The sequence below is a fragment of the Dipodomys merriami genome, unplaced genomic scaffold (assembly GCF_024711535.1).
Source record: "Dipodomys merriami isolate MVZ:Mamm:240054 unplaced genomic scaffold, mDipMer1.0.p SCAF_2, whole genome shotgun sequence".
In the NCBI taxonomy this organism is placed as follows: Eukaryota; Metazoa; Chordata; class Mammalia; order Rodentia; family Heteromyidae; genus Dipodomys; species Dipodomys merriami.
The window spans coordinates 80187101-80259189 of NW_027203381.1; the positions used below are offsets into that span (position 1 = coordinate 80187101).

General features: G+C 38.1%; 1 protein-coding gene across 2 annotated transcripts; it reads left to right on the top strand.

Annotated features, from left to right (window-relative positions):
- The first annotated feature begins 18482 nt into the window (after window positions 1–18482).
- On the top strand, window positions 18483–50351 carry Cd200r1 (CD200 receptor 1). 2 transcript variants are annotated; one of them, XM_070030246.1, is made up of 7 exons: window positions 18483–18786; window positions 40152–40217; window positions 41862–42179; window positions 42289–42537; window positions 47022–47121; window positions 47827–47872; window positions 48912–50351. In XM_070030246.1, exons 1-7 carry the CDS (start codon window positions 18723–18725, stop codon window positions 49017–49019), a joined length of 951 nt encoding a protein of 316 aa, XP_069886347.1. In that variant the 5' UTR covers window positions 18483–18722; the 3' UTR covers window positions 49020–50351. The 2 variants fall into 2 exon arrangements, with proteins under 2 accessions (XP_069886347.1, XP_069886348.1); XM_070030247.1 differs by lacking the exon at window positions 42289–42537.
- The last annotated feature ends 21738 nt before the right edge of the window (window positions 50352–72089 follow it).

Here is a 72089-nt window from a genome sequence, read left to right on the forward strand (position 1 = left end):
TTGTATTGCACAGGATTCTCCAGAGAAATGGAACTTCACAGAATTTATATTGATATATAGAAAGGGATTTATTATGAGGGAATGGCTCATGTGATTATGGAAGCTGAAATGTCCTATAATCTTTCCAATGTGAGCTGGAAGTCTCCAGAAGATTGGGAACAAACAGATTCAATGTCCAAGGGCAGAAGAAGATGATGTCCCTACTCAAGCATAAAGACAGAGAAAATTCATCCTTCCTTGTTTTATTTGTTTGTGCTTCAATGAATTGGATGATATCCAAACCACAAAGTGAATATTTTCTTTCTCTTGGTCCATCAGTTCAAATGCTAACCTCTTCCAGAAGGAACTTCACAGACATACCCAGAAAGAATGTTGTTTTTTTTCCCTTTAGTCATCTGAGTATCTCTTAGCCATTCAAGTTGACGTATAAAACAAAGTATCACATAACCAGAATAAACAGAGAAAAGATCAGGCAAAATATATAAATAGCCCTGCGCCAGTTGCTCAGGCCTGTAATCCTAGCTACTCAGGAGGCTGAGATCTGAGTATTGCGGGTTCAAACCCAGCCTGGGAAGGAAAGTCTGTGAGATGCTTATCTCCATTAACCACCAGAAAACTGGAAGTGGCACTGTGGCTCAAATGGTAGAGTGCTAGCCTTGAACTGAAGAACTCAAGGACAGTACCCAGGCCCATGACAGAACATATAGTCACTATGCTGAGGGGCAAAACCAAAATTATATAGACCCAAAACAACTCTGGGATATTTATATAAATAAAGGCTTAAGAATTTTCTGTTTTATGATTCCTCCAAACATAGAGTACTCATCAAAAGGATACACACACATTTACAATAGTAATGGAATATGGCCACCTTTGATAGTTTCTCCCAACATTTGGTACAAAACCCACAAGTTTCTACTTAAAATATTGTTTGAAAACTATATAATAAAGTAGCATAATAGAACACATTTCATTTAATGATTTAATACCTCAATTTGTATCTTAAGATTACCTAGACACATGATTTATAGGCCTCTATGTATACTCTCACCTGAGCCGCATAAATACTGGGGTAGATATAGTAAAGGAGGAGGAATAATAAACAAGAACCACCCCAGACTTTCATAGTGGCAAATTGTACAAATTCAGGCAGGCATGGTTAAGTGTTGCTGCTTTAACAAGATACCAAAAAAAGTGCTTATAACAACACAAATATTTTTTTTAAGGAGGTCATAAATACCAAGGTTTTTACTAGGTTAAAATCAATGTGTTTCCTGTGAGAGATCTAAATGCAAATATACTTTTTGTCTTCCCAGCTTCTAGAGGTAGCCTATATTCCTTGGCTTGTGGCCTTTTCCTTTATCTTCAAAACCAGCAATATAGTATCTTACATTTCCCTCTGCCACAGACTCTTCTGCTTTCTTTTTTCCTTTAAAAGGATACCTGTAGTTAATTTTAACATGGCTTTTTAGAGTCATTGTGTTTAAATCATCTCATTTAACAGAGGTATGGACTGGCAGTGAACCTTGAGTTACCTGATATTTGTACTTAAATAGAGGCAGCAGCTTTCAGAAGAATTGAATGGGATAAAAGACTATAAGTAAAGCAAAAACAAAACAAACGAAAAAGAGGCTCAGAAAATATTTCAGTATGTTACTTCTTCAAAATCAGTTCTGTTGGGCCGGGAAGGTGGCTCAGTGGTAGAGTGCTTGCCTTGCATGCATGAGGCCCTGGGTTCAATTCCTCAGCACCATATAAGCAAAGAGAAAAAAAGCCGGAAGTGGCACTATGGCTCAAGTGGTAGAGCACTAGCCTTGAGCTGAAGAGCTGAGGGACAGCGCCCAGGTCCAGAATTCAGGCCCCATGACCGGACCCCCCCAAAAAAACCCAAAAAACAAAATCAGTTCTGATTTATATATTATCTCACTCATTAATACTGTTGTCCTAATGCCAAGAAGTTATTTGCTCCAAATGGGTCCAAGATATATATTAAGTTAAATTCTTTATGGCATGTTCTGGAAAGTTTATGTGTTTCAGCAGTAGCAATAGCTGTTTGTTTGTTTTTTTTCCTTTCTCTGATTTGACATGTGGGAAAACAAAATTTAAGCAGTTGTAAAACATCGTAATAAAAAGATATTTACTTAAAACATGTTTCTTTGGTTTGGAAATAGTTTGTCCACACAATTTTATGTGCTAAAAGCTTTGATCTCCAACTGTGACAATGTTGAAAAGTGTTACAGTGTGAGAGATGGAGTCTGGTGAGAAGCAATCAAGATGACCCTTGGAAGACATTGACACCCATCTTAAAAAGATAAATTAGGTTTTGCAGGACTGGATATGTTACCACAGCAGTGTGTTGGTCTCAGCTTTCTCATCTCATTCTCTTTTTTTCTTCTCTTGCCATGTGCCTGCTCTATCTTGGTCATGCTCCTACCATATGCTTCTATTGGACACAAGGCCTTAACTAGAAGCCAATGTTGGTGCCATGCTTTTAGAACTGTGAGCTAAATCCATTTCCTTATTTCCATAAGTGTCTACCCAGACATTTTTTTTCTTCCAGTCCTGAGGCTTGAACTCAGGGCCTGGGCACTGTCCCTGAGCCTCTATGTGCACAAGGCTAACTCTCTACCACTTGAACCCAACACCACTTCTGGATTTTTCTGGTTTTTTTTTTTTTTTTTTTTTTTTTTTGTGGTGCTGAGGAATTGAACCCAGGGCCTCATGCATGTGAGGCAAGCACTCTACTACTGAGCCACATTCCCAGTCCCTCTCAAGACATTGTTATGCTTGAGGATAGATGTGTCTGCAGATAGATAGTATTATGTAAGTGCTTTGTTTTTGAAGATGGAAAGCATTTATTGCTGAAGATGCAAGACTGGCTACTAGTGGTCCCTCTACCATTGCTTCTGGGTTCTCATTTTGAAGAATTTGCAGATCCACTCATGGTGCTAGCTCTTCCTGGGTTCATTCTTATCAGGATTGCTACATCACCAGCAGGAGCTCAGTCATATTATTTTGTTTACACTTAGGACAAGTTCGTTAGAAGCAGAACACACTTCTTACACCTTTAGTTGCTTTATTATGTTCAGCCAAGTAAAATATAAAAACACAAAGTAAAAAAAAGATCTTATCTACTTCCTTTTATTGGTGCAACACTTTCAACATCTAAACATTTTCAATAGTCTTATAACTATTACTTCTTCTTTTCCCAAGCTGAGATAACCATAACAGTATTTTAAGTGAAATTCCCCTAGATATACTTTCACATCATATTAAACCACTCCAAAATTATCAGCACCATCATGTATTAAGAAAACAACTCAAATGTTGACAACTCATTATGTTGAAACTGAACTTTACAGTTTCTGGGGTGTGTGTGTGTAGAGGAGTTGGGGAGGTGGGGAGGGAAGGGATGGTGGGGGAAAAACAAAGGAGGAGGTAACAATGCTCAATAGGAAATTTACTCATTACTCATGTAACTGTAACCCCTCTGTACAGTATTTTTACAATAAAAATATATCTGAGAAAAGAAAACAAATCAAAGCATATAATGAAGAAAAATCATAAATGGAAAGTAGTTACAAAAATATAACTGTGATGTGAATATAGCATAAACTATATTACAAAAAAGTCCTATCTTACTATAGGACTTCAAGTTCTTTCAATTCCTGGATGGAATATCTGAGCCTTTGTATTTCATTAACATAATCACTGCTTCAAGTGACTAGAATACACGAAGATTTTAATAAAACAGAATGAAGAAAGTTGTGATCAAATGGTATAGCCTCAAACACAAGAATTCTTCTGCTCCGCGTATCTTTATTGCTGTCATCCAAAAGTTAAATGATACAGTGATTTATTAAAAAAATGCAGACTGGGAATGTGGCTTAGTGGTAGAGTACTTGCCCTAGCATGCATGAAGCCCTGGGTTCAATTCCCCAGCACCACATAAACAGAAAAAGCCAGAAGTGGTGCTGTGGCTCAAGTGGTAGAGCACTAGCCTTGAGCAAAAGAAGCTCAGGGACAGTGCCCAGGCACTGAGTGCAAGCCCCAGGACTGGGAACCAACCAACTAAACCAAAAAAATCCATGCTTTTAAATTTGTAATTTTATCCTCTTTGAAGGAGATTGGGTGAAATGATGAAGTTCCGGAAGTGCTAACGAAGAAACAGAGAAGACTTGTTGATGCACTGTAAAAATGAGGAAAGGGGAAGAAACAAGGAAGGGACATAGGTGATGGCAGACCAAGATATTTAAATTATTTCTCCCACTGAAGACAAGTAGGAAAGCTAGACACAACAGTAAACTATGCCGGGAGTTATTTAAAAGCTAGGGATATATTGATGAATTTCCCAACTAAGATGCAGAAAAAGAAAGAAATGAAGAGTGGAAGAGCTTGGTATTGAAACTACTTGTACCCTGAGGAATTTGCAGATTAATGGATAAGACCTGGTTGAAAAATTACTAGTGCTTTCAACAACCCTTTGGAATGGGGAAGAGTGAGATATGGTAAGAGATGGAGGAAACAATAAAATCTTTTCTCATACAGACTGCCCTCTGGCTTTGAGTAACCCAATAGTTCCTCAAATCCTAGTCATTAAAGTTGGATTAAGGCAACCACAGATTGCTAGTGTTATGATACAGAATTATTTCTAAATTTTCTACAATTAAGAAAATCTTCCTTGTTAGCCCAATAAGCTCCCTTCCCATAGCTTAGCATGCTCCTTTCCTAGGCAACACTAGGCCCAGTTAGTAAAGGCTGTAAATAAATAGCTTCCATCATCTCCCCTCCCCCCGCCCCTGCCCCAATCATGCTCTTTTACCTTGGGATGGCACTCCTCTGGGGCATATAAGGGAATTTATAAGGCAGCAAGATCCCCTTAGAGTGACCTTCAGGTCTGGGCAGCTGCAAGATCCCTATCTACTACTTGGGCAGCAGATCCTAGTCTGCCATGATGAAGCCCCTGAACCACACATCCACACCAGGATCTTTGCCTCCTAAACCTTGTAGGTTACAAAAGATCACCAGACACAATAGCCAGCACTTCTTCTCTCTTGTGAGAAGGGTTCTTGCCAGTCCCTTTACAGGCAATTATCCTTTACTTTTTTCTTTGTACTTGGATGTCTGTGTGGTTTTTCTGGCAAAGTCTAATTTACCTTGTCTGGCATATAAAAGGAGCTGACATCACAGAAGGATTCAATAGACATTTGCCCACAGACACACTGAAATATTCTTTTTATGTTCCAAAATATCAAAGATGAAAGAGCTAGTATAAAATTGGAAATAATTAGAAAAAGGTAAATTTTTTTGGGAGGGGGGCTGTTCCTGGGACTTGAACTCAGGGCCTGAGCCCTGTCCCCAAGCCGCTCTGTGCTTAAGACTGGCACTCTACCACTTGAGTCACTGCACTACGTCCAGCTTTTGCTGAGTAGTTTATTGTAGGTCAGAGTCTCACAGACTTTCCTGCCTGGGCTGGCTTTCGTGATTGTCAGATCTCAGACTTTTGAGTAGATAGGACTACAGGCATGAGCCACTGGAGCCTGGCCCATTGTAAGATTATTTTAAAGAAGAGGATCAAATAGATATTCTAGAACAAGAAAAAAGAAACCTGAAGCTAAGTGGTAGAAGCAAAATTGGAAACAAGTTCAACTTTCAGAACAAAATCCTGAAAGCCTTCAAAACTGCTTTCAAAGTCTAGCAGCTTTCAAAACTGTGGAAAACTTGTGACTTTCTTAAGCTCCAAATTTAGCTTATTCAGCCATTTTAAACTACCTTTTAGTTATTCACTGAAAACATTACATCACCTTATGAAAGACAGCATGGCCAAATACATAACTTACGTACAGAATTTAAGCCATTTAAATAGCAGTATCATGATAGTTCAATGGAAATTTGTCAACCCCCTGAGAAATGTTGGCCTAATAAAATTTGAATGAAATTGCAGGAGAATATTAGCTTCAATGACACATGATTTTCATATTTCTAATTATTTTTACTACATGGTTGTGTAGAATTAATTTATTGATTTAATATTGTCTGACACAATTAAGGTAATCTCTTTTGACTACTCCTTATAAAGATCATCAGTCCTTCTTGACTTTAATAATTATGATGTTTTGCTTTTTCTTTGCTTTAATGTTAACATTTAGCCAAAATACGTGACTAGGGTTCTCATTTTTTTCAGTTTGCGTATTTTTCTGGACTTCCCAGTTGTCACTCATAAACAAAAATAATGTAAATTCCTCAAATAGGAAACATTTTAATGCAGAACTATTTGAAGGTCATATTTTAAGATTTTACATGAGTATGGTTTCATGGGAATATACACAATTGGCTAAGTGGAATACCACTGTACTTGAGACCAGACTTAGAGTAGATTATTTTCCCGAAGTTATTTACATGGCAGACACTTATGCAGTTCTTTGCAGCACAGGATTGCATTGCTCTGATTTTGATGATATTGTCCACGGGTCAGCCATTTCATGAATTGCTTCAACCAAGTCATTGTCTTTCTTTGTAGCTACCTGTAGTGAGAGATGGATGTGTGACGATAAAGGCCTGACCATCTGGGGCCAATGGAAGACAACTTTAAGGGACAGGTTAAGCTCTGGAGCTCTCCATGTGCTAAGATGAATCTTGTGTTGGGTTTACTTATTATTTGAGTTTTGCCCCTACCCTCAGCAGTTTCCATCATTCATTTCTACAAGTAATGACCTAAAGTTGCTATTCATAATCATCTTCCACACTAATAATAACAATCTTCATTTTTTTTCTTGACATAGGGAATGGAAACATTATGTCCATCTGTCCATCCATCCATCCATATCTTTATATTATTATTTTTTATTAAACCATCTGGCTGGAAGTGGCACTGTGGCTCAAGTAGAGTGCTAGCCTTGAGCTGAAGAGCTGAGGGACAGCGCCCAGGCCCAGAGTTCAAGCCCCATGACTGACCAAAAGCAAAAACTAAAACAAAATAAACATCCTGGCAATTCAGAATATTCGTTACTGTTCTTTTCAATAATTTTTTAAAATGTTGTAACATCTACACTACCCTTAGGTACTCACTTTTTATGGTTGAATAACTTCCTTTTTTGGTTTATATTGAGTTAATTTTTTCTATTTTTTTACTTAAAAATTATCTTTAATTGTTCATACAAAGGAGTTGCCATTTAGCAAAGCAATTTATGAATAGAATCTTGATCTATGTGACCCCCAACCCACTCTTTCTCTCACTCTTCTTAATTTGTAGGATATTCATTGTAATGTGCAATAATTAGGCATGTTAGACTACTATGTGATCAATATCCTAAAGAGTAGCTGTTAATTAACTTAATTATGAAAACATTAGCATTTGTTTTCATCAAATTATCTGCAGGGGGCAGCAAAGAGCAATCTTATTGTAAACATGATCAGGGACAGCACAGTGTTCAATTGTGAAATTGTAAGGGAGTGCAATGTAAGGAAAAGTAAGTGAACATGAAATGATTACTCATAGATTAGCTATTGAACACAAGAGAATGACGAAGCAGGCAGGAATGGAAAATATTAATAGGTAAGAGATAGATTTTGGAGTGAGATTTCTTGGGCTTGAATCTTGTTTTTATCACTTATTGTAAGGTTCTTTGGAAAATTTACTTTTACTTTGTGGGTGACAAAGGTAAAATATAAAATGAGGATAAAAATGATACATATTGCAGGGGGCTTGTAGCTCATGCCTGTAATCCTAGCTACTCAGGAGGCCGAGAATTGAGGACATTGATTGAAGCTGACCTGGGCAGGAAAGTCCCCGAGACTCTTATCTCCAACTGCACCAAAATGCCTAAAGTGGAGCTGTGGCATAAGTGATAGATTGCTAACTAGCCTTCAGCAAAAGTTTCAGGGACAGTTTGTAGGCCCTGAATTCCAAGCCCAGGATTGGTGTCTGTGCATGCATGCATGGGCGTGTACACACTTGATATGTGCATGGGCACACACACACACACACACACACACACAGATACACACACACTGATATTTACTGTGTAAGATTGTTGAGGATTAAATGAAGCAATATTTATACAGTGCTTAGAGCAGGATTCAGGACTTCATATATTACTTTGATTGTTACTATTGAGAGCTAGAAATGATACTTAGCAACCAATCAAATATTGATAATTCCTCTGATTGTGCTTGCTTATTTGATATTGTACACATTTTGTTTTCAAATACGTTGTAATCCTAAATATTTTTCTTGTACCACCTGTGACGTTTTAATGAAAAATAATCATTAACTCTCATGTAGTAAGCATTTTCTCTAGCTCTCTAGGATGATTTTTATGTAAATGACTAGATCAAATGTATGTTGGAAAAGAGAAATTTAAGGCAAGTATCAATGTAACAATAAGATGAAAAATTAAAAAAACATGCATTTTGTTTGGCTCTTTTAAGTATGTTTTCAGTACATGCAGTATTTTAAATGATTGGATATGGAAAAAGGTCCAGGATTTCAAGTGAATCTTGTGAACTTGGATCAATGATGATGGTACGGAGGCAAATTTGAAAAGATAAAATTAGAAATTGCCAGGAAAGGAGTCATTTTACTTATTTTTTTATAGTAGTTCTGCAGTTATTTGTTATTTGTTAGACTTGAATCTCTAAGCATTGTGCAGGGGGCAGGTAAAAAAAGAAAAACAAAGTAGAGTACTAGTTTTGCCTATATTCCCAGTATGTGGAAGGTGAAGATAGGATTGCAATTTTTATTTATTTATTATTTATTTATTTATTTATTTATTTATTTATTTATTTATTTATTTATTTATTATCTTTAAGGTGTTGTACAAAGAAGTTCCCATTCTACAAAACAGTATATGAGTACCAAGTGTCTGACAACATTGTCACCCATCTCTCTTAACCCATCCCTTCCCTTACTTTTTTTCTTTAATTGAGATTAGGTGATTACATAAATTTCACATATTTCACAGTATTGTGGAATAGTGATACTTAGTTAGAGTCACAAACACATTTTACCTTTCACAAGGCTAATTGACATTATCATGGTCTATACAGTGTGTGAATTCTATGAGCTTTGACATTACAAGTTATTTTTTCCACATCAGGTGATGTTTGCATTTCTTTCCTTTTGCTTAGTGTGGGCTGTTCCCACTTACTCTGTTCCTCCTCCTGGCTTCCCTCTGTTGTGTGCATATATCTACCATATATATGGTCTACAAGATGGAGTCGTTTAGCAATGATATGACAAAATGGGTGGCTGTCCTTTACTTCTTGAGTCCTGTTTACTTTGCAATATCTTCTTGTATTTTGGCTTTGACATCCACATATCAGGGAGACCATGTGCCATTTGTTTCTTTGTTCTTGGCTTACCTCACTCAAAATAATTGGCTCTAGTTTCATCCATTTCCCTGCAAATGCCATTATTTTGTCCTTTCTAATGGCTGCATAATATTTCATTGTAAATAGGTACCACAATTTTTGGATCCACTCATCTGTAGTGGGGCATCCGGGTTGTTTCCAAATCTTGGCTATTGTGAACAGTGCTGCAATAAACATGGAGGTGCATGTGTCTTTGAATACTGGTTCCTGTTGTTCAGGGTAGATGCCTAGGAGTGGTATGGTTGGGTCATAGGGGAAGTCTATATTTAGCTTTCTGAGGTACCTCCAGACTACTTTCCAAAGTGGTTGTATTAGTATACATTCCCACCAGCAATGCAGTAGGGTTCCTCTTTCTCCACATCCCTTCCAGCATTTGTCATTGGCTGACTTTAGGATGTGGGCCATTCTGACTGGGGTAAGGTGGTATCTCCGTATTGTTTTTATTTGCATTTCTTTTATAGCCAGGGATGATCAATACTTCCTCATATGTTTCTTTGCCATTTTTATCTCTTCTTCTGAGAAGTCTCTCTTTAGCTCCCTTGCCCATTTCAAGATTGGTTTGTTAGGTTTGTGAGGGGTTAGTTTCTTGAGTTCCCTGTATATAATGGATATTAGACCCTTGTCTGATATTTTGCTGGTAAATATTTTTTCCCAATTAGTTGGCTTGTTTTTCTAGTTTGGTTGTTATTTCTTTGTCTGTGCAGAAACTTTTTATTTTAAGGTAGTCCCATTTGTCTAGTCTCTCTCCATTTGTTGTGACCCTGGGACTCTGTTCAGGAAGTTCGTGCCTGTGTCTATAAGTTCAATTGTCTCTCCTACTCTGTCCTGCAGTAGTTTTAGAGTATCAGGTTTGATGTTAAAGTCTTTAATCCATTTTAAGTTGATATTAGTGCATGGTGACAGGCTAGGGTACACTTTTATTTTTTGGCATGTGGCCACCCAGTTTTCCCAACACCAGTAGTAGAAGAGTTTATGATTCTTCTACTGTATGTCTTTGTCTTCTTTGTCAAATATCAACTGACTGTACATATGCGGCTTTATTTCTGGGTCCTCTAGTCTGTTCCATTGGTCTTTGGGTCTCTTTTTGTACCAGTATCACGTTGTCTTTGTTATTATGGCTTTATAGTAGAGCTTGCAATTTGGTATTGTGGTCCCTCCTGCTTGTTTCTTTTGCCTAGAATTGTTTTGGCTATTCTAGGTCTTCTGTTGTTCCATATGAATTTTTGGACTGTTTTCTATATTTCAGTAAAGTATCTCATTGGGATTTTAATGGGATTTGCCTTGAATGTGTGTATCAATTTTAGCAGTATAGCCATTTTCACTATATTAATTCTGCCTATCCAGGAACATGGAAGGTCTTTCTATTTCCTGATATCCTCTATGATTCCTTTTTTAGGCTTTTATAGTTGTCATTAAATAGATCCTTTACATCTTTGGTTAGGTTAATTCCTAGATACTTTATTGTTTTTGAGGTTATTATGAATGGGGCTGTTTCCTTGATTTCCCTTTCTGCTTGTACATTGTTGGTATACAGAAAGGCGATTGATTTCTGTGGGTTAATTTTGTATCCTGCTACTTTGCCAAAGTGGTTTATAAGCTCTAAGAGTTTGGGGATGGAGCCTTTGGGATCTTTAAGGTATAAAATCATGTCATCTGCAAAAAGAGATAGTTTAACTTCTTCCCTGTGGGGATCCCTTTAATGTCTTTTTCCTGCCCTTTTGCTCTGCCTAAGGATTCCAGAACTATATTGAAGAGGAGTGAGGAGAGTGGGCATCCTTGCCTTGTTCCTGTTTTTAGTTTTTCCCCTGTAAGTATGGTATTGGCTGTTGGTCTGTCATATAAGGCTTTTATTGTTTCTTGGAATGTTCTTTCTATTCCTATTTTTTTCCAGAGCTTTTAACATGAATGAGTGTTGTATTTTATCAAAAGCCTTTTCTGCATCAATGGAGATAATCATATGGTTCTTGGTCTTGGATCTGTTGATGTGAGGGATTACATTTATTGACTTATGTATGTTAAACCATCCCTGCATCTCTGGGATGAAGCCTACTTGGTCATAAGGTATGATTTTTTTTGGACATGTTTCTGGATTCTGTTGGCTAGAATTTTATTGAGGAGCTTTGCATCTGTGTTCATCAAAAAGATTGGTCTGTAGTTCTCTTTTTTTGTTGGGCTTTATCTGGTTTGGGGATGAGTGTGATATTGGCTTCATAGAATGAGTTTGGTATTACTCCCTCTGTTTCTATTTCTCTGAAGAGCTTGAGGATATGGGTACTAGTTCCTCTTTAAAGGTCTTATAGAATTCTGTAGTGAATCCATCTGGTCCTGGACTTTTCCTTGTTAGAAGGTTTCTGATTGCTTCCTTTATCTCATTGTAGGTTATTGGCATATTTAATTGTTTTATTTATTCTTGGTTCAGTTTGGGCTATTTGTATTTCTCTAGGAATTCATCCATTTCTGCTAGATTTTCCTTCCTATGTGAGTATAGAGTCTGGAAATATTTCTTTATGATTGTTGGATGTCTTGGATGTTTGTTGTAATTTTTCCTGTGGCATCTTTGATCTTATTGATGGGTCTCTTCTCTTCTTTTTTTTAGTTAATCTTGCCAGTGGTCCAATGATTTTGATGATTTTTTTTTAAAAAAAAACAGCCTTTTGTTTTATTAATTTTATTTATAGTTTTCTTAGTCTCTATTTCATTAATTTCAGCTCTTATTTTGGTTATCTCACTCCACCTAGTGATTTTAGGTTTAACTTTTTCTTTAATTCAGAGACTTCTTTGCCAGTTCTTTGGTCGGTGGACCTGTCCTTTGGTGAGAGTGGAGTATTAACGTCTCCTAGTATTATTGTATTTGGATCCATCATTTCCTGTAACTCTAAGAGTATTTGCTTAATATATTTGGGTGCACCGATGTTTGGGGTGTATAGATTGACAATGGTGATGTCCTCTTCTTAGATTGTTCCCTGTATTAATATATAGTGACCTTTGTCTTTTCATAGTGGATTTTAGTGTAAAGTTTATTTTATCAGATATCATAATGGCAACTCCTGCCTTCTTGCTGCATAGTAGATCTTCCTTCATCCTTTCAGTTGGAGTTTGCTTTTATCTTTGACTGTGAGGTGAGTCTCTCGAAGACAGAAAATTGGTGGATCTTGTTTGCTGATCCAATCTGCAGTTCTTTTTCTTTTGATTGGTCAATTGAGTCCATTAATATTTATGATTACTATAGAGAGGTATATTGTGTTTTCTGTCATTTTCTACTTTCCTAAGTTTTTCTTCTTTCCTTTTCTCCTGGGTTTACTAAGTTAATCTCCTAATGATAGCTAACTGGTCTGGATCCCATTCTTGAATGCTTTCTTTGGATTGTATTCCCACTCAATATTCTTTGTAATGCTGGTTCATTGTTTATGAATTCATTTATTTTTTCTTTTCTATTTAAAATTTTAGTTTCTCCCTTGAATGTGAATGCTAGCCTTGCTGGATATACCAGTCTGGACTGGCAGTTGTTGGTTCTCAGGGCTCAGCTCGGATTGTACTTTCCCAGGCTTTCCTTGCATTCAGTGTCTGTGTGGAGAGATCTGCAGTGATCCTAATTTTTTCCCATTGTAGTATATGCTTTTGCTGCATGCAAGATTGCTTCTTTATTGCTGAAGTCTAGCATTTTTACCATAATGTGCCTTGCAGTGTTCCTCCTGGGATCTTACTTGTTAGGTGTTCTGTAGGCCTCTGTTATGTAGGTAAGATTTTCTCTTTTAAGACTGGGAAAGTTTTCAGTGATGATCTTACTGAATATGTGCTGCATTGCATTCCTTTATTCTGGTATTCCTCACCTTCATCCACCCCAATTAGACAAAGGTTAAATTCCTCACCTTCATCCACCCCAATTAGACAAAGGTTAAATTTCTTGGCACTGTCTGCTTGTTCTTGGGCTTCCCTTTGGCATGTTTTGAGTGTAACTTTTTTTTCCCAGTGCCTGCATTTTGTTTTCAGTATCTGATATTCGATTTTCCATTTCATTTATTCTATTAACTGTGGCTTCCCTTGTGGTTTGCATGGAGGAAACAATTTTGCATGGAGGAGATTGAGCCACTTATATTTTCTATGTCATTCCATAGAGTACTAATCTCATCTTTTAGCGAGGTGTGTATATATTTTTGTGTATATTTCTTGTTTGAAGGCCTGGATCTCTTTTGATAGCTCATTCGTTTGTTCTTTAAATTTCGAATCTATTTCTCATTTTAAAGTCACTGCCTCTATCATCTCTTGGATGTAGCATTTGTCTTCCATTTCTTTTTCGCTTCCACTGGCATTCTCCCCTGTGTAGTTGCTGGCCTTGGAGTCTGGTTTACTCTCTTGGCTGTTGAGGAATTTTGTAATTTTTCTCTGTGATTTTCGCATGTGGATTCAAGGATTGTTGGAGACCAATTCCAGGCCCTGATTGTTTTGGTCACTAGGTAGCTACCTTTGACTGGTTCTAGATTTGTTCCTGGATTAATTGATGTAGCTTGCTCTCAGTTTCTGGGCTGGTTGAGAGTATTTTACCTGGTCCAAGGTGCTGTTGTGGGAGGGGCCGCTTTCCAGCTGCTGGTCTGACTCACATAGGGCTTACTCCTGTTAAGTTTGTGGTGGGCAGACACTCTCCACCCTCTGCTGGGGTGTGTACTCAGATCCTGACCAGTCAGGGACAGGCATTTGAGATGGTTTATCCTGGTACTGGTGCTGTGGCAGATGGCTGGTTTTGTGCACTGTAGGTTGCTGTTCAACACCATATTCCACGATCATTGAGATGATTGTGGGCTATGCTGGGTGGTGGTGCAGGCTGGGTCTGTGTTTCACAGTCTTTAACACTGTTTATGCTGTCCTGTTTGGTGTTGTTGGTCTGGGGTTCCTTACAGCTGCCACGCTGCTCTGGGCTGAACTGCTTCCATGGGCCACCCCAGGCTGGGCTGGGCCACTTATGCAGGCCAGTGCTGGGAGGCACTGTGCCCCGCAGCGAGTCTGGGGTCGCCCTGGGCTGGGCCCCGGCGCTTACGAGGGCCGGTGCAGAAAGGCTATGCGCTGCACTGCAAGTCTGGGGTCATTTGCTACTACCACTGCAGCCACTGCAGCCCCGAATTGGGTTGGGTTGCTTCTGAGGGCCGGGGAGAGAGATGCAGGGCTGGGAGTCTAGGGTTGCTTGCTGCTGCTGCTGCTGCCACTTCCCCACCACGGCTGCCCCTGCCACCCCAGGCTGGGCTGGGGTGCTTATGCAGGCCTGTGCAGGAAGGCGCTGTGCCCTGCAGGGAGACTGGGGTCACCCTGGGCTGGACCCGACGCTTACTAGGGCTGGTGCAGAAAGTTGCTGCACCGCGCTGCAAGTCTGGTACCACCGCAATTACCACGGCCCCAGACAGGTGCTGAGAGCCTGGGCTGGGCTGTTCCCCCAGGCCGATGTGGAGAGGCCCATGGGCTCCGCATCTGGGGTGGTTCATCACCACCACCACCACCATCGTTGCCACTGCCGCTGCCACCCAGAGCTGGGCTGGGCTGTCCCGGCCGAGGTGCTGGGCCGTGGAGGGTCTTCCTGCGGGTTCTGCATTCCAAGTTTTCTGTTTGTATTCTCCGGGTGGGCACTGGCTCTTGGGAGGCTCGGGAGGCTTGCGGCTCTGTGGTCCCTGGTGGGTCCTGCGCCGGGCGGCTGGAGGCCCAGCGCGGAGCCCCACGCTGGAGCGGCCCGCCCGCAGCAAGGGTGGGGGAAGCTTGGTGTAGATTCTGGAGTTTTTCCTTTTTCTTTCTTTTCACTTCCTGTTTCTCTCTGAGTAATCGCCCTTTTATCGTTGTCGGTCTTTTGAAGAAACAGAGTGTTCAAACCAGAACTCTATTTGGTTGGAGAGCTGCGGTGTTTCCCTACTGTTCCGTGGCCATGTTAGGATTGCAATTTTGAGGCTAGCATGAACTGTGTAGAGACCCTGTGCCAGCCCACCAAGCGTGGGGGATGTAGCTCAGATGCGCAAAGCTTGCTCAGCATGTGCAAGGCCCTGAGTTCTGTTATCAGCGGTATACAACACACATAGAAACAAACACACACAGACCATACTGTTACACATTGTTCTCTCACTTTTTTTTTTTTTTTTTTTTTGGTTGGTTGGTTGTGGGGCTTGAACTCTGGGCCTGGGCGCTGTCCCTCAGCTCTTCAGCTCAAGGCTAGCGCTCTACCATTTGAGCCACAGCACCACTTCCAGCTTTTTCTGCTTATGTGGTGCTGAGGAATGGTACCCAGGGCCTCATGCATGCAAGGCAAGCGCTCTACCACTGAGCCGCCTTCCCAGCCCCTGTCTCTCACTTTTAGGAAACTAGTATATTGTTCTTGAGTGATAGGATAAAGTGAAGGGATCGGGACTATTGAGCTGCTACTTTATTTCCATGATTGTTTGTTTGTGTGTTTGTGTGTGTGAGGAGGATATGTGTGCTTGGTGCATACACACCTGCACATGCATGCATGTGTATGTACTTGTATAAATGAAAGGTTAAGTCAGGCTAGATATCTAATCTAGAGAACTAAACAAAAGTAAAGATACCAAGGCAAGCAGGTATTTAGCCTCCCCCCCCCCCTTTTTAAGGATACATAGTTAGAGAATTCATCTGTGGCAGGAGGAACAGGTAGGTACTGGATCCCTAGGCAGTGAAGGCGGAAATCTAGCACTGGTGCTAGGAACAAGGGACCCAGGGAACATGGGGTGAGCAATACAAGGTCATAGTGTCATTGTTTTAAGAATCCATGTTAGCATGAAATGAGGAAGGATCTCAAGGGGAGAGTGCAATGTCTTCATCTTAAATGGTTTCAGTTTGTGGATAAGTGTAAATCTGACATAGGAAATCTAGACAAAAAAGTCTATTTTAATAACATTTGTAGGAAGATAGTCCATTTTGAGCAAACCAATAGTGCCAATTTGGGGGCATTATGCCATAAAGGGTCTCTAATTAATAAGCTTACTTTTTGTTTTGGTCAATCACAACATTAACCTGCATCATTTTTTTCCCCTGGTTTGGTTTGCTGTAGTTGTTGTTTATTAAAAAATAAAAAAAGACTTGGAAGAATGGTGGAATAAAAGATTTGAGTTTCTGCTTCAGCAATATTTTTTTCTTGATTCTTTCCCACTCTTCTGTGTTATTGCTTAGGTTACTGTGCTTAAAGAAAACCCACAAGCAGAATTTGGGATCTTCAGATGTACAGAGGTGCCATCTACCCAGCCATGTTAATTTGTCTCCTACTATACTGCTATGACTATTCTAACAAATTCTTGATCCCTTTATTATTTTAAATATCTGTTCTCTGTCCAAAGTAAAAGGAGTTGGGAGACTGGGGGAGTAAGATTTGAGGGTGGTAGAGCTAAGAGATAAAGAGAAAAATCTTGGGGGAATCTGTTGTTAACTCTATGTTTTTTTTTTTGACACCACTCACTTGATTCTTACACTGCTAGCTACAGAGTGTGGTCTGATCTCATGTAAGTGTTGAAGTGTGTGGCTACGAATGTTGTTGCCTGAAATTTCCAACAGAGGAGTTGAGTTGTAAGAGCACAAGGTTACCAAACATAGAACAATTGTTCTTGCTTTGAGATTCTGGCATTGCCTTTCTCAGCTTTAGATTTTGATATGTCATTGAGGTTTTAAAATAAGTGATCATCAAGAGATAAACCTCATGTCAATATAAGAAGTGGAGAAAAGTTATCTTGACACTGATCAAGATGAAATGTACTCATAAACTGATACATTGAACTAAAACACCTCTGCACAACTACTTAAAGATAATGAAAAAACAAACAAACAAGAGGAAAGTAGTTATTAACTGAGGAAAAGTAATCAGTATCACTGGACTACTTGAGTAGTATACTAGATCTGCCTGTTATCAAATCCATAATATTAATGATTTTGTGTGGTAGAAAACCTGAGTGCTATGATTTAAGTGACATTTCTTCACTGATTTTTCTGAGGCTGGCTTACTTTGGACAGAAGAGATTACTCTAGCACCCTCATTTATGTAGCTCATATCCTCAAGCCTTCCATGCCTTTTAGGGTCTGTAAGGGTCTAATTTTACTGTCTGAATCAAACTGATTATACTGAAGGAAAGACTGAGAAGAGGAAGAGGAAATATGTATAGTTTAATTTTTGGCAAGAGGGAAGATGGAACTGCTAACTTAGGGGAAAAAAGTGCATGTTGTTTAATCTTTTTTTTTTTTCCTGTTTGAAATGTTTTCTTCCCTTTCTTGGAGAGTTTTGTCTTGGGGTAGAAAATTCTTAACACATTTTTTTTCTCTTTTTCCTCTCAAATGTCTTCTAAGTGCACTTTAAGTATTAATAACTGGCAGTTACTGACATGCACACAAACACACACACACACACACACACACACACACACACACACACACACACACACACAAATGGATTTTGCAGATGTAATTAAAGGTCTTTAGTAGAGACCTTATCCTGGATTATCCAAGACCAAAATGATCACAAAGGTTTCTTGGATTTAGGCATTTAGGAATGTCCCAATCACAGCAGTGATTCAGCAATGGAGTAAAGGCTGGCATGATGGAGCAGTAAGCCAAGAAATGCAGACATCATGTAGTAGTTCAAAAAGAAGAGGAAAGATTCTTTCCATGAATTTCCAGCCCTGTCTACACCTTTATTGTAATTCTGTGATACCAATTTCAAACTTTCAACTTCTACAACAGAAAGACCCTATGTTGTGATAAGCCACTGTTTGCTTTTTTTAGAAGTGGCAATGGAAATTTCATACATGAATGATGCTTATTGAGTTGCGTGCAGACTCCATTCTAGACAGCAGTCTCATCAAAGGATTATCAAGGGGAGATACTCTCTCGCAGACTTCTGAGACTGTAGACCTCTTCAACCTGGAGGAAACCTCTAAGAGTTACTGGGAAATTTACAGGCAGGGACTAGCAAGTACTTTTTCGTGAAGGTTTAGACAAATCCGTTTATCTTGGGCCTGCTTCAGTGCCTTACTGGAGCTTATCTGTGAGCTGCAGAAGTGAGAGGAGAGCCAATGAGCTGAAAGCTCTCTCAGACAATCTGCTTCCTCCGTCTTTGCTTCAGTGCTTCATACAGGAAATCTAGTGCTGTGTCAAGTTCCAGAGAAGAGTCTCTTCTCTCCCAAGTTACTCATCAGGTGCAAATAGCTCATGAGGATAAGAAAGTGCTGAGGGAAAGGAGTGCTCTGCTGTGGCTGGGCTAAGAGGATCCAGAGCCACAAAGGCAACCAACCAGAGGGAGCTTCGCCATGCTACATGCTGCTTTTCTATCTATGAGGAGGAAAAGTACAGAGTGAAGGGCAGAAACCAAGAAAACAGCAATGCTCAGTCGTCAGCGAATTTTGGACCTAGTGCTACTCCTGATGTTAACCCTTTCAGTGGCTGGTGAGTCTGAATTCCCTTTGAGAGAAAGCTAGGTCAGAGACCTGATGGGAGATCTCGAGCTTGGGACAATGCAAGCCAGTTGCAATCCTAGAGACAGAGGAACTACCTCCAGATTTGTATTACTGAATCACCCTTGCTTTCTGTCTTTTCTTATTTATTTTATGATGATTATATGCATTTCTACAGTTCTTATCCTCTCTCTTCCCATCCCCCCTTTTTTTGGAGGAGGGAAGAAAAATAAGGCATATACTAGTAGCAATCAAAGCCACTTAGGTTTTCATTGTGTCTTCCTTCTTGCTTAAAAAAATTGAGAAAATTATCCTATATTACCTGGATCTACATTGTTAATAGTATACATAGTGAATGTTTATTTCAATGACTTTCTATGACAAGGATTAAAAAATACGATATGCATACAGTTGTACTAGAATGTTTGTATTTATCTTGAAGATATATGGGCTATAGGAGACACTTTCTGAATTACAGGATTAATTAATTACTGGGCTCCTTAGGAGTGGGAGAGAATTTGGGGCAACTGTGGGGGTGTCCTTGTTTCACTACCAAGGGTTGGTAGGAGCTGGTGTGGGAGGGAGTTTTCAGGTTTCACTCTTAGTAGATGGAGCAGCTGTAAGGGGACAGTATAGGTGGTTTTAAATTTTACAAATGATGATTGAAAGGGGAAAAGGGTGCTTTCTCTTCATCTGAATAACTTTAAAATCTTTTTTGTCTGTTTTCCAGCAAAAAAAGTCACATGCTATTCTTACTAGTGAGCACGCATTAAATTACCATTCTCTACTAATGTACCTTTCTGTCAAGAATTATCAAAAACATTTCTTCTTTGATCTTTGCAGCAACCAAGTACAGTAGGCATGGAAGATATTTCTCCATATTACAAATACAGAAACTAAGGCTTAGAGAGGTGAAATGATTTGACCAAGATTAGATACAAGTTAGTGGATAGGAGAATATGCTTACTGATAGCATATATCAGCAATCATGATAAAACATTTGAGGGGCAGTTTTACTCAATATTTAAAAAAATTAAATTATCTTAAAGTGGTTGTAGAAAGAATTTTAAACTCAGCATGTCAATTTCTGAGTACAATGCATGTTGGCCAATTGGTATTCCTCAATTTTTAACCTTTATGTTTTTCACTAAGGAGCATGCTTCCCATAACACTATTGAAAAAAGCTGAGCTAATATTTAGTTATGAAAAGTTAGATGTAAAATTTAGTTAAACTTAATGGACTATTACTTAAACAGAACACGTGATCTGAATCTTTCCATAATTGTGATTTTGTTGTAGTAAAGTCTTCTAGAAATCTGTGAAGAACCCAGTTAGGCAAAGGAATCTAGGTAGGCAAGGAGCTGTCAATGACAACTTGAACTATTACTTTTACAAAAGGGAAAAAAAATAAGATGAAAGAAGTAGATCATTTCAATCTTAAAGAAAAGATAGGTCTAGCCACTGGTGGTTCACGCCTATAATCCTAGTTACTCAGGATGCTGAGATCTGAGGATTGAGTTTCAAAGCCAGCCCTGGCAGGAAAGTCTGAAAGACTCTTATTTCCAATTAACCACCAGAAAACAGAAAGTGGTGCTGTGGCCCAAGTGGTAGAGCGCTCAGTCTTGGACTGAAGAGCTCAGGAACAGCACACCCATGCCCTGGTTTAAGCCTCATGACTGACCAAAACACACACACACACACACACACACACACACACACACACACACACACACACACACACAAAACATCTATTTCTTGATGTAAGGAGGAGGAGAGCCTATGTTCATCACATTGTTGATGCCTATGCTTGTGTCATTTTAAAGTTATCAAAGTGTTTTGAATCAAGATATGAAAAAGCCATTTGCTTTATGTAAAGTGATTTGGTGATGAAGTTACCAAATGGTTTTGAATAAGTCATGAGAAACTACATGGAGCAATGACCTCTCCACTTTATTATTACTGCATTGTTAACTGTACTGCCAAAGGAAATAACTTACTATATGAAAGATATATTTACAAAGGAACAGGAGAGCTGACCTGGAGGAAGAGATAAAAAGAAAGGAGTCAATCTCATTAATTTCAGGCTTGTCTTTGTTTCTTGGTTTATGATATCTGTGAATTGACCTATTATCAATGAAAAACATAAGCTGTCTTTTGGTTTGCTTTCTTTACTTTCTATTTGTTCATAACTTCAAGCAGTGTAGTAGCTGCTAAACAAGATATACTAAGAAAATACCTGGGGGGGGGGCAAAATAATGTAAATAATCTAAATAATCTACTTCTGAGCCAGGTTTGCAACCTTGTACCTGGGTTCTTTTTTCTTCCATTCTTTATGCTCTATGCTTACCATTTCTTTCTTCTTTCAGCCCTAACATCTTCTAGATTTGTTTTATTGTGCTAAATTTTATTTTTCTGTTCCAATTAAAATAATGCCAAGTTATTGATCTTGATAATAGGAGTGGTTAAAAGAAAACCTTGAATCTATCTATCTATCTATCTATCTATCTATCTATCTATCTATCTATCTATCTATCTATCTATCTATCTATCTATCTATCTATCTATATGTGTGTGTGCATGTATGTATGTATATATATATATATATATATATATATATATATTCTCTTTTGGGGGCTAATTTTTATTCATTTCTCACTATCTTCCACTAGAGGGCAGGCAGTAACTAGAGGAGATAAAATCTAGTCTTGGTAGGTTCAGCAGATTGAAGATGGACGAGATGAAAAGCAATTGTGGAACAGAAAAGATTAATTCTCACTCGTTTCAGTCCTTTCTTTGTTTCCTGGTGTGTGATAGTTGTGAAGTTGTTACTATAATTTATAGCTATGTTTTACTCTATTTATTCTTAAGCAATTAATACAAATCATAAGTCCTTATTAAAAGCATTATATATAGAGGTGTTTGTGTAGAGAATAGTGCCTAAAAGTTATAACAAGCTAAATTAGGAAGCCAGGGCTAAGATAAAGCCCTTGGGAAACATTTAAAATTGGTAAATCTAATAATGGCCTAGCAACCGAGTTTAGATTTGAAGAATGTCAAAAGTATGGTGTGTTTTTCTCTCTGGGAGAGATGTGTTTTGAGTTGGGCCTGAACAATAGATTTGGATAGATATGGGAATTCAGAAAAAGAAATTGGGGAAGTGGCGCTGTAGCTCAAGTGGTAGAGTGCTCGCCTTGAGCTGAAGAGCTGAGGGACAGCGCCCAGGCCCAGAGTTCAAGCCCCACGACCGACAAAAAAAAAAAAAAAAAAAAAAATAATTACAGAAAAAGAAATTGGGAGAAAATGAGCAACAAGTGCAAAGGCACGATGGTTCTTGGAGAGAATGACTTTTATGTTGATAGAGCAGAGATTGTGTATCATATAGTAGGAAGTAAGGCTAGATTTCAAATTCTTGATCACTAAACAGGAATCTGTGTATTATGAAGTAGATGATAATAGGCCATCTGTTGGTTCTGAAAAGGAAAATAAGGCAATATTTTTGGAGACTAAAGTGTCAGCAATATCCTATGTAATAGTAGCAGCATTTAGTACACAGTTTATTGTGAAGGAGGAATCAAGAATTTCTATGCTGCAAGTCTTACTTTTGAAGGTTTAATAATGTCACATTGATTGCTGGGAAGGAAGTTTGTGGAGACAGAACTTAAACCCATTTTAGAGGACGGTTACAGAGAAGGGGAAATGTGGCAAATTCCAGGGTTTGTGAACCATTTATGGAGTGAATGAGCCCACAATGAGAGTAGTGATAGAAATAATAATAGAATAAGCATTAAAATTGGGTTCTAAGAACCATAATTACCTCTTTCATCTCTATAAGAGAGGAAAATCCAAGATTGGAGAGGAGACAATATAATCCATCAATTGAGTACTTAACCTTAAACAGGAGGAAGGAAGTAAAATTGATGCAATTCGATAGTAAGTAAACTCAGAACCACTACGATTTCTGAAACTGAGGCATGAGTTGGGAAATTAAGTACAGGGAGGCTAGTAGGTTGATAGTAGGGAGATGAGAAAGAACAAAAGTGGTTACTTTAGATACATTTTCTGAAGTTTGATCTGAACAGGTAAAGAAGACACGATCTCATTTCTTTCACTCTTTGGGAGGCAGAATGTTTGAAAGACTAAGTCTACATCTGTGGATGCAGTTGCCTCTGCTCTCAGCCTTTTCTAGTCTGGTTTCCACTCTATCACTTTACCAAAATATTTTTCTTACAGATCTTAAAGGTCATGGTGACATTCTTGCTATTGATCATAAAGCTTCTTCATTATTACTTTCAGATTGTTTTCTCCAGGTGATTTGATCTTGATTTTTTTCTATTTTGAAACTTTATCTTTCCCTAGTTTTATGGCAATGCATTTTCTTTCTAATTTTTGTCATTGTTTTTGCTAATGAAAACTGCCTCCAACAGATTTCTATTTATGTGTTTTCTTTTCTTTTTTTGGGGGGGGGCCCTGAACTCTGGGCCTGGGCGCTATCCCTCAGCTCTTCAGCTCAAGGCTAGCGCTCTATCACTTGAGCCACAGCACCACTTCCAGCTTTTTCTGCTTATGTGGTGCTGAGGAATCGAACCCAGGGCCTCAAGCATGCAAGGCAAGTGCTCTACCACTGAGCCACCTTCCCAGCCCTACTTATGTGTTTTCAAGACTCGTGTTTTGACCTCTTCTCTAATTTCTACCCTAGCGACAGCAATTTGGCTGGCTTCTGGACTAGATCTGGCTTAGATTTTACTTGAAATTTCTGAGTTACTCTCTGGAATTGCTGTGAAGACTAGACCAGATAATACATACAAAGTAAATGAGCATTAAAAAAAAAAAAAGCAACAGAAGCTCATGCCTATAATTCTAGCTACTGGAGAGGCTGAGATCTGAGAACTGCGGTTCAGAGTCATCCCAAGCTGGCTATCGTATTACATGTCACTTACTTGTGCAATGTTTTCGGTCAATGTTTACTGCCCCTATTCTATTAAAAGCCCCTGGATAAATAGTCTTTGAGTACCTAGATATTATAACTCATTAGATGAATATTCTCAAAGTTTCTATGCTTTATCGTGCTAAAAGCTTTAGCGTACTGATGGGTGGTAACTCAGGTGCCATCTAATGGCAAAATTTGTTCAAGAAACTCACCATTATCATAGATTATTTTAGTAATTTATCTTCACAGTCTCATTTCCTTAGTAATCTTCTTATAAATTTTTCACAAAATCAGTAGTTACTCTGCACAGAGCTTTAGTTGAGGAAAAGATTCCATAGGTTTGTAATTCCAAGCATTCCTGTTTTGTGCTTAGAAATAATAGCATTTAGGGGACAATTGTTTTTGCTTTAAATTAATTATCTTCAGGATGATACTGCTTTTTAATGATGGGTCAGAAATAAAATTCTAATTTTAGGACTTCCTCTCCCAACAGTTACAAATTTCCTGTACTTTCTGGTCACCTATCATGGATTTCAGCCAATGCCTATATAGTTCAATAAAAATGACTGCATTAGGGGCAGAAATATACATGTGGGTGACAATCTTATTTTTAGAACCTCACAAAAAAGAGGCAATTTAAGTTTTACTTAAATCCATTCATAACTCTAAAATGTTCTAAAATAGCACTTTTGTCTCTAATCTACAATATGTAGTTTACATATGTAGAAAACATTCAATGAGTAAAATGTTGAAGTTGTTGTTTTAAGTTTTATTTTCCCCTTGATCCAGAGGATTCATCTTTAAAAGTTTCGGTACTGCTGTGTGCTGGTGGCTCACACCTGTAATCCTAGCTACTCAGGAAACTGAGATCTGAAGATCCTGGTTCAAAGCCAGTACAAGCAGAAAAGATCCTGAAAGACTCTTATCTCCAATAAACTACTCAAAAAAGCTGGAACTGGTGCTATGGCTCAAGTGGTAGAGCACTAGCCTTGAACACAAAGAGCTCAGCGACAGAGCCCAGCCCCTGAGTTCAAACCCCAGGACAGCAAAAAAAGAAAAGAAAGAAAAAAAAAGAAAAAAAAAGTTGCTGAACTGCGTTGATTTTACTGGTGACTAGAAACTGTCATGGACTTAGTAAAGTTAAATAGATGGGTTAGAAGAAGTAAATAGAAGTTCCTGTCATTACTGTTTAAATTTCTGAGAAATGGTGTGATTAAGATTTCTCAGTCACAGCAGGCACACTAGCTACTCAGAAGGCTGAGGATCACTGTTCAATGCCAGTCCTGGCAACAAAGTCTCCTTGATACGCTTATTTCCGATTAACCACCAGAAAACTGAAAGTGGAGTTGTGGCTCAAAGGGACAGATTGCTACTCTTGAGCAAAAAAACTCAGGGATGATGCTCAGGCCTCAAGTTCAAGCCCCATGTCAAAAATGAAAAAAGATGTCAGTCACAAAGCTGCATTTATTTTAAATGAAACTTGAATTTTTAGGATAAATGTACTGGTTGATTATAATGTAATTAACACCTCAGCTTGTAGTGTTCTTTCATGTTTTGTTCATTCCTTACTTGTTAAGTAAGAAAAAAACCAACCCAATAATCCATGTTATACAAAGGGAAAAATGACATTTAAATTAATTTAATTAGGATAGAGACATAGTTTAAGTGGTAAAGTACTAACCTAAAAAACCATGAGGCCCTGATGCAAACCCCAGTAGCACCAAAAAACCAAACAAATCAAAATGAATTCATTTAATTTTTGACAAAAATTCAGGGGCAAAATAGGAAGCTAAAGAGGAAGTAAAACTCACAACCCCCATCATTTTCTAGCTATTAGAAATGACTTAATGCTTAAACTATAAGGTTCACTTCAAAATTTGTTAAAGTAATTTTGAAAAGTTATTGATGTTTGAGGCAGTGTTGAAGTTCAAAAGCTAGAACAACCAAATGAAGAGAGAAATTATTTCACTTGGCTTTGCCAATACAAAATGAGCGACTACTTTCACAGATTTCAATATATATTTACTTTGTGGTCAATTTTAAGGGGTAGTTAAATGTTAAATAACAATAAAGATGGCTCGTTATAAAGATCATAATAAGCCATAAGGATGAGTGATACAGTGCTGACCTGTGAAGAAATGTTCATAAAAATAATTTTTTAAAAAAACCATTATGCTCTATTCTGTTTTTCAGCCATAGGGGCATCTTACAAAATCATAGATTTATTATTTTTTTTAAGTCTAGAGTTTTCTACTAATTCAAGGGTCTTAGGTGAAGTTCATTCATCAGACCATAAATCACATTGTTTGGGAAGGATTCTTATCCCTACCTTAGAAATAAATGAATACTAAAAGCAAAATTATCTACATAAGTGTAGCAGGAAACATGCTGTATTCTGGTTAATAACAGTTAACCAAGCATCATTCCCGATGCTATGATTTCAGAAATGAATGGTTTTGGGGCTTTTTTTTTGAAATCAGAACTCACACTGCAATAATTTACAATAGATTAAAAACTGCTCAACACCACGAGAAGAAAGTCATGTGCTGTTTGGGAGGGTGAAAGCTCTCTGGAGCTCGGGTTTTGCATTGTCATGGCCGCACCCATTGTGCTCTGTGGGGGTGGCTGTGCTTGCTCAGGCAGATGACAGTGACGATCTGGAAAAGGAAACTCACAACTGGTGCTGGAAGTTAAGAGGTTTCACTAGTAGTGAAATCATGAAACAATAAAACACATTGCTACTGATGACCCTGATCGGTGTTTGTTGTCAAACATCTAAGGGCCAAGGATGTTTGTTGGGAATTTGTGTTTATTTTTGTGGATGTATGTTCTATTGTTATATGTGTTAAAAGTTGGAATTTCTGGTATGACTTCTATTTTATTTAATTTTTATTTAATTTAACTTTATTATTATTATTTTTGTCCAAGACCAGGACTTGAATTTGGTATCTGATGTTTTTAATTCATTGGCTGGCCTCTACTACCTGAGCCATACCTCTGCTCTGTGTTATTACTTCTAATTGCCACCTTTTCAATTCCGTTGAGTTATATTTACACATCATTTAAGTAAAATGTATGATTTGACCAGTTTTGAGAGTTGTGTACTTTGTGAGTTAGCACCCTAAATAAGATATAAAATGTTTCCCTCATTTTCAGTGTCTCATAGGGATCTCTATAGACTGTCTCTGTCATTTGGAGCAACCAGTGGTCACCTTAGCAGACTTACTATTTTTGTATTTACAGTATGTAGGATGTAGGATGTATTTATCTCTTTTTCATTTAGCAGAATGATCTTGAGGTTCAAGGTTATATGTTTTTCTGTTTGTTGTTGAATAGAACTATAATATGGATCATTTATTTATTTGCTCATTAATGATACCAGCTGTCACTAGTTTTTGGCTAGTGAGAATATATATTTGTGATAAGGCCACTGAAAATTCATGCGCATAATATGTTTTCATTTTTGTTAGGTAAATACTTCACTTCTGGGGTGATCAAATTATACAGTGGGTACATGTTTAATTTTGAAAAAAGTTACTGGAAGTTTCCTAATGTATGTATTCCAATATTTCCATTTTCCTGCCAGTCATTTTTAGAAACACTCAAGTATCTTACTGACATAAAATTATTGAATGCTTAATTATTCTTTATATACTGTATGTAGCAGTCATATATAACAAGTATTTTCTTATTCTGTCATTTTTCTTGTCATTTCTTTCAAAGTATGAAATATTGTAATTTTGATAATGCCCAGTTTATCAAATTTTCTTTCATTTTTAATTTTTTTCTTAGCCTAAGAAAGTGCCAAAGCCTTATAGACTCTCCCAATGTTTTCTTCCAGGAGTTTCACAGTTTTTAGCTTTTACATTAAAAAGTAACAATTCATTAGAGAGTAATTTTTATGTGTGTAGATGGGAAGGGTTGAAATTCATTTTTTTTTCTGCATGTGGCAAACAAGCGTTCTATCATCAGTTGCTGTAAAGAGTTTTACCTACTTTAAATTGTCATCCTTGATTTTCAGTTATTTTTAAATACATAAATAATGGAAGTATAAACCTATGTATAGACTGTATGTTCAGTTCCATTGATCAAAATCTATCCTTTATGCAATACAAAAGTCTCTTGGTTTATAGCTTCAAAGTGAAGCTTGAACTTGGGTTGTTTCTTTATGGTTTTTTATTTGCCGGGGGAGGAGGATGGAGGTTAAATTGCATTGGTAAGTCTAGGCTTGCATTCCCATAGAAATTCAGGGACATCTTCTCAATTTTTATAGTAACAATTACCTCATTTTGATTGATATTATGTTGAATTTAAACAACAATTTGAGGAAAACAAACAAACAATACTGAGTCTATCTCACAACAGCTTACTTTATGTATGTAGGGTTTTTTTTCTAAAATGTAACCCTGCAAAATACTTTGTTTAGAGCTTCTAGTATACAAGTCTTGCCTGTTTTTTGGTTACAGTTCTTACTATTTTGTCTATACTATTGCAAATGGAATTGTTTTTTAAATTATATTACATAATTGTGCAAGTGTGGAAATATAATTATTTTAAAGTATCAGGAATATTTTTATATTATGATTTTGCTGAACTCAGTTGGTTCTAGTTGCTCTGTGGACCCCTATCATGTTCTCTAGGGAGAGACAGTTTTGTGTCTTTGTTTCTGATCTATATCTTTTCTTTTCTCACTGCTTTATTGCAATGACTAAACACTTCTCCAACAAATTCAAAAGAAGTGCCAAGAACAGATACTTTTACTCTGGGCCTGGTTTTGCATACTACACACACTTCTATCTGTTTCGTTTTATATCTTGAAAAGAAAAAAAATAATACAATGGCACATGATAATGTATACAGGTCTCTAGATGTTTACACAGTAAGACCAAAGCAGGATATTCTTAAGATCAAAAAGGCTCAATAGCTATGTGCATGTATATGATCATAAAAATATCAGTTACTGAAATGAATTCCAAGAAATGGAAGCAAGAGGGTTTTCTATCTTTTTTTTCTTTGTTGCTGTTTTTGTTTTCTTTTCCTTTTGTCTTGTTTGTTAGGGACAAAGGGTGAAATGTAGCAGTGATACCAGACACAATGTGGGAAATGAACAATACAACTTATGGGTGAGGACAAGATGGAAAAACTGTGAGAGATCAAGGGAAGGGGTGGCATTGTATAAAAAGGCATGTATTCATGGAACTATATCCATGAGTACATTTGAACTGCACCTCAAAGTGGCAGAGTGCTAGCCTTGAGCAAAAGAACTCAGGGACAGTGCCCAGGCCCTGAGTTTAAAACAATATCAACAACAAAACAGAAACAAAAACAACAACAACAAAAAGAACTCATTACCGGACATATGTAATTGTAATCCCTCTGTATATCACCTGTATTTTCACAATAATAATAACAACATATGTATATACAAAAAATCACCTCCAATATATCTTGGACATTCCATAGTAGTTTATGTAAACATTTCTTATTCTTTTTAGTTTTGTTGTACTTTAATTCTGTACTTCAACTTTGTTTATATTTTTCATTTTCTGTTTTCAATTTTATTGATTATTTTCTATAATTACTATCTTCTGTTGTTCTTTTCTTTTCTTTTCTTTTCTTTTTTTTGTGGGCCTATGTGCTATTGCTGAGCACTTTAGCTTAAGGTGAGCTTTCTACCACTACCGCCACAGTGCCACTTCCAGTGGTTTATTGCAGATAAGAATCTCAGGAACCTTCCTGCCTGGCTGGCTTTGAATTTCGACCCTCAGATCTCAGCCTACTGAGTAGCTAGGATTACAGGCGTGAGCCACTGGTGCCCAGCTCTTCTGCTGTTTCTTTGAATTTGATTTGCTGTCCTATTAACATCAGTATCGTGAAGTTGATGTTAGATGACTTCAGTTAGATTTTTCTTAATTTCTAATATTTACATTCAATGCTATTAAATTCTAAGCACTACTGTAATTACTTTCTAAAAATTTTGGTAGCTAATGATTTTATTTTTATTTATCTCAGAATATTTAAATATTTTCCATTGAGATTTCCTCTTTTATCCATGTATTATTTTCCAGTGTTTGGTATTATCTCAAAGAATTTGTGGTCTGAGAGTAGATATCGAATTTTATTTTTTTTTAATTTGTTAAAATGTGTTCCATAGCTCAGATGTGGTTTTTTTGTACAAACATAGAGCTTGTTAAAAATGCATATTTTGTTGTTTTAGGAAGAAGATTTTACCTTACCTCAGTTAGAATGACCATCATCAAGAAAACAAATTCATTTGTAACTACTTGTATATTATCCATTGTGTTTACTTATAGATTTATAGGCACATTCTAGTTAACATAAATGATGTCAAATTATACTCCTTGTGTTGATGTTGTTTTTGTTTAACTCTGTCCCTATTGATTACATACCTGCTGGATCTGTCCATTTTGAATATGGAGGTGTGAATTAACTGTAATATTGGATCATCTATTTCTTCTTGAATCCATTTTTGCCTCATGTATTTTGATGCTCTATTGTTAGACACAAATGTGTTAAGGATTGTTAAATATTCTTTGAGAATTGATCTATTTATCCTTATGTGATTGCTCTCTTTTGCTATTATAACATTCCTGCCTCTGAACTCTTCTCTGTCACAAAATTCACTTACTATTTAATTTCTTTTGATGTGTGTTAACACAGTATAACTTTCTCCATCCCTTTATATTTATAATGTGTGTGTATGTGCATTTAAAGTAATTTTTTTGAAGAAAACATTTAATAGGATCTTACTCTTTGATTCTCTGTGACGAATCTCTCTGGTTGCTGTATTTAGATCATTGATATTGAAATTAATTACTGTATAATTGGACTAATATATATCATAATGGTTACTATTTTCTACTTACTGTCCTTGTTATCTATTCCTATATCTGTCATACACTATTTTCTGTCTTTCACAGCATTAGTTGAAGACATTTTTATGTTTCCAATTTTCTTTTTTTTTTAGTCTTTAAATAGTTGTACAAAGGCGGGGCCATATAGCAAAGCAGTCTATGAATACAATGCATCTTGATCTATGTCACTCCTTTAATATTCTCACCCGCCTTTGGCCCACCCCTTCCTTATTTTCTTTGTGATATATACAATGAATTCTTGACTGCATTCTCCCTCCCTTTCCCCCTTCATTCATCTTCTCCTCTCTCTTGGCTGCCCCCTTGGTTGTACCCATTTCCTGGTGATTTTGTTAGACTTCAACCTAGTCTTTCTAAAAGATTATACTATTTCAGCTCTCCACTTGCAAACCACCCAGTATGTTTACTTGTAGATATATAGGTATATTCTAGCTATCACAATTAAGGAAACCATGTAACCTTTGTTTCCCTGGATCTAGCTTACTACATTTAATATATCTTTTTCAAGTCTTTCCACATCCTTAGGAATGGTACAATAACATTCTTTCTAATAAATGAGTAAAATTCCACTGTGTGTATATTCAATACCACGTTTTCTTGATCCATTTGTCCATTGAGGGGCATCTGGGTTGATTCCATATCTTCCCTATGATAAATAGTGCTGCAATGAACATGCTGTGCGGATGGCTTTATTTTTATCTTGTCTGAGTTCTATTGTATCCAATGCCCACGAGTGGGATTGCTGTATCATAGGGTAGTTCTATGTTTAATTTTTTTGAGGACTCTCCATAGTGCTTTACAGTGTTTGAACAAGGTTACATTCCCACCAACAGTGTAACAGGTTTTCTTTTTGGCCATATTATCTCCATTTGTTATTGCTTGTTTTCTTAATAATGACCACTCTAACTGGTGAGGTGGAATATCAGTATTATTTTGATTTATATTTCCTTTATGGCCAGAGATGTTGAGCATTTCTTCATGTGTTTATTGGCCATTTTTACTTCTTCTGAAAAGTCTCTATTTAAGTCATTAGACTATTTATTAATTTGATTATTGTTTCTTTGAGGGTTTAGTTTTTGAGAATTTAATTTTTTGAGCTCTAAGTATATTCTGGATTTTAGGCTTTTATCATCAGATATAGCTGGTAAAAATATTCTCTCTTTCTGTAGGCTTTCTTGATGTTCTTTGCAATGCAGAAACCTAGAAAATCAGATATACATTATTTTTTAGTGTTGACCAACAGTTTCAACATATATTTGCAATTAGGCCAAGTCAGCTTTCAAATAATATAATGGCTTCATGGGTTCTGTTGGTATTGTGTAGTAACAAAAATAACCTTTTTTTTTCAACTTAGATATTTTCTGTTCTATTCCATTTGTTTTTTTAACTTATTATTATTATTATTATCTTTAAGTAGTTGTACAAAGAAGTTCCCATTCAACAAATGAATATATGAATACAAGGTATCTGACAACATTTTCACCCATCCCTCCTAACCCTTCCCTTCTCCCACTTTTTTTTTAAGTTGAGATATTTCACAGTGTTGTGGAATAGTGATACTGAAAGACACAAACACATTTTAACCTTCACAAGGCAAATTATCATTATCATGGTCTGTAAGTTTCATGAATTCTTTGAGCTTTGACAATACAAATTATTTTTCCCACCTCAGGTGATGTTTACATTTCTTTCCTTTTGCTTAGTATAGGCAATTCCCTCTTTCCCTCTCATTCCTCCCTTCCCATCGCTGTCTTTGAGTTGCTTAGTTCTTCTTCTTCTCTTTCCAGTGCAGCTGATGGGTCCCTTTGTTGTATGTTGTTCTGTTCCTCTTCCTGGCTTCCCTCCATTGCGTGCATATATCTACCATCTATATGGTCAAGAACATGGAGTCATTTAGCAATGATATGAAAAATGAGTGGCTGTCGTTTGTTCCTTGAGTCCTGTTTACTTTGTCATATCTGCTTGCATTTTGGCATTAACATCCACATATCAGGGAGACCATGTGCCATTTGTTTCTTTGTTCTTGGCTTACCTCACTCAAAATAATTGGCTCTAGTTCCATCCATTTCCCTTCAAATGCCATTATTTTGTCCTTTCTAATGGCTGCATAATATTTCATTGTAAATAGGTACCACAATTTTTGGATCCACTCATCTGTAGTGGGGCATCTGGGTTGTTTCCAAATTTTGGCTATTGTGAACAGTGCTGCAATAAACATGGAGGTGCATGTGTCTTTGTTGTTCAGGGTAGATGCCTAGGAGTGGTATGGCTGGGTCATAGGGGAAGTCTATATTTAGCTTTCTGAGGTTCTTCCAGACTGCTTTCCAAAGTGGTTGTATTAGTATACATTCCCACCAGCAATGCAGTAGGGTTCCTCTTTCTCCACATCCCTTCCAGCATTTGTCATTGGCTGACTTTAGGATGTTGGCCATTCTGACTGGGGTAAGGTGGTATCTCCGTGTTGTTTTTATTTGCATTTCCTTTACAGCCAGGGATGATGAACATTTCCTCATGTGTTTCTTTGCCATTTTTATCTCTTCTTCTGAGAAGTCTCTCTTTAGCTCCCTTGCCCATTTCAAGATTGGTTTGTTAGATTTGTGAGGAGTTAGTTTCTTGAGTTCCCTGTATATAATGGATATTAGACCCTTGTCTGATATTTTGCTGGTAAATATTTTTTCCCAATTAGTTGGCTTTTTTTCTAGTTTGGTGGTTATTTCTTTGTCTGTGCAGAAACTTTTTATTTTAAGGTAGTCCCATTTGTCTAGTCTCTCTGCAATTTGTTGTGACCCTGGAGTCTGTTCAGGAAGTTCGTGCCTGTGCCTATAAGTTCAATTTGTCTCTCCTACTCTGTCCTGCAGTAGTTTCAGAGTATTAGGTTTGATGTTAAGGTCTTTAATCTATTTTGAGTTGATGTTAGTGCATGGTGACAGGCTAGGGTCCACTTTTAGTTTTCTGCATGTGGCCACCCAGTTTTCCCAACACCAGTAGTAGAAGAGGTTATGATTCTTCTACTGTATGTCTTTGTCTCCTTTGTCAAATATCAACTGACTGTACATATGTGGCTTTATTTCTGGGTCCTCTAGTCTGTTCCATTGGTCTTTAGGTCTCTTGTTGTGCTAGTACCATGCTGTCTTTGTTATTATGGCTCTATAGTAGAGCTTGAAGTTTGGTATCGTGATCCCTCCTACATTTTTCTTTTGCCTAGAATTGTTTTGGCTATTCTAGGTCTTCTGTTGTCCCATATGAATTTTTGGACTGTTTTCTCTATTTCAGTAAAGTAAGTCATTGGAATTTTAATGAGAATTGCATTGAATGTGTATATAACTCTTAGCAATATGGTCATTTTCACTATATTAATTCTGCCTATCCAGGAACATGGAAGGTCTTTCCATTTCCTGATATCCTCTATGATTCCTTTTTTTTTAGGCTTTCATAGTTTTCATGAAATAAACCCTCTACATCTTTGGTTAAATTAATTCCTAGATACTTTTTTTTTGAGGTTATTGTGCTTGGGGTGGTTTCCTTGATTTCCCTTTCTGCTTGTACATTGTTGGTATACAGAAAGGTGATTGATTTTTGTGGGTTAATTTTGTATTCTGCTACTTTGTTGAACTGGTTTATAAGCTCTAAGAGTTTGGGGATGGAGCCTTTGGGATCTTTAAGGTATAAAATCATGTCATCTGCAAAAAGAGATAGTTTAACTTCTTCCTTCCCTATGAGGACCCCTTTAATGTCTTTTTCCTGCCTTATTGCTCTGGCTAAGGATTCCAGAACTACATTGCAGAGGAGTGGGGGAGAGTTGCCTTGTTCCTGTTTTTAAAAATTGGTTGTAGTTTTTCCCCTGTAAGTATGATATTGCTGTTGGTCTGTCATATAAGGCTTTTAGTGTTTTTTGGAATGTTCCTTCTATTCCTATTTTTTCCAGAGCTTTTAACATGAATGAGTGTTGTATTTTATCAAAAGCCTTTTTTTTGTGTCAATTGTGTCAATGGAGATAATCATGTGGTTCTTGATCTTGGATCTGTTGATGTGAGGATTACATTTATTGATTTATGTATGTTAAACCATCCCTGTATCTCTGGGATGAAGCCTACTTGGTCATAATGTATGATTTTTTGGACATGTTTCTGGATTCTGTTGCCTAGAATTTTATTGAGGATCTTCGCATCTGTGTTCATCAAAGAGATTAGTCTGTAGTTCTCTTTTGTTGTTGGGCTTTGCCCAGTTTGGGGATGAGTGTGTTAGGCTTCATAGAATGAGTTTGGTATTACGCCCTGTGTTTCTACTTCTCTGAAGAGCTTGAAGAGTATGGATATCAGTTCCTCTTTAAAGGTCTTATAGAATTCCGTAGTGAATCCATCTGGTCCTGGGCTTTTCCTTGTTGGAAGGTTTCTGATTGCTTCCTCTATCTCTAGGTTATTGGCATATTTAATTGATTTATTTATTCTTCGTTCAGTTTGAGCAATTTGTATTTCTCTAGAAATTCATCCATTTCTGCTAGGTTTTCCTTCCTATGTGAGTATAGAGTCTGGAAATATTTCTTTATGATTGTTTGGATGTCTTGGATGTTTGTTGTAATTTTTCCTGTGGCATCTTTGATCTTATTGATGGTTCTCCTCTCTTCTTTTTTTAGTTAATCTTGGTAATGGTCCATCGATTTTATTGATTTTTTCAAAAAATTAGCTTTTTGTTTTATTAATTTTATTTACAGTTTTCTTAGTCTCTATTTTGTTAATTTCAGCTTATATTGGTTATCTTGCTCTGTCTAATGACTTTAGGTTCAACTTTTTCTTGTGTCTCTAGCAGTTTTAGTTGCATCATGAGATTGTTTATTTGGTCTGTCTCTGTTTTTTTTTTCCATTGCTTTATTTTTTTTCATTTTATTTTTTTGTGAACATACTGTACAGAGGGGTTACAATTACATGGACAGGATAATGCATACATTTCTTATCAAGCATTGCAGCCTCCTCCTTTGTTTACGCTTCACATCCCTTCCCAGCCTCCCCCACCACCCAACCCTCTCCCCTCCCCCCCATGTGTCTGTTTTTTTGATGTGAGCACTGAGAGCAATAAATTTGCCCCTCAGGACTGCTTTCGCTGTGTCCCACAGGTTTCTTTGTGATGTATCTTCATTTTCATTGAATTGTAGGAACTTTTAAATTTCTTCTTAATTTCTTCTGTGACCCATGTGTTGTTCAGCAGAGTGCTGTTTAATTTCCATGTGTTTTGAGTTTTTTCTACTGTATGCCTTGTTATTGAGAACTAGTTTGATTTCATGGTCAGATAGAATACAGGGTATTATGTTGATCCTCTTGCATTTGCTTAAATGCAATTATGCTTAAATGCTTAAATGATTTATTTTAGAAAAAGTTCCATGGACTGCTGAGAAGAATGTGTACTGGGTTTGTGTTGGGTGGAAAACTCGGTATACGTTGATTAAATCTGCTTGAGATATGACATCATTTAATTTGGAGACGTGTTTGCCAGTTCTTTGGTTGGTAGGCCTTTCTTTTGGTGAGAGTAGAGTATTAAAGTCTCCTAGTATTATTGTATTGGATCCATCATTTCCTGTAACTCTAAGAGTATTTATTTGCTTAACATATTTGAGTTCACCGATGTTTGGGGCATATAGATTGACAATTGTGATGTCCTCTTCTTGGATTGTTCCCTGTATTAATATGTAGTGACCTTCTTTGTCTTTTTGTAATGATTTTAGTGTAAAGTTTATTTTATCAGATATCAGAATTACAACTCCTGCCTCTTTCTGGGGGCATTTGCATGGTAGATCTTCATCCATCCTTTCACTTGGAGTTTGCTTTTATCTTTGGCCGTGAGGTGGTCTCCTGAAGACAGCAAATTAAAAGATCGTGTTTGCTGATCCAATCTGCAGTTCTTTTTCTTTTGATTGGTGAATTGAGTCCATTCATATTTATGGTTATTATAGAGAGTTATATTATGTTTCCTGCCATTTTCCTACTTTCCTATGGTTTTCTTCTTTCCTTTTCATCCTGTGTTTACTAAGTTGGATTCCTTACAATGTCTATCTGGTATGTATCCCTGTTCTCGATTGCTTTCTTCAGATTGTAAAATCTCTCTATTAACATTCTTTGTAATGCTGGCTTATTGCTTATCAATTCATTTAGCTTTTCTTTACTATTTAAAATTTTAGTTTCTCCACCAAATGTAAATTCTAGCTTCACTGGATATACCAGTCTGTGCAGTTATTGGCTTCTTTTATTCAGTGTCTGTGTGGAGAGATCTGCAGTGATTCTAATTTTTTTCCCATTGTAGTATAGCTCCTTCTTTGCTTTTGCTGCATGCAAGATTGCTTCTTTATTGCTAAAGTCTAGCATTTTTACTATAATGTGCCTTGCAATGTTCCTCCTGGGATCTTGCTTGTTAGGTGTTCTGTAGGCCGCTATTATGTAGGTAAGATTTTCTCTTTTAAGACTGGGGAAGTTTTCAGAGATGATCTTAATGAATAAGTGTTATATTCCTTTATTCTGGTATTCCTCCCCTTCGTCCATCCCAATTATACGAAGGTTAAAATTTTTGGCACAGTGTGCTTGTGCTTGGACTTCCCTTTGGCATTTTTGGGGTGTTTTTCCCAGATCTGTAACTTTTTTTCCCCAGTGCCTGAATAGTGTCTTCAGTATATGATATTCTATTTTCCCTTTCATTCACTCTATTAACTGTGGCTTCCGTTGTGGGTTGCATGGAGGCAATTGAACCATTTATAGTTTCTATGTTGTTTCTTAAGAGTAATAATCTCATCTTTTAGTGAGGTGTGTACTGCATCTATTTTTGAGTGCATTTCTTATTTGAAGGCCTGGATTTCTTTTGATAGCTCATTGGTTTGTTCTTTAAATTTCTGGTCTATTTCTTATTTTAATCCTTGAGTCTTTGCCTCTATCATCTCTTGGATATAGTATTTGTCTTCCATTTCTTTCTTGCTTTCACTGGCATTCTCCCCTGTGTGGTTGCTGGCCTTTGAGTCTGGTTTACTATCTTGGTCATTGATGAATCTTGTAATTTTTCTCTGTGATTTTCGCATGTGGATTCAGGGATTGTTGGAGACCAATTCCAGGCTCTGATTGTTTTGGTCACTACGTGGCTACCTTTGCTTGGTTCTGGATTTTTTTCCTGAGCAATTGATGTAGCTTGCTCTCAGTGCTGGGATGGTTGAGAGTACTTTACCTGGTGTGAGGTTCTGTATTGGATGGGGCTGCATTCCAGCTGCTGGCCTGGCCCACGAAGGGCTTACTCTTGTCAGATTGTGGTGGGCAGACACACTCCACCCTCTGCTGGGGTGTGCACTCAGGTCCTGACCAGTCAGGAGCAGGCAGTTAAGATAGCTAGGGTTCTTGCCTGGGACACAGGTAGGGTTCCTTTAACTGGTGGCATTTCCCATCTTTAGTCAAGGACCAGCAGCCTAGACTTCTTCCATTCCCTCCTAAGAGTGCTCTTGGCCAAGCCTGGCAGGCTGGCTGTGCCAGGTGTGCCTGCTGGTTGTTGGTGCACTTGCACAGCTCCAAGGTTCCTTAGGACCTGTAGCCCAGGTGGTAATGGTGGGCCAAGTTCGGGCGGAGGAGGGGGGTTACCACTAGTGCTGTTCTCCTGTGGCAGTGGGGGTAATGTAGGGGAACATCTCCTTTGGTGTGCTTAGTTATCCTGGTAGTGGTTGGGAGCTGTCCAGCGGTGCTGTGGCAGGTGGCTGGTTTTGTGCACTGTAGGTTGCTGGTCAACACCGTGTTCCATGTTTGCTGAGATGATGTGGGCTATGCTGGGTGGTGATGCAGGCTGGGTCTGTGTTGCACGGCCTTTGCCACTGTGTATGCTGTCGGGGTCCCCGCCACGGGTCTGGGGTTCCTCACAGCTCCCGCCCGCTCCAGGCTGGACTGATTCCATGGGCTGGTGCAGGGTCGTGCCGTGAGTCTGGGGTGCTTCGCTACTGCTACTGCTGCTGTTGCTGCAGCCACCACTGCCGTCCCAGGCTGGGCTGGGTTGCTTACACAGGCTGCTGTGAAGATGGCCACACCATCCAATGAGTCTGGGGTTGTTTACTGCCACCACCGTGGCTGCCACGGCCCAGGGCTGGGCTGGTCTGCATCTGCGGGTCCCGAGTCTAGGGTCGTTCCCCACTGCTGCTCCTGGCTGGGTTGGGCTGCTTATTATGCTGGTCAGGCAGAGGCATCCTGCTAGGGAGGGTGTGTGTGTGGGGGGGGGGTCTTCATGTGGGTTCTGTGTTCTGAGTTTTCTGTTTGTATTCTCTGGGTCGGCACTGGCTCTTGGGAATCTTCTGGGAGCCTTAGGATGCTTGTGGTTCTGTGGTCCTAGATAGGTCCAGAGCCGCGACGCTTGAGCGGCTCTGCTCCGGGCCCCGCTGCTTCAACTGCTTGGCATGGAGCCCTGCCACCAGCAAGGGGTGGGGGAAGGCTCTTTCCGCTTTACCCTCTTGGTGTAGGTTCTGAAGTTTTCCCCTTTTCTTTTGTTCACTTCTTGCATCTCTCTGAGCAATCGCCTTTTTGTTGCTGTTGGTCTCTTGGAGCAACGGAGTGTTGAAATGGGAACACTCTATTTGGTCGGAGAGAGCTGTGGTGTTTCCCTACTGTTCCCACAAAAATAATCTTGATTCCTTTCTTTTTCTCTCCTCTATTGATCTAAAAAATCCTTTATTTTAGAATTTCTTCAAAGCCAAGTTTGAAGTTAAGCTCATATATAGGGTTCAGGAACTTTTGACCTAGAAAGTTAAAGTAGATGAAGATTTTTTTCCCTCTCTCTGTTTCTGCTTTATGTCCCATCGTTTCTCCCTGTTTACAAGGTAAGCAATGAGGAAGGAAGGGGCATGGATGAACCCTTCTTTGTTCTGATTTTAGAATTCACACGAAAATGCTTCGTCTTGACATAGGAGTGAGGGGTTCATCAGAAGACCAAGAAAAGAGTTTGCATAGGCCAGCTCATGTGCAATGCTCATACTGAAACTGTTAGCATATCTAGCCCTCAGCTGCATCAGTAGAATGTTGCCTAACTGTAACTGTTACAATCGGAAAACCCTACCCTTGCTACAAGCTATCTTTAGTGTTCAGCTGCCCACATGCAGAGGCCTTCCCATACTTCCCACCCCTAGCCCCCTGACTATATATTTGACCCTAAACAAAGGACAGACACCTTTCCACTCTCTCCTGTGAGAGAGGTGGCCTTGTCAGCTGCTGCTGACAATAAACTCCTTTGGTGTACATCACTGTCTCCATGGGGTCTTCTGGGATGGTGGCTTTCAAAACCAATCTCTCTGGCTGGGAAGGGGGTTAGTGAAAGTAATTTGGAGGAACTTTGTGCAAAATAGTTGAAAAAAGAAAGTGCTTCATGAATCTTCAACCATTAATGCAGTATGAATGTAAGCTTCAAATTATTAGCATACTTCATTTAAAGGCTACTGGTTTCCTGATATATTGAATGAAACTGTTGGGGTACAGTGACTTCTATTCTATTTGAATAGACAACAGTCATTTTATTTTCTCTTTCCTAAATATTTTCTAGATTCAACTAGCCTATGTCCACATGAAAGGAAGATGACACAGAACAATTCATTGCCTCTTGCAGCAGGTAATATGTTTTCTTATCTAGCATGCAACCCTGTGTGATGTGATGGAGTTGGCCTTGGTAAAAATCAGTAGCTCATGATTTGATTCAGGCCACCCTTGTAACTTAGTTGAAGAGTCAGGTGGCCTGAATATTGTAGTATGGGGACTTCGAATGACTTACTCTCTGGCTGATTCTCAAACAAGGCTGTTCTTGCTTTTCTCTAAACCTTTGATAACTTGGAATGGTGGAAAGAAAAGAGCATAGATATTCTCAAGTCTGTGATTAAATCTTACCTTTTTTCATCTAGGTAAGTGATCTTTATTTCACCATGAGATATGATAAATAACTATAAGAGACAATTGACACTAAAACTGAGAAGGAAAGATATTAAATGTAGAAGTTAGCAAGAACAAAACTCAATTATAAAACATTTTCTTTAACATAGTTAGTTCTGCTCATGTAAAAGTCATGGACATTCATCACAGGTAAATTGAAACAGATGCTGCAGTTGAGTAATCACCTTTCAGAAACCCTTATCAGTAATGGATACCTTCAGTCAGTGTAGCAGAAATGTGAAATTTTGTGGTGGATGCTGCTTGTATGTCAACAATTTTTACCTTAGAACATGGACACAAGGGTAACTTTCATACTTAATTCTAATAATTTGATTGAACATACAGAAATAAAATATAGGATCACATTACAGATCAGTTGCATGTGAGTGGATATATGTAAAGGCTATATTTGATAACACTCTTTTGAAATAAAATCCTTTATATATAAAACTTCCAAAGGGAAGAAGTTTCCTCCTTCATATATAAATATACATGTGAAACAGAAATAAGTATTTATATCTATTTTTCACCAGAAACAAATATTTCTAAGACATCTCAAATTCATCTTCCTGAAATCATTAGCTGGTGAAATTATAGGTTATAGTTTTAGCTATGTGGATTTCACTGACTTTTGTTATTCTATTAAAAAGTACAATTAAGGACTCTTGTCTCCTTAAGCCTGAATATTACTTTTAATAAATGTTTCATATGCCATATACTTGTTACATTTATAATTTTTTGAAATATTACCCTTAGTGACTGACATTTAATTATTCTGTGCCTGATTTTTTTTTTTTTTTGTCGGTCATGGGGCTTGAACTCTGCTGGGCTTGGGTGCTGTCCTTGCACTCTTCAGCTCAAGGTGAGCGCTCTACCACTTGAGCCACAGTGCCACTTCCCTGATTTTTTTTTTTGCACTCATCAAAACTTAGGAGGTGAATTCTACATGAATGATTTCTCTATTTTCTGAGGATCACAAGTATATGATAAATTTAATAAATCTAGTATTATCCATAATCAAAAGCCTATGTATAGATTATATAGTTTCATCTGCTTCTAGCTATCAAGTCTTTTCTTAATTTCCATATACTTGAGACTATGTGTTGATTCATTAGTAATATATCATACAGATTAAATTTGATTTATACTTGTATTTAATTTGATCCATTATATGTATTGATGAGTGTTAATTTCTTATGTGAATCTCATATTTCGGGAATGCAAAGCAAATTTCTAGTACAGTTTCATGTAATCTGCTTTGTGTAAACTGGGCACACAAGGTTCCTTGTTAAGCTTTTCTCTTCCTGGTTTTGCTTTTGTGTATGTCCAGCTAACACAACAAAGACGGTGCTGGTGGGTGAGCAGGCTGTCCTCTGTTGCCCTCTTCAACACTGGGAAGAAGTGCTTATAACAACATGGGAAATAATCCAAACAAACAAGGTTCCCTGCAGAATTGCCTACATGAGATCCACAAATGAGATTGTGAACAATAACTGTACGGATGAGCAAATAACCTGGATCTTCAAGCCTGACCAGAGACCGGATCTTCAGATTGATGTGGTGGCTCTCATTCATGAGGGGTATTACAAGTGTGAAATAGCAGAACCTAATGGGAATTACTATCATGGTTATAACCTCCAAGTGCTAGGTAAAGAATGTCATATGCCATGATATTCCAGATCATCAGATTTGTGATGAAAGCAAATTCCTCCTCAGAGTGAGAAGACTAAAGCATTCTCCTTCTTCCATCTCTGCAGTGCCCCCTGAAGTGAGCCTGTCTCTAGACAAGAATAGAACTGCGGTGTGTAAGGCAGTCGCAGGCAAGCCAGCTGCCCAGATCTCCTGGTTCCCAGAGTGGGGTTGTGTCACTAAGACAGAATCGCCCAGCAATGACACAGGAACAGTCAGGAGTACATGTCACTGTTCAAATAGTAATGTAACTGTTGTGACCTGCTTGGTCTCCCATTCGACTGGCAACAGGAGTCTGTCCATAGAGCTGCCTTCTGGTTGGTAATTCTAGTTTTTGGTTTGATTTTTTTTCATTGTATTGGAGAAACTATGTTTAAAAGGATAAAAAGAGTATAGTGGCAGACAATTTTCACTCAGGGACTCTTCAGTTCCTATTTTACCTTTTTCCTTCTCAAAATACAAAGACATGTCTAGGAAAATATTACAGAAATTTGTTAGTAATAGCAATTTCCTTCCTATATTAGCAGTATTCTATTTTTGAAAGAACTCCCTTTCTTCCTTCTTCCTTCCTTCCCTCTTTCCCTTCTTCCCTCCTTCCCTCCTTCCTTCCTTTCCCTCTTTCTTCCCTCTCCATCTCTTTCTTCTCTCATTCCCTCTCTTCCCTACCCTCTCTGCTAGTACTGGGACTTGAACTGAGGGTTTCATGCTCTTAGTTGGCTTTTTCGATTAGGGTTGACTCTATTAATTGAACCACACCTCTGGTTTCAGCTTTTTGCTGGTTAATTAAAAATAAGACTCTGCTTGATTTGTCTGCATAGGCTAGCTTCAATCCTTGATCCTTCGATCTTCACTTCTTAAATAGGATTATAGGAGTGAGTTCCCTGTGTTTAGCTATTACTGATTGTAGTTGTAGAATGAAATTTAGTTAAAATAGGTACATATGATTTTGTTAGAAAAACAAAGCCACCTATAATTTACCTTCATGGAGTTTTAGTCTAGTAAAGTTTTCTCCTCTAGATTTTTCCTGGTGAAGTTTCTTAAATGTCTCATAATAATAATATCTGTGATTTAAATTCTGCATTCTCTGCTTTAATCTGACCCCAAGAGCTGAGGGACAGCACCCAGGCACAGAGTTCAGGCCCCACGACCGGACCCAAAAAAATAAAATAAAATTCCAAGTATTAATTTCAATCAACCTAACCAACATAAAGCCAAATTCCATCTCTATCCTTGCCTTTCTAAAACATACCTGTTGTCTTCATTTTACCCTTGAGATACATACTTTCAAATCTTTTAGTAGTTTTTGTAGTTTTTATAGTTTTCTCCCTTCCTTCCTTCCTTCCTTCCTTCTTTCCTTCCTTCCTTCCTTCCGCCTTTCTTTCTTTCTTTCTTTCTTTCTTTCTTTCTTTCTTTCTTTCTTTCTTTCTTTCTTTCTTTCTTTCTTTCTTTCTTTCTTTCATCTCAAGTAAAGAACATTTATTTGAAAATGAAAGAAAAGCCATAAAAGAAAGTAGTAAAAATTCTCTATCTGGAGAGAAGACTAAAGAGGAGTCCTGAATTGCACTTTTCTGAAACACATGTTTGTTGTATTCTATCTTACTGTATCAAAAAATATATTACATATCTATTTTCTCTTGTGCTCAATGAATATTTAACATTACTTTATTCCTGTCACACTTCCTTCCTATCAGTTATAGCATATTTCATTAAAGAATCACCATTTACATTAATTTGAATATGAAAACATTAAATACTGAAAAAACCAACCATGCTTTTATTTATTTATTTATTTATTTATTTAGTCATGGGGCCTGAACTCTGGGCCTGGGCGCTGTCCCTCAGCTCTTCAGCTCAAGGCTAGTGCTCTACCACTTGAGCCACAGTGCCACTTCCCTCTTTTACTGCTTATGTGGTGCTGAGGAATTGAACCCAGGGCCTCATGCTCACAAGGCAAGCACTCTACCACTGAGCCACCTTCCCCTCTCCCATGTGTTTATTTTTAATTTTTGGATTTTTTTGAACTTCATAATTGCTTTGCTTTTTTTGGTTACTTAATGTTGAATGTAGTTGTAATGAATTATCTCCAACTTCACAGACCAAATTTAGAGAACTTATAGTAATACTATTCTCGTTGTCAGACTTATTAGGTAGTCTGCTACCTTGTTAGATTTTTCTTCAGTTCAATTATTTTTTTAAGTCTTTCTATGCTTTTGGACTTATCAGTCTTGGTTGGTCATATGAACTGCTGCATAGATATTAGCTTGTCCACTTTCCCTCCATCCTCTACTTGATCCATATCTACTTAATCTGAGTTCAGTCTTCTAGACACTTGCCTGTTTTACTCTCCTTCTTTTATATGTGAGTCTTCTCTTAACTCTGGCAATCCTTGGCTATTGATTTATTTCAAAATGCACAGTGCCAACTGGACACTGGTGGCTCATGCCTGTTATCCTAGCTACTCAGGAGGCTGAGATCTGAGGACCACCATTATAAGCCAGCTGGGGCAGAAAAGTCCATGTGGGACTCTTATCTCCAATTAACCACTCAAAAACTGGAAGGGGAACTGTGGCTCAAAGTGGTAGAGTACTTGCCTAGAGTACTTGCCTTGAGCAAAAGAGCTCGGGGACAGCAGCCCCGAGTTCAAGCCCCACCACACACACACACACACACACACACACACACACACACACACACACACACACACACACACACACACAAATCACACTACCAATTAGATTAGAAACTCTTTTCTCCCCTGGTGAGCCTTACCAACTAGTCAGCTTCAATACAGGAAAATAGATGAAGATAATTTTTAGAGCTTCCATATATATATTTCTGAATATATTTTTCCTGGGACCATTCAATCTCTTGCCTTGCAGGGTTAAGTATGACTGTTAGTATTGTAGGAACAGAAATTGAAGTGTGTGTGGATCCATTACACTGTTTGGCACTCTGACTTCTTTAGATATAGCTTAACAGTCTAGCACTTCATCTCTATTCCCAGTGATGCCTGGATCCTGGACTCTGAAGTCTCCCTGAGTCATCTTTTTGAGATTCTTTTGCTTCTGATTGGGGAAGAGTACAGCACAGAGGAGTTGGCAGCCCATCTGTTCTAATACAAATTTTCAAGGAAGCTCCCAGTGTTTAGCTCTACAGGCCCCTCCCCATACAGCCTGTTTTTCTATTGCTTTTTTCAGTTTATCTCATCTTAAGCTTAGTTTTACTTTTAATAGTCAAATAACAATTATATAAATGGGTATATAGTGATATTTTTAATATATTTATCCATTGTGAAGTGATTATTCAAGACAAATAGCACATTCATCACCTCAATTATTTAACTTTTCTTTCATGGTAGGAATGTTTAAAATTCTTTCTTTCAGCTTTCTTGAAATATTTCATAGCTTTCTACTCTTTCTGAAGTAGCGAGGGCAACCAAGGTTTCTACTTATTCCTCTGTAAATTATTTGTCATTCTTCTATTCATATTGAAGAAGCAGATTGAAAATTTTTATCTCTTCTTGTCTGCATCCCTGTTCTCTTTGTCTGTGCACATTTACAATTCAAAAATTTCTTATAAATATTTTGGCAAGTTTTGTGAAATAAGAAGAGAAAAATGATGCGGTTCAACCATCATTTCCCAATATTCACTCCTGTGGTTTTTTTTTTTAAGAGTCCAACAGTATTTCGGATACTTGTAGTTTTGTTATGTATGAAATGTTACCATCTAGTATTACAATAAAATGCTATATTTATCAAATGTCAGAGTTGAAGGGATCATATAGTCCAGACTCATGTGATGCAGAGATCTCTCCTATATATCAAATAAGAGGTAGTTCATTGGCTTGAAAGAGTTTTACAATATTGTTTCTGTTGTTTTATTTTAACAGCAAAACTGCCTGTTTCTTGAACTGGTATGTCCTTGCTGAGCTTTGGACTGGGGCCAGCATTTGTTTTAATGTCAGTGACTTGACAGAAAGATGACTTCAGCGTTAGGATTATTTTTTTCCCAACTACCTTCTTATGATAACCCATTTATTTCTACAATTGGCAACAAAAACGAGTGTACTCTCACTGTAACAGTAAAATTGAAATTTCCCCTCTCTCCTCTAGAAATTCACCATTCATGAATGTTTAGCCATCATAGTATTTTGCTGGAAACTCTAGAGACTGAATTGATAGAGCAATTTTGTTATAATAACTCTTTGAGCTATGAATGAGTTGAAAAGTGTTTAAAACAAAAATCATAGAAATCAATTTATCTGCTGAGAGATATTCTTGAGCCAAATATTTCTAATTTTTAAATAATTTTATATTTCAGGCTCACAGCAAAATCAGATACAAAAACAAAAAGTTCTCATATTACCCCTGACCTCACTCAGGACAGCCTTTCTGTAGGCTTGAAAACATCTACAGGGCCATGTATGAACCAAAATGGTATCCTACAGGATAGTCTCACTGCTGTTAAAATATTTCTGTGTTCCAAGTTTTATCCCTCCTTCTTTTGCCTGAAAAATCACTAATTTTTTTTTTTGCTGTTTCCCTGGTTTTGCCTTTCTGAAATATCTTATAGTTAGAATCATGCAGTGCAGAGTCTTTTCAGATTGTTTCACTTAGTAATATGTAAAACAGGTTCTTCCATGTCTTTTCATGGCTTGATAGTGCTCTCTCTGGCTCTCTCTCTCTCTCGGTTGGTCGTGGAGCTTGAACTCAGGGGCTCATTTCTTTTTAGCACTGAATAATACCCTATTGTTTGGACTTACCACATTTCAACCATCTGTGTTTTGAATCTATCATTACAGGTGCCCAAACAGGAAAATCATATGCTAAATACATCATTTCCTCTATTATTCTTTTGATCATCATGGGATTCATTTGTTTCTTGAAAAGCAGCAGCTTCAGGTATTCACTGATGAATGTGTTTTCTTCTTCAGTTTCATTGGACCAGAAAAGAGTCAAAAATATCCAGCTGGTGGACTGGGTAAATTAGCGTGTAAGAGTAATTCTCTCATAATTCCACGGAGCATTTTGAAGGTGGTAGATTTTTGAGCATGGGGGGAAGATAGTGCAGGCTAAGTGTGTGTGTGTGTGTGTGTGTGTGTGTGTGTGTGTGTGTGTGTGTGTGTGTGTCTTGAATTCAGGGTATGTCCCGAGACTTTTTGTCAAAGCTAGTGCTCTACCATAGCTCTACTTCCAGCTTTTTTGGTGGTTAATTGGAAATAAGAATCGCATGGACTTTCCTGCCCATGCTGGCTTTGAAATGTGATCCTCAGATCTCAACCTCCTAGATAGCTACAATTATTGATGTGAACCACTGACACCTGATTTTTTTTAGGAGAAAATAATTACAATAATTCCATTTATATACTGGAGAGAGGTTATATATATTCTATTGTACCAACTTCCCATTTCATAATTGTACTTCTTTTTCCAAAATATTCTTATTTGGGCACATTAATAACAAGTAATATTCTTCAACTCATTTCTGATTTATTATTTCTATCAAAATGACCTACAATATTCTAAAGTGTGTTTATTTTTCTTTTTCAAATCTAAATAACGATTTTTCCTGCATTATTCAAAATAATTTCTTTTCTTTTCCTTTAGAAAATGTAAATCAGAAAAGCCAGACTCTATTCCTGTTGTAGAGGAGGTAAGATGAAAAAACAACATTTTCAATTTTTTGTTTTGTTTTGTTTTTGGTAGTCCTGGGGCTTGAACTCAGAGCCTGAGCACTGTCCTGAACTCTTTTTGTTCAAGGCTAGCACTGTACCACTTAAGCTACAGCACAAGTTCTGGCCTTTTCTGTTTATGTGGTACTGAAGAATTGAACCAGGGCTTTATGTATGCTAGACAAGCACTCTACCACTAAGCCACATTCCCAGACCATTTTCAATTTTTAAATCCATATGATCTGAAATCTAGCCACACACTGTAATTTCCCTCAATATTAGTATTTTTGTTTTAAAAAATCCAAAAACTTATGATTTTTACTATGCTAGTCATCATTTGTGCATGTATATTTGCTTATTTAGTGCTATTATACCCTACTGAAACTCAGATTTTTAACTCATAAACTTTATCCTAATCACATCTTTGTCTCATTTGGACTGTTATCCTTTAAGAAATCAAGTAACTCTTTCTCTGTTAAAACCATACCCAGTTATTTTCTTTCTGTGAGGTACTAGAACTTGAACTCAGAGCCTTGCATTTGCAAGACAAGCACTCTACCACACCTCCAGGACTTTCTGTTTAGTTTTTCTTTTCAAATAAAGTCACTTACTTCTTCTCCGGGGCCATCCTGGAACCACAGTCCTCCCAATCTCTCCCTCCTGAGTAGCTGGGATTATAGGAATCAGCCACATGCCCAACAAATTTGTGACTTCTCTTTTTCAGTACCATTGCCATTTCCCTCTTTCTAAACTGAAAATCTAGCCTGCTCTTTAATCTCTTATAACCAGTAGTTTGCTAAGCCTTTGATTCTCACATCATTCATCTCTGTACTTTCATACACAGAATGAAAATATTTTGTCTAATTACATTAGAATAAGGCTTTGCTCCTATGTTTACTTAGGGCCAGAGACAGAAATATACGTGGTATTGGTAGATAAGTAGGGCACCTGTTAGGAAATCACTTGTCTTTCCAGTAATGCTTTCTAGCTTTTGTGAATTGACTTGGAGTTCTCTCTTAGGATGAAATGCAGCCCTATGCGAGTTACACAGAGAAGAGCAACACACTCTATGACACCGCAAACATCGCAAGAATTCCTCAGTTCTCTGCAAGTGAATTGAGTGTTTAAAATACTCAAATTGTGCAATAGAGTGTAGAATGGAAACTGAGTTTCCTCCGGAGTGACTTCAGACAAAACAACCATGAACAGTTTCCTATGTGTTCTTCCAGAAATTTCTTCTATATGTATGACACATCTATATGCCTATAATATATGTATACATTTGTATCGGTTTACATATGTGTGTTTATATTTGTGTTTACATATATATGGATATATATGTACACACACAAAAATCTGTCGTCACAAATTGTAATGCTGTTTTGGACTCTTGAAAAACTAATAATGTCAGTCTTGGAAATGCTTTTGTATCTTGGAAACCTTTTCCAGCACAAGCAAAACTATCTCATTCTCTTTTAATGGCTCCATAAATTTCACTGTACAATTACAGTATAGTTAATCACAGCCTTCGTAATAGACATTTAGATCATTTTAAGTGTTGTTTGTGGTCTAAATAATGCCATGTAGAATGTTTCTTGTGGGCACAGCTTTCTGTGATGGTGTACATCTTTAGGATAATTTCCTTGAGTGGAATTGTGAGGTCAGTTGGTATGCATTATTGATAGATATGTCAAATTGTATCAATTTACATTCCTCCAACAGTGTTGGAATGTGCCTTTTCATGTATTCTTATTTTTGTATCTACAAGATCTCTTTTTCTTAGTTTCCATTTTTCCTTTTCTCCTTAACAAGTTGGCTTAATAAGATATATGATGATTATAATAACTATATTATTTAATAAAACTGGATTTATGATTTTTGTCACATTTTTCATGTTTACAAGAGAGAATGTATGTGTGAAGATGTTATAAATTGGAATTGTGTGTTTTTATGGTGCACATACTGTTCTAATGTATTTATCATAGGGTAACTATCTGTGGTCTACATAGATAGCTTAGCATGCACTGTGGAGATGCCAGATTCTGTATCACTTAGCATGTAACTGTCCGTGAAGTATCTACATGCTAAGAAAGTGCACATGGAAGGATATAAACTTCTACTCTAAAATATAAATATCAATATTGATAGTTTTTTTATATCAGAACATATGAAAAATAAAACTTTCTGTTCCATAGGAGGAAAAATAAAAGGGTTTAATTTGTTTTGGTTTTTGAAACAGAGTCTTGCTAAGTAGCTCATACTGACCTCAAATTAACTATGTGCCCTAAATTGGCCTCAACACCACAATCTTCCTGCTTCAGTTTCCCAGTACTACCAGGCCTGTCATAAGTTCTTCCCTTATGATAAAAATTAACACAAAATCTTTTCATTTTCAGATGTGTCTTTTGAGACACATGAGACAGTTCATTTTAATATATTTTCTCCTCCAAATATTATAGATATTATAGGCTTATTATTCTATTTCAGGTATACAACTAATATGATACTTGGAATATGGTATTTTGACCAAACAATTTTGACTTGGCCAAGAAAAAGCCCAATCCATTAAGTTTCTGCATGTAAATATTGCCAAACAGTAGAAGGAATAAAAATCATAACCCTGTTCTTGGAATTTTATTGATTCCTTATTCCTCTCTGATTGGTCTGAGGCTCATAAGTTAGCTCCAAGGTAATCTGCCCATATTTGATTGAAAAATAAAAGATAACAAAACTGCATTTTGTTTTAACTTGATAATTCCAAAGTAAGCATAGAAAATGCCAAAGAATTCAAGAAAGCTTATAACCTTAACTGTTATTGTATCAGAAATAATTGCATGAGAACTGTTCACTATGTAGAGGAAACACGGCTGAACATTAGAATCACATGGAAGAATAAAACAAGTGATTATAGATTCCTCAGATCCACTATGTCTGCTGAGTCAGAAAAGCTGAAGGTGAGATCAAGTTTTTCCAGTTAGCTCTTCCAGGAGGTAGAGTATGAGATGGAATGAGGAGTGTTGAAACTTAGAGAGACAGGTTTATACCTTCAAGAGATTCAAGGGTGAGGAAGGATCAAGGAGGGCAAGCCTTCAGACCGTGGTGCTAAACCCAATGAAACCTGTGAGAGGAGAGGGAGGGAAGGAAGCAGGGCTGAGAGGAAGAACCTTCTTCGAGTCTGGCCAGGGGGGAATCCCTAGACAAATCTAGTCTTTTGTGTGAAGAAATGAGCAAACCCTGATACCGCTTCATGATTAGACATTCTCTGGGTGATGCCTGGGAAGAGTAGGGTGTCAGCTCCAAAGCTGAAATGAGCTAGGAGCCAGTGGCTACTACCTACTTGGAAGGCAGGGAGAGGGAGGATTGAGGTTATAGCCAGCCTTTCCACCCTGCTCCCAAAGTTTGCAAGCTTCTTTAAACTTTTTATTTTATTAATAGTTGTTCAAAGGGGTTACACCACTTCTTCTTCTTCTTCTTCTTCTTCTTCTTCTTCTTCTTCTTCTTCTTCTTCTTCTTCTTCTTCTTCTTCTTCTTCTTCTTCTTCTTCTTCCTCCTCCTCCTCCTCCTCCTCCTCCTCCTCCTCCTCCTCCTCCTCCTCCTCCTCCTCCTCCTCCTCCTCCTCCTCCTCCTCCTCCTCCTCCTCCTCCTCCTCCTCCTCCTCCTCCTCCTCCTCCTCCTCCTCCTCCTCCTCCTCCTCCTCCTTTCTTTCCATTGTGGGGCTTGAACTCTGGGCCTGGGCGCTGTCCCTCAGCTCTTCAGCTCAAGGCTAGCACTCTCCCACTTGAGCCACAGCGGCCACTTCCCAAAGGGGTTACACTTCTATGTCAGGTTATGAGTACAATGATTCCTGGTCAGTGTCATCCCTTCCTTTGTACAAGAGCCTTTCTTGTCTAATGGTTGGATATAGTGGCAATGGTCTTTCATCCTAGCTTCATGGCAAATATAAGTAGGCAGATCACATTCTAGGCACAAACCTGGTCAGGAAGTGAGACCGTATCTCAAAAACAATTCCGTGCAACAAAGAATTGGAGGTATGACTCAGCAGTAGAATGCCTCGTTCAAACCCCAATATCACTGAAAAAACAAAAACCAAAACCAAACAAAAATGGATCCTGAGAATGTTAACAACTGGAGAACATCAGTTAACTGAGATTCTTGCAGTAAAGTGGTATGTGTTATACTGATAGAAAATCTCAGCTGTGCACCTGCATGGCTATGGTAAGTCACTCCAATCCTTGTGAATTTTATTTTATGTATATTTTGAATAAATTATTACTTTTTTGATAAGTAGATGGAACTGACTTTCATTTACTGCTTTTAAGTATTTTATCTTACCAAGGGAACTATACATGTGCTGTAATTACATATTGGTTATATTGTTACTTCATTTTATGTCTCCTACACTGTGTTCTTCCTTCCCTTTCTTTTTATTTTATTATTTTCCTTCTTCTGGTTTGCTAGTTGGAAAATACTTTTCTCTTTATACTTCCATCTGGACCCCTGGTTTCTGAAATGGTGCCAACATTCAAGGTGTGTTGATCTCTCCTTAGTTAATGCCTTCTGGAAATTCTCTTATAGACACACCAGAACTGTGCTTTGTGAGTCTCATAGTATGAATTGTCTCTCCCAAGTGGGGCTAATCATGTTTCTTTTTAATTTTTTTCTTAATATAAAGGTGATGTACAGAGGAGTTACAGTTTTTGTTTTGTTTCATTTTTGCTTTTGCCAGTCCTGGAGCTTGAACTCAGGGTCTGGGCACTGTTCCTCAGCTTCTTTTGCTCAAGGCTAGTACTACCACTAGAGCCACAGCACCACTTCCAACATTTTTTGTTTATGTGATATGGCAGAATCAAACCCAGGGCTTCATGCATGCTAGGCAAGCACTCTACCACTAAGCCACATTCCTAGCCCATAAGTTACATGGCTTCTTTGTTGTTGTTTGTGGGTTTGTTGTTTGTTTGTTTGCTTTGTTGGTCATGGGGCTTGAACTTAGCCTGGTCACTGTCCCTGGGCTTTTTTTTTTTTTTTTCAAGGGAGTGGTCTATCACTTTGAGCCACAGCTCCACTTCTAGTTTTCTGGTGGTTAATTGGAGATGAGCCTTAGGGACTTTCCTGCCCAGTCTGGCTTCAAACCATGATCCTCAGATCTCAGTCTCCTGAGCTACCAGTGCCCTGTGGGGTTACAGTTCAGGCATGCTTTGCATTGTCAGTTTTCCTGCAGAGCTTACATGAACAGATTTGAGAAGGAACCCGGATGTTGTCTGTGAGAATGCAAACGTTCGTGAGAAGTCTGTTTTGTTGTGGGTTTTTTTCCCCTTCCTTTATCTTTGTGGTTCTGATTTTGATTTATGTGGATTAGGAACAAAACTGATCTCTGTCAACTAAAATGGAGAATACATCTCATTGCAGTCGGAAGTAGAGCTCAACTCTGAAGACTGGAGTTTCAGAGGCTTTGCAGACCTGTTGTTAATCTTAATCTGGTTGTGGGATTGAAGGCAAGTTAGACCTCTTTGACTAGGAAAAAGATGGAGCTGAGACCAGCTCCAGGTTGAGATGAGGGAACCATCATGAGACTCTCCACAATGCATGTCCACCCCTCCACCAAATCAGACCAGACCCTAAAGGGGTGGATGAAGGTAAAGGGCCTTATCTGTGTCAGTCTAGGAGACTCAGCGACACCTCTGGTGCCCCTCCTGAACAAGGAATCCATTTCTTTAATTCTTTCGCTGTTTCTTCTGCTTTCAAGTAAACCTGTTCTGTCTGCAGTTCTTTAATCAGTGGAGAAAATGAATCAGAACTTTAGACAGAATCAGGATCATGAAGGTAAAAGTAGATTTGACAGATTCCCAACCTGCAGTATGTGAACTGGCATTGCCCTCGGATTTCCTCAGACTTTTGGAATAGCAGAGACGTGTCTATTTGGTGCTTTTACTTTCATTTAGGTTTAAGCCACTCCTAAAATACATCAAGCTGTAAGTAATGTCTGTTAAATACTATGGAAGAAGTATGTGAATCATAAGATGCAACCTCCATTCTTACAAAATACCTATTCTATTTAACTAATTTGCTTCTGAGTCATCAAACTGTAATGAACTTTCCCCCCTTATTCTTTTTTCTTATTAACAAGGATGGAATTAAAGATGAAGGGTTATTGATCATTTATGTGGTGTTTATATCCTCTATGTAGAATTTTTTAAAAAAATCTACATCAGGTTGCAGAGATAATCACTATGGAAGAAAAGAACAGGAAGGAATAGATTTTCCTTTATAAATGGAAATAATTTATTGTTTACAGTTTCCAAAGACCTTTGTGGCAGAAACAGAATAACAGGAAACATGTTTGTTCAAAACCTCATTACCTTGAGAGAGAGAGAGAGAGAGAGAGAGAGAGAGAGAGAGAGAGAGAGAGAGAGAGAGAGAGGCAGAGAGGCAGAGAGGCAGAGAGGCAGAGAGGCAGAGATAAAGACACACAGAGAGAGAGGCAGAGAGAGAGAGAGAAGAAATGTTTTTTCATTGTAAGTGGAAATTGTTTCTTATTCACAATTGCTTTGTAACTACTACCAAATTTCTTTCCTTCCCTTCTCTACATTTTCTTACTTCCTAATAGTTTTAACATGCAGGAAAATAGAAAACTACAATTTTTTTTTCCAATTTGAAGCTTATTTTAACTTAAGTTAAAATGTGACCCAAGGGCCAAATGTGGTCCCCTTAAATATCTCAAGATTGTTATCTGTCTTCATGACCACACTAAGGTGTTGTTTGCTTTGGGTACTTAATGTTCTCTTCTGTGTGTTTGTGGCATTTTCCAGATGCTACATGGCATATGTTCGTATCATTGCTCTAATGGTTTGTAGAATGAATACTTGTGTATTTTTGAGTTTTTTAAGGTGTATTCTTCAGGATTGTCAATAAACTTTAATGACATAAATAACCTAGAGATTAAAGCTATGTGAGAGTTTTACAGTTGAATTAATTTTAACTCTGGAAAATATGTTCCATTATAAACAGTTATGAAAATACAATCTAGTATGAAAATATTAATACAATTTCATAATTTTTTTATTTTCTTTTTTCCAAGTTGGCTTTATTTTGTGTGATGTGAAAATATGTCAATTCCAGATGTCAAGATAAAGATTTGTTCTTGATTGTCTGGTCTTTCTCTCTTTCTCTTTCTCTTTCTTTCTTCTTGTATGCTTTTTCTTTTTTTATATTTTACATGTATATATAGAGAGAGACAGAGAGAGAGAAAGACCCTTGTCCCAAAGGTAGGAACTAAGTAAACTGATTAATCAAAACTATTAGGATTATGGAAACAGCCCAGAGACCCTACAATCAATGAATGGATCAAAAAATGTGGTACCTATGCACAATAGAATTTTACACAGCCATTAGAAATAATATTATCTAATTTGCAGGGAATGGATGGACCTAGAACAAATCATGTTACATGAAATAAGCCAAGCTCAGAGAGACAAATAGTGCATGTTTTCTTTCATATGTGGAAGCTAGACCTAACATACACAGGGACATGATAAATTACACAGGACTCTAGGCATTCACACAAGTGAGACCAAAGGAAGATAGTCTTAGCAGAGGAACACAAAGGCTCAGTGCCTCTTTGCATCTGATCATCTAAGACAATATTTATGGAAATATACTCCAGGTCATGGAAACAAGAGGTTTTTTTCTCTGTTGCTCCTGTTTATCCATTGATCTGTTTTGGCAGAATATGAGGGACAAAGGGTGAATGAATGCAGCAGTGGTACTTTCTAGACATTATGTGGATGGAGACAGGAGGGAAAAACTGGGATAGTGGGGGATGCGTTGACATTATCCAAAAAGACCTGGTACTTGCTCTGTGTGCTATTTGTGCAATTAGTAATATTATCTGATTGTATTAGTGGCGGAAATATCTATGCTGACATTAACCTCAACAGGAAACTCATGTGGACAACTATTTTTGTGTTAAATGCACATATTAGAGAGGCAGGTGGAGAAGAAAGGGTGAGAAGCCTACTCGGAGCGGTGGGGGACGATGATGCAAGCTTGCTGGGAGAATGGAGTTTATGACACAGTTATGCAGAAGAAGCGGAGTGGTGGATGCTGCAAATCTCTCAAAGTAGCTTTGAAAGAGAACGTATTTCCCATAGAAGAGATAGGTTAATGCCAATGTGAATAGAAGAGTTCAGCTTTTTGAGGAGGGCAGACGATAAAAGGCAATACCTGATGGGAATTACCATCTTCAGTATAACCTCCAAGTACTAGGTAAAGAATGTCATGTACCATGGTATTTCAGATCGTCAGTTTTGTGATGGAAGGAAATTTCTCAAGATTCCTCCTCAGTTTGAAAAGATGAAAACATTCTCCCCCTTCCATCTCTACAGTGCCTCCCTGAAGTGAGCCTGTCTCTAGACAAGAATTGAACCGCAGTGTGTAAGGCAGTTATAGGCAAACCTGTTGCCAGGATTTCCTGGATTGTAGAGAGGAGTTGTGTTACTAAGACAGACTCTCCCAGCAATGACACAGGGGCAGTGGGAGGAGTATGTGTTGCTGTTCAGATAGTAAAATGACTGTTGTGACTTGCTTGCCTTTTCCTCTGGCTAGCAGCAGGAGCCTGTCTTCTGGTTAGTAATTCGAGTTTTTTTGTCTGATTTTTTTCCCCATTCTTTTAGACGACCTGTGTTAAGAAGGAAAAGAATGTGAAGGCACATCATTTAATCTTTATACCTTGCCCCCAAACACAAATATACCTAGAAGAATATTACATAAATTGGTTGTAAAAAGTAATAGTTTAGAATTTTACTTTTGTACCATTACTGCTACGGGAACTCATGGCCTTGTGCTCCTTGTATGGTTTTTGTTTTTTACTCAAGGCTGGCACCCTACTACATGAACCACACTTCCAGTTTTTGCTTTTTGTTGGTTAATTGGAGATGAGTCTGTTGGATTTGTGTGCCCAGGCTGGCTTCTAATGGTGATCCTCAGATCTCAGCCTCCCAAGTCGCTAGGATTATAGGCGCAAACCACAGGTACCTGGCTTAGTTCACTCTACTTTTAATACTCACTCTTGTACTACTAAATTGACTTGAGTTGTCACATTTGAATTAGTCTCTCTTCTTTTCTCGTGGATTCTCCCATTCTTACTTGGTTCTGTTCTTGTCTTTTAGTCAGTTTTTTAGTTTATTTATTTGTCTTGTAAATGAGAGCATTTCTATGGGTAGCATACTTCTCTCTCTTCTTCCTTTACCTCTAGTCCTTGAGTAAGCTCAGGACCATGCACATGGCTTCAACTATTGCCTAGTTCCTGACTTGGTGTTTTTACCCAGATTTCTCTTCTTGGTTCTCCTTTGGTTGATGATTAAAAACAACTCCATCAAAAGTCAGAGCAGATTTGAGGAGACACTACAAGAAAGCAGTTGTTTGCAATCAACCTTTTATGTGCAAACCTACTAGGAGCAGCCTGTTACTTGGTACTTGCTAGCAAGTAGCAGAACAATAGAGTCCCATGTTTTCACTCATCACTGCATAAACGGTCAGGACAACTTTTAGCAGTGCTTATATTTTAGTTTTAAATTCAGCCCAAGTAAAGAAGGGCCAGTGCCATTAGAGACAACACCAAAGGTCCTTTATAGTTTAGAGCTTGTGTGTCTGAATTACCGTTGCTATTTACACTCAAAGTTACAGAAACTGGGATGGATTATTGAGGATAAGAGTAAGCTAGTAGTGAAAGCTTGGCACTGATGGCTAGGTACTCAAGAGGCTGAGATCTGATGTTCAAGGTTTGGAACTAGCCTGAGCAGACAAAGATTGGAGACGCTTATCTCTGATTCACTAGTAACAAAGCTAGAAGTAGAGGTGCAGCTCAAGTGGTAGAGCTCCAGTTGAGAAATCCTGAGGCCTTAAGTAAAGCCCAGTACCAGAAAAAAGAAATCAAGACACTAATTTAACCCTACTATCTTCTAAGGCCTCTGTAACATGAGACTTTATTTCCACGTGATACACATGGCAAGCCTAACACGTATCTTTTTTATAAAGGAGTCATAGCTTAAGTAAAATTGCAGGTGGTTTGGGCTTCTTCATTTCTTCCTTTTCTTCTTCCTCCTCTTTCTCTTTCTTCCTGACAGTACTGGAATTTGAACTCAAGGCCTTAACACTTGTTAGGCAAGTACTCTACCACTTGAGCCATACCCCCAGATCTTCATTCTTTTTGCTTTTAGTTATTTTGGGGGTTATTGTTTTGTAGTTTTACACAATCTGGCCTGGCCCTCCATCTTCCTACCTATACATCAGGCATAGAAGGGATTGCAAGGATGTACCACCATGACAGGCTTATTGGTTGAGATGTTTTCCAAACTTTTCCTGTCTCAGCCAGCCTCAAACCACAATCCTCTCAATTTTCCCCTCCTGAGTGGCTGAGATTACAAGCATGAGCCATGATATCTGACTTCCTCTAGTTTCTTGGTTGTTCACCACCAAATATATTTATTTCTTGCCCATCCATAATGTAATGTAGTTTGTAGGCCTAGAGTTATTGACTTTCACTTTTTATAAAGCCCTTAGATATATCAATTTTGAGTCCTGTCTGTGATTTTATTGTGGATTTCACAAATCTGATACCATTAGCAACTGGACTTCCCCACCCTGGAAAATTATTATTTTATCTTATGACTCTGCTTTTCTCAGAGTATTCTCTATACCGGTAGTACATGAGGAACAGAGAGGGTTTTATGTGGGAGTTTGGTATAGGCCAGACTCATGGTAGCAAACACTTCTACTCACAGTCTGTTGGCAAGAATTCAGTGGTATGGCTAGACTAACAACAGAGCTTGAGAAATATTGTCTGGCAGCCTTAGAAGAAGAAGAATCAAGCTTGGCACATATCTAGTAAACTCTGTAACAAAGAACAGGCCAAGTAGTGAGATGAATATATACTCTACTGGCAATTTAATGTAATTTTTGATGTGATCATTTAAGTCATTTCATTATTTAAACGATTGAAATAATTAAATTATGGAATTGAAATTTAACTATTGATTCAAAGTAACAAATAATGTCACTCTATATCAGATATAAGATATGATCTCTTTTACTTCTTTTTAAAAAAAATTACAATTTGGGACTGGGACGGTGGTTCAGTGGTAGAGTGCTTGCCTTGAACTGAAGAGCTGAGAGACAGTGCCCAGGCCCAGAGTTCAGGCCCTACGACCAGCAAAAAAAGAAAAAGAAAAAAAATTAAAAATTAAAAAAATTACAATTTGTTTCTGTTTTAGTGGAATATAGGAAAGGAAAAAAAAATCTAGTAGTATAATTCTCTAGCAAGCCACACAAGACCGGGGTGGAGAATGTAAGTTGTTTGACCCAATGCCTGTCCTCCCCTTTCTCCTTGTGGCCCATGAGTATATTCATGACTAATTCTTCAGTCTTCTTTCTGCATGTGCATTCTTTCAGTGTCTGACTTCAAAATTCTTTCTCAAAAGAAAGCACATTTTTATCCATTGCATATAACTTTTGTTTTTGGCCTATAAGATGAGGCAGAAATGGCAGTGGAGCAGATTTGAGTATGGGTCCCAAGAGGTCTTGCATTTTTCTATTTGCTCTTCCAGGAGAATATGCTTGACCTATCTGGCTAGATGATGAGAGAGAATAGCACACAACTGAGTTATCTCAGGCTGACTTCTCTACCTCTCTATTGAAGCCAGCTTGGAAAATCCAGGCTAGCCCTGTAAGGGAGCTCAAAGATCATTTGATCACCTTCCTGGGCTCCTGTTAGTATTATGCTCACTTTTGGTCCTCAGCTCCACCCAGATCTGAGCTCCTCCCATTCCTGGAGTTCCCTCCATACAGCTGGCCCTCCATCTCTCTGCCCAGATTCACCTGAGCTCCCATCTACCTCACTTCCTCCTCTCAGACCCTCCTGCTACCTGGATGGTGACCAAGGCCATGTGCTCCCTCTTGGGGGAAATATGGCTCCTCTAATAAGCCTTATAATAATCTTTCTCCTGTGCCTGCCTGCCTCTGTGTAGTCCCCTGGGATGGATGTGTGGAATTCTCTTACAATGCTGACTTAAGATCAAATAAGGAGCCAAGAGCACTGGCTTACACACAGTAGAAAACAAAAGAGAAGTAATGGGCTGCATGGAAGGTGCTGCTCTTAGAAGGGCAGGGACTCATTTTGAGCGGGATGAAGTTGGCAGAGCTATGATACTGCTCCTCACTCTGGTTTCTGAAGCAGAAAAACGGTTTAGGCTCTTTGTATGAAGAGAGTTTTGAAGATAATCTTCATGTCCCTATATGTCCTTGTAAAAGGTCGTTTCTTTTGGAGCCACTTCCTGCTGTCAAGAGGCGAAGTAGTCAGGGGTCTCTGCTTTGTTGCTCTGCCTGGTACCGTCCATGAAGCGTCTGCTTGACAGTGGTTGGTAAAGGTCTTCCTTTTTCCATGACAATTAATAAAAGGCAAAATTGCTGTTAAGGCAAAATTTGCTGTTAGCAGCCCAAGAGAGGAATATGCCATGGAGGGATTGATTTCCAGAAGGGGCTATCAAAGACCTGAAATTGCCTTTTCTGTCTCAGATTGGAGACATAGCATGGCACCTGACTCCCAGCATCCTGGAGGAGGGGGAGTAAGACTTTTCTACTTCAGAATCACAGGAACCTGAGGAGGGGGTAGCAGAAATATTTAAAAGCTACTACCTGCTGGACTGGGGGCATCAAGGAATCCCTGGAGCTGGGATCTTTAGGGTCCTGGTTTGCACTAGTCAAGGCAGGGCAGTTTAAGTGATGTCTCTGGTTGCCTGTAGGAATAATTGCCTTGAGCAATTGTTGCCACAGTAGTTCTGTGGTTATTTTTTTTATACTTTTACTGTGAAATTATGTAACAGTGCATTGCTTAATGAGATAACTGTTTGTTGTACAGAAGGATGTTACCTTAGTTTTAGAATGAGATATAAGCATCAAACTCGTGTGGTATTTTCAAGAGAAAAGCAAGGGTCCTCTTTTGCTTTTCCTCCATATCTCCTGGACTGTAGCACTGGTGAGATGACTCAAGAGTCAGAACCACAAGCGACATGTAGGAGGGAAGGTACTGGATCCTGAATCTATGACCGTGGATTTCCCCAACAACTCAAAAGATTAAATATCCATCTATTGACTTAGAAAAATAAACTATTTAGTTCATGACGCTACCATTCTGGTTGACACACAACTAAACTTAATCCTAATGGATACAAACACCTAATGGATTGACCCGAAGGTTTCCTGTCCATCTTGTAACCATTAGTTATATTCTACTTGGGTGCATATTGCAGCCTACTTTTTGTCCTTGTTATAAAAGAAATGAAATGGAAATCATTTCAGATGTTAGGAACTGTAAGTAAGAGAGCCATCTCTATGATCATTATAGAAGAACTGCTGGTTATGTGAGCAGAAGGGATGCTGGGTTTGTGGATGGGAAAAGGATTGGAAGGGTATGGGATTGTGGAATGATCACTCAGTAGTCAGCTAATCTAGAAATGTGTGAGGACGTGTCCATGAGATTGGGAAGAAGATACTGACGTGGGCTTTAAGAAAGGATGTGAGAAGGTCACATAGAGGAACTGAGAACTGTCCCACCTCGTGCTAATTCTCTTTTTGTCACCAGACAGAGGTGAGGATTAGTGTAGCTTCCCTTTAAATATAGGAATTCTTCACTTAGGGTTCTTAAACTTCAATCACAGAATAAGAATTTCTGGACAAGTCCCAATGATAAGAAAACTTGGCAGAGCTTTATCAAGTAAACAAGCAAGGAAACAGACAGACAAAAAAGCGGACAAACAGAAGGGCAGGGGCACACTCTAGCAGAGTGTGGGTGCTCTCATAGAGACACAAAGACAGACACAGACAAGAGACACCCAGAGAGACCCACAGCTCCTTGGGCTCTTGGGTATTTATAGGGTAAAGGCAGGGGTCTGGCTTTAAGTTATGCAAAGCTTGGTGCTTTGTCTTTGCTTTAACTACACCTGGTGCTCCAGGTAAGAATGCATCCTGCCATAAAACCGATCCTTATCTTTGAAACAAGGAGATACCCTACTATCTGCATTTTGGGGCATCCTGTCAGGCACTTGTGAATTCCTGGGTGAGAGATGCATCCCTTAGGAAAGAATGCATTCAGTTGCCTCTCTTTGAAGAAAAGATAGCATTTCTAAGTTTTTAGATACCACATTTCTTAGTTGCCTACACCAGGCCTCAGTTTCCATTAGTTATCCTGCTTCATTTTGACTTACTGGACTCCATCATTTGTGGGAGAGATTTGAGTGGATTCATGTTTCTTGTCTACCTCATTCTCACTGCTATGGTTTTGTGGATGATGTGATAGTTGAGGAGGTGGGAGGGAAGGGATGGTAGGGAAAAACAAAGGAGGAGGCAACAATGCTTGATAGGAAATGTACTCATTACCTTGCTCATGTAACTGTAACCGCTCTGTACAGTATTTTCACAATAAAAAAAAAAAAGCATTTTCAAAGGTACAACTCCTGCTTCCCAACTCTTGTCTTTCCATCTCTATACAACGGTGGGAAAAAAATCCTTTATTTTTCTTTTCTGAACACACACACACACACACACACACACACACACACACACACACACACACACACACACACACACAAGTACAACAAATTCATGGTGGTTTTGAACTGAGGAAAATTTGGAACACCTTTTAGCAAAACACAACTGTGAGCCACTAGGTGGTGCTTCAGCTTAATGCTTTAAAAATATGTGAAGCAAGCTGATATTAATTTAATCTGAAGCAAAGTAATTCTGCATTAATTTTTCTTCCTAACAGCTATTTTGCCACTACTGGATTCTTTAGCTCTTCTTGGGCGGTTTGTAAATAATTGCACAAAGGAATGGAAGGGTTAACTTTAAAATTAAGGAGAAACAATTATTCTTTTCAGTTCCTAAACTTGTGCTATTCTTTCCACTTAATTTTAGTAGAATCATTTTGTTTACCAAATGACATGGGAGTGGATCTTTATACTCTCAAGATAGGGAAAGGGAAGTATGAGAGTGTTTTCATGATTATGCTAAAATGAGTGCTCATCTCTCAAGTTACAGAATTGAAATCTCCTGAGTTGGTGAAAAGCAAAACTGTTATCAGTGTTAATGGCTTCAGATGGTTGCAGCTACAAATAAAATTAGCTAACCTTTTGCACTTCCTCGGTACTTCCTCATCATAGCTTAGAGACATATATGGTATTATTATGGTGGAAGGAAGCTACAGATAAATTAGACCAACTTCTTCATTTTACAAAAAAGGAACTCAAAACTCTCAGACCTAAGTGACTATAGGGTGTTACTAAAAAGCTACCTCACTTGCTTTGCTTGCTGTTGAGAAAAATTAAGCTATCTACTGGAACTTCCAATGGAAAAGGACTGACCATCTCTCCCTCAGTCTCTAACTTACTAGTGAGGACCAAGAGCCCCCATGCTCATTCTTGCTCTCTTGTCTGATTGTCAAGGTCATATGACAGTTCTTTATCTTATTACTTTTGGAAGGAAGAGAGACAATATTCGTTGATTAGGACTTTTGTGGAATTGGAGGTAAGATTAATGACTTTCACCTGACACATGTCTGGGTAGGAGAAGAGTAAGTGGAAATCTGAACAAAATTGGGGTGTTCTTAAGGCAGAACTAAAGTATGAGTATGAAGCATTGATAAAGAAGAAGATGATAGTGGAATTGAGCCCCATAAGATGCTGATGAGTCCCAGGGGTAGTCAGGCTGGGAGGCAAAGCCTTCCAGGAAGGCTGAAGAGATGAAGGCAGAGATTAGTCTTTGCTAGGATTGGTCTTTCTCAGGACTATGAGGAAACACAAATTTTCTCCTCACACAAACCTTACATTTCACGAAGTCATCTGGGGGCAGAAGACAACTTTTTCTATTAAGAATGCTAGAAGCATTTTGATGATCCAGCAAATCATAATAAATTTATAAGGTTCTCTGAACAGAATGTCCAAATCTTCTGACTGATTCACCCAACGCTGACTTAATATCAAATAAGGAGCCAAGAGCACTGGTTTACACACAGTAGAAAACAAAAGAAAAGTAATGGGCTGCATGGGAGGTGCTGATCTTGGAAGGGCAGGGACTCATTTTCTGAGCTGGATGAAGTTGGCAGAGCTATGATACTGTAGAAAAACAGTTTACATGCTTTATATGAAGAGAGTTTTGAAGATAATCTTCATGTCCCTATGTATCCTTGTAAAAGGTGCCACAGAAATACAAAATCAAGTTACTTGAGCTATTTTCTTCTAATTGCCCTTCATGAACATATGAATAGATAGGGGGAAAAATCAGAAGGTGTCAGACTTAGAAGCCTACACATGGAAACCACAGATACAGGTGGGATGTAGAAGGTGGGGAGGCGTTGGTTCTCTGGGAAATTCCCACTGGCAGAGAAAGCTTTTAGGAATAGTCACCAGAGTGGGAAGAAATGAGAAGAGCAGAGGGAGGCCCTGGGGTGAATCAAGAGAACCTGCAACTCCACCCAGAGGAAAAAAACATTCACAGGCTCATACTCAGAACAAGTAGCTGTAACACAATCCACTAAAATGGGGATGGTGAAGTTCCACTAAACTTTATGACTTTTAGAGAAAGAGATTGAATTACCCAAATCTCTGTTACGATTTGCCTAGGATCCTCTTGGGAAAATAAGGTTGAAGATGACACATGGGTTTATCATTTTTTCCCCCCTTAACATGATTAAAATGTTGGATTTCATTACATATTTCCAGTCTTTCTTCTGGAAATAGAGCTCAATTGAGCTCTCATGGAGGGTGGTCTGGGAGTCAGGTAAGATTTCTATGATTTTCAAAGGCATGTAGCCTGCCAAGTGAGATCTCATGAATCTGTGGGAAGCAGAAACCTAGAGAGAAAGTGGCTTTCCTCCTTAGTGGACTCTGTCCATGACATTGAGAAGATGAATCTGCTGTGTTACATAAGTCTTTTTCAATGAACACAAATGCTTCTGTAGCTCTGATAGAAGCAGTGTAGGAGCTTGGAGCCAGACCAAGTTAGGTTAGGTTTTTTTTTTTTTTGTCTCATATAAGAACTTACAATTTTTTTTTTCCAAAAACAATGTCTGCATTCCCAATTTTAAAGCTTTTGGCCTGAGGATACCATCTTAGGAAACATAGTACCTTAAAAAAAAATCCAAGACATGTACACAAGAGATTTTTCTTTGTTGTTTTCAATGTACAAGGTGATTTCTTTTTTCTTTTGTCACTGTATTTGATTTTGGTACCCTGGGTATTGTATAGATGTTTATCTGAATTAGGGAAGGGAAGGGGAACAACAGAATGGTGAGACAAAAGACAAAGGAGGGAACTCATGCAACAGTGATACTCACAAGACAATATGTTGGAAATGATCTGTACAACTTGGTGGGAGGGAGGGAAAGTGGGAGAAAAATGAGGGAGGAGATAACAAGTTTGACAAGAAATGTCCTCACACCTTATTTATGTAACTGTAGCCCCTATGTACATCACCTTGACAATAAAATTAAAATTTTTAAAAAGGAAGAAGAGTTCTCAGATTTTCCCACATTCCATGTGATGGAAAATGGTAGTATCATTTATCAAACATTGACAACCTAGGAGCAGCCCAAGATGTCAGCTCTAAGGAGCTACAGTCAATGTCATGGGACTAGAAAAAAGCATGAAACCACTACCCTTCCAGTGAGGAACATCTGTTTTTTGTCATTATCCCCAAAGGAAGAGAAAATGTGCAGAGGAAGGCTGCCATGTCATTGGGGGCAAGGAAGGTCATCTATTTGTAACATTTTCCAGTATTCTCTTGCAAGAAAAACCGAAATCTCCTTCCACTGCAGTGCTTATTAGAAAGAATTGGCTGATACAAACACAAGCCGTTTATCGCTACCCATAGTAGTACCCAGGACAAGCCGTGTGTCCCAGAGGACGATTAAATGGCCATCCTTGAGATTATCTGTTTATGAAACTTTATCCCTATACCAAACTGACTTAGGGTTTTAAATGTTTTATTTATTTTTTTAAATATTTCTATCCAAAACTCGTTTTTTTTGGAAGCCTCATCAGAGCACTGTGAAGTCACAGATGATAAATTTTCCAACTTTTACCTCTGTTGGATGGTGATACAGAATTAAGTCTTCAAACTGTAGCTATTTGGGGGCAAGGGCTCTGACCCAGGCAGGAGTCAGCAGATAATCTGACAAAGCACATGAGCACACAAGACAAACTATACGACCATCTTTAATGTGATCATCCCAGTGTTTTATTTTACGTTTTTGTCAGCATACAGTGGCTGAACAAAGGGAGTTTATTGCGATATTTCTATGTATTTATATTATGTCCCCTGCTGACTCCATTACTCTTCTCATCTCCCTTCCCTGCTTTTTTTTTTTTTTTTTTTTTTTGGTTGGTTGTGGGGCTTGAACTCTGGGCCTGGGGCTCTGTCTCTCAGCTCTTCAACTCAGGCAAGCGCTCTACCACTTGAATCACATTGCCACTTTCCAGTTTTCTGGTGGTTTATTAGAGGTAAGAGTCTCAGGGACTTTCTTGCCGGGAACCGTGATCCTTAGATCTCAGCTTCCTGAGTACTAGGATGATAGGCATGAGCAACCAGTACCCAGCCCTTCCCTGCTCCTTAAAACAGATTCATTAGATTTCATTGTTGTCTATACACACATATAACCATATTCACCCTCCTTCACCTTCTCAGTTTCCCTCTTGTGGTATCTTACTCATGCATATATTATACTCTAGTCAGACTAACACCCTTTCTTTCTACATCTTTATTACTTGTTTATTATTCCATTGCTTTTCATGAGTTTCCTTATACCATGTTCATACATAGACCCAATTTATTTTGGCATTGTTTTTCTTTATGTGCATATGTGCTGATACTGGGGCTTGAACCCAGGGCCTCCAGCTCTCACTTGGCTTTTTCAATCAAGGCAGACATTTTACCACTTGAGCTACACCTCCATTTCTGGCTTTTTGGTGGTTAATTGGAGGGAAAAAATGTCATGCACCTTTCAATTTAGGCTGGGTTTTTGGTAATTAATTGAACATAAGAATCTGATGGACTTTTCTATATGGGCTGGTTTTGACTCTTAATCCTCAGACTCAGCCTCCTGAGTAGCTAGGATTATAGGTGTGAGTCACCAGTATCCAGCATATTTTGATACTGTTGACTCTCCATTGTTCTCATACCCTCTTTCCCCTCCCCATGTGTCTCCTCAATCCTACAGTCACAACAGTGTTTTATATATGCACATATGTATATATTATATATCTCTATATTTATATATTGGTATCTATGCATATATTTATACATATGTATATCTTTTAAGGCTAGATCCTCCATATGAGAGAAAATACGGGGCTTTTAGCCTAAATTATTTTGCTTAATAGGATAATCTATGTTTCCATCCATTTTCTTATAGAGGACATAATTTCATTCTTCTTTATGGCTGAATAATGTTCTAATGTATCAGATATATACTCTGATGTATCCTATTCTGTTTATCCATTGGCCAGGAATAGGGCATCTAGGTTGTTTCCATAGCTTTGATATTGTAATAGTGCTACAATGAACATGGTATGCAGATGCCTCTGTTGTATTCAGACTTACAGTAGTGCTTATGGGCCAAAGATGAAGATAGTTGTACCCTGCCTTTGTACTCAAACACTCACTGTCCAGATTTATCAAAAACATCTCTCTAGTCCTGTGTTATTCCACTTTCTGACTTGGCTTATACTATTCTTTCTGAGACCATTTCTACTCTCTCTAAAATGCTATTGCATCTGTGAAACTTTTCTGGGTGCCTGATTCTCAGTCAGGTATGGACTCACCATAGAACATTTAAAAATAGTGTTTTGTGGAATATTAAGGCATTTGATCTATGTCCTCTACTACTAAACTATGAGAGTCATGTGAAAGATGTCACATCACTGTTTTTTACAACTCCCCAACCATCTAGCATGATGTCATATATATACTATATATATATGTGTATATATGTATATATACGTACAAATGTATATATATATACATATATATGTATATACATATAGTATATCTGTATATATAATATACTATGTATATATACTACATATAGTATTTAATAAATGTATATGGAATTTGAATTCTAGACCTTAAAATATATAAAGTCTGAAATATATGAGCATGAGAGGGCATGTGGATACATTTGACTATGTGAATAAATAAAGTTCTCTATGTCAAAGACAGAATGAGAGAAAATATTTATAATACATCTGAGACAAACTCTTATTGCCAAAGAACCAAAAACAGACATGCCTGCAAGGCCTGTCCTTTTACAAAATGGGAAATATCATTATACCATGCAACCTAAGCTGTAGCAAAGTAAGTGTTGATTTTTAAAAAGCCATGATAGGAATCTTGAACTATCAAGGGAGCAATGTTTCTCCCTCTTTTCCATTTTCCCCTACTTTAACCATTTCATACTAAAGTAAATCCTTCCTAAAACTTTAGAGAAGGCCAATATATGTTTCTCACATATCATATTGACCAAATAAACAAGTTGGACAGTATCTTCTACTGAAAGAGGCATAGGAGACGAACAGCTTCTGATGATAGTTCAACCTGAGTGGCCATTTCAGAGAGCAGTTTATGAGGGTGACCTGGCAATTCATTTCTCAAGTAATTCCTCAAAATCCAATTTCTCATGTGCATAAGGAGGTAAATAGTATAACATAATCTATAATAGCCAAACATGTGAAATGAACCTATATCTTGTTTTTAGGATGGAGCATTAGGTGCAGCTAAAAACAATGAATTTGCCTGAGCAAGAAGGTCCATCCTCACTGTGTAAGATACCAGGCCTGCCTCTGTGCTTTTTCTGTGAGGTAACTTTCTTCATAGTAACCACACCTTTGGGTTCTTGTGTTACTGATGCCCACCTCATTTGTCTATTATCTTTCATCAGCTCTCAAACGTAAAACTAAAGAGAATAGAAATGCAGAATGTTTTTCTGGGGCCATGCACACCAGGGTAAATAAATTGCTAGTGAATGAATGATGTGGACCTATAAATAACACCATGGAAATATTTTCAGGGTATATGGATAAGAAGAGCAAGCAAGTTAGAAAATAATACACATAGAAACATTACAGGATGGAATAGGAGAAACCCTAGGTCTCCTTGGCGCAGGCCGAAATTTTCTTAATAGAGACCTGGAAACACAACAAATCACAGAAAGGTTGGACAAATGGGATTGCATGAAGTTGCAGAGCTTCTGCATGGCAAAGGACATAGCTAGCAAGATCAATAGAAAGCCCACAGATTAGGAGAAGATCTTCACTAGCCATACAACGGACAAGGGTCCCATATCTAAAATATACTTGGAACTCAAAAAATTAAATCCCCCAACAACAAACCCTCAAAGAAACAACTGCCCAATAAATAAGTGGGCTAATGACTTAAAGAGAAACTTCTCTGAAGAAGAAAGAAGGATGGCCAATAGACACATGAAGAAATGCTCAACATCCCTAGCCATAAAAGAAATGCAAATCAAAACAACATTGAGATACCACCTCACCCCAGTTAGAATGGCAAAAATCAAGAACTCTAATAACAACAGATGCTGGAGGGGATGTGGACAGAAGGGAACCTTACTTCGTTGTTGGTGGGAGTGTAAACTTGTTCAACCACTTTGGAAACTAGTATGGAGGTTCCTCAAAAGACTCCACATAGAGCTCACCTATGACCCAGCAATCCCACTTTTGGGCATTTACCCAAATGTTTACAAACAAGACCACACTAAAGCTACCAGCACAACTATGTTTATTGCAGCATTATTTACCATAGCTAAGATCTGGAACCAACCCAGATGCCCCTCAGTAGATGAATGGATCAAAAAAATGTGGTATATATACACAATGGAATTCTATGCCTCCATCAGAAAGAATGACATTGCCCCATTTGTTAGGAAATGGAAAGACTTGGAAAAAATTATATTAAGTGAAGTAAGCCAAGCCCAAAGAAACATAGGTCCCATGATTTCCCTTATTTGCAATATCTAGTATATGTAGGAGTCAAGCAGAAAAGGTCAGATTAGATGATGTTAGGAAAATGAACCCTAAGATATGTATTTTAAATGTTTTTTTCTTTCATGCATTTGTTTCTAATGCAATTATAAGATTATTTCTTTGTTGTTTTGTATGTCCCTCCCCCACAGTATAACCCCTGCTTTCACTGTATTTGATGTCGGTATAATTTGTGGAGGGGTAGGGGAAAAACAAGTCGTTTAAATAAGGATACAGGTGGACCTGTTGCAACAATGAGAAGTACAAGTTGTCATGTCGAAAACGAACTTTACAACTTGGGGGGGGAGGATTGGGTGGGGGGAGGATGGGAAGGGATGGGAAGGGTAAACAAAGGAGGCTACAATGCTGGATAAAAAATGTACTCACTATCTTGCCCATGTAATTGTAACCCCTCTGTACAGTATCTTCACAATAAAAAAATAAATAAAAAATAAAAAATAAAAAAAGAAAAAAAGAAAATAATACACATAGAAGGATGAAAGTTATATAAAGAACAAAAGGACTTTTTGCTACATTTTAGTAATTCCACTTCATTCTCTTCTATTTCTAACTTGGACATCCTAGGCTCATTATGTCAAGAAAAAGATCCAAGTGGACAGGAAGCATCACTTATATGTCTCTTTCTGTTTGTGGTCTTTAAAAGCATAGATATTCTTGAGGAAACAAAGGTAATTCAGTCTGTTTTCTTATGTTTACTACCAAAACCAAACTTGCACTGAGAGGAGTAGGGCATAAGGTACAGAGCAGGGATTCCTTTAGAAGAAACTGTCTCTGAGCTGGGAAGGTGGCTCAGTGGTAGAGCCCTTGCCTTGCATGCCTGAGGCCCTGGGTTCAATTCCTCAGCACCACATAAGCAAAAAGAAAAAAGCCAGAAGTGGTACTGTGGCTCAAGTGGTAGAGTCCTAGCCTTGAGCTGAAGAGCTGAGGGACAGCGCCCAGGCCCAGAGTTCAGGCCCCACGACCGGACCCCCCAAAAAAACCAAACCAAACCAAACCAAACAAAACAAAACAAAAACCTGTCTCTCCAAAGCAAAGACAGAAAGCAAGACTCTAGTAGGAGATTATATAGGAAAGAACTTGGATAATACCAAGAAATTCTAGAGGTTGAAGACTGATTTTCCAAATGTATTATTTCAAAGACAGACCATCACTGTCCTTGAGCTTCTTTTGCTCAAGGCTGGCACTCTACCACTTGAGCCACAAAACCACTTCCGGCTTTTTCTGTTAATGTGGTACTGAGGAATTGAATCTAGGGCTTCATGCATGCTACCACTAAGCCACATTCCCAGCCTTTAATTTTATTTTTAAGGCTTGGCAAAGGGGCTGTATTTAGTGCTCATGGGCTGCTAAGGGCAGATCCAAACAAGGCTAGGGTGTAGCTAAAAAATATGATCTTCAGGAAGCTGTGATTCTGCACTTACTTTTGTTTTTCCTCAAGTAGGTCATTTTTCTGGCCTTCCTACAGATCTGTTTGGCAACCTAAAAATATCAAAATTTATGAGAGCTTGTAATCCAAGAATTAATTAAAGGCATGTGGTCACAAATATGAAACGTTAAATTCAAGTTCTGTCATGGATATGTCTTTTAATTATTTGGGAAAACAATACAACAATCTGATAGATATGACTATCTCATATTTTTGTAGCTAGTTTTAATTTCAACCATGCTTTATGAGTGCACAAATTAAGTTTCATATCTTAGTGTTCCTATTCAAACTAAGATGGCTTAAAGGTTTATTTTATTTTCCTTTTCTTGATGCTTTCTACTTCTTAAGGTTCATAAAAAGGTTTAAAGTATTGTTAATACATTAATGAACACTTACATATAGAGTTACTGAAAGAGACCGTGGGCTGAAAAAATCTGACTCTAATATTTGAGACTCTAGGTTTTGGTGATAATTCCTAAAGTGTTTTTTTGTTTGTTTGTTTGTTTTTGTTTTTTGTCGGTTGTGTGGCCTGAACTCTGGGCCTGGGCACTGTCCCTCAGTACTTCAGTTCAAGGCTAGTGCTCTATCACTTGAACCACAGGGCCACTTCTGTCTTTTTTGCTTATGTGGTACTGAGGAATCAAACCTAGGGCCTCATGCATGCAAGGCAAA

Bases quoted from the DNA above. Each gene is read 5' to 3' on its own strand.
- Cd200r1 (XM_070030246.1), top strand. From the start codon at position 18,723: ATGCTCAGTCGTCAGCGAATTTTGGACCTAGTGCTACTCCTGATGTTA. The intron at 40,218-41,861 runs GTAATATGTTTT...GTGTATGTCCAG, and splicing joins TTCATTGCCTCTTGCAGCAG to CTAACACAACAAAGACGGTG. The intron at 47,122-47,826 runs GTATTCACTGAT...CTTTTCCTTTAG, and splicing joins TTGAAAAGCAGCAGCTTCAG to AAAATGTAAATCAGAAAAGC.